The sequence below is a fragment of the Sylvia atricapilla genome, chromosome 2 (genome assembly GCF_009819655.1).
Source record: "Sylvia atricapilla isolate bSylAtr1 chromosome 2, bSylAtr1.pri, whole genome shotgun sequence".
NCBI lineage: Eukaryota > Metazoa > Chordata > Aves > Passeriformes > Sylviidae > Sylvia > Sylvia atricapilla.
Genome location: NC_089141.1, coordinates 102,056,162 through 102,114,182, shown reverse-complemented (window position 1 = coordinate 102,114,182; position 58,021 = coordinate 102,056,162). Strand labels below are relative to the sequence as shown.

General features: G+C 43.5%; 3 protein-coding genes across 13 annotated transcripts; 1 reads left to right on the top strand and 2 right to left on the bottom strand.

Moving 5' to 3' along the window:
* Positions 1-14,298: 14,298 nt before the first annotated feature.
* SAT1 (spermidine/spermine N1-acetyltransferase 1) lies at positions 14,299-17,049 on the bottom strand. 2 transcript variants are annotated; one of them, XM_066313982.1, is made up of 6 exons: positions 16,773-17,048; positions 16,597-16,648; positions 16,429-16,512; positions 15,156-15,257; positions 15,027-15,067; positions 14,299-14,811 (listed from the first exon to the last, which is right to left on the bottom strand). In XM_066313982.1, the coding sequence occupies exons 1-6, from the start codon at positions 16,836-16,838 to the stop codon at positions 14,641-14,643; spliced, it is 516 nt and encodes a 171-aa protein (XP_066170079.1). In that variant the 5' UTR covers positions 16,839-17,048; the 3' UTR covers positions 14,299-14,640. The 2 variants fall into 2 exon arrangements, with proteins under 2 accessions (XP_066170079.1, XP_066170078.1); XM_066313981.1 differs by having other exon boundaries at positions 16,429-16,648; positions 16,773-17,049.
* Positions 17,050-23,508: 6,459 nt separating this feature from the next.
* On the top strand, positions 23,509-46,575 carry ACOT9 (acyl-CoA thioesterase 9). 9 transcript variants are annotated; one of them, XM_066313970.1, is made up of 16 exons: positions 23,509-23,826; positions 25,195-25,286; positions 26,853-26,879; positions 29,802-29,847; positions 33,388-33,558; positions 33,651-33,688; positions 35,670-35,753; positions 36,332-36,435; positions 37,216-37,289; positions 39,332-39,399; positions 40,363-40,474; positions 41,488-41,578; positions 42,332-42,417; positions 43,174-43,284; positions 43,472-43,622; positions 43,879-46,575. In XM_066313970.1, the coding sequence occupies exons 1-16, from the start codon at positions 23,573-23,575 to the stop codon at positions 43,894-43,896; spliced, it is 1,527 nt and encodes a 508-aa protein (XP_066170067.1). In that variant the 5' UTR covers positions 23,509-23,572; the 3' UTR covers positions 43,897-46,575. The 9 variants fall into 9 exon arrangements, with proteins under 9 accessions (XP_066170067.1, XP_066170069.1, XP_066170066.1 ...); XM_066313969.1 differs by having other exon boundaries at positions 23,511-23,826; positions 43,197-43,284; XM_066313974.1 differs by lacking the exon at positions 23,509-23,826 and adding an exon at positions 24,067-24,188 and having other exon boundaries at positions 43,197-43,284.
* A 3,130-nt stretch (positions 46,576-49,705) lies between these two features.
* On the bottom strand, positions 49,706-57,672 carry PRDX4 (peroxiredoxin 4). 2 transcript variants are annotated; one of them, XM_066313980.1, is made up of 8 exons: positions 57,401-57,672; positions 55,524-55,641; positions 54,437-54,553; positions 53,758-53,880; positions 52,991-53,121; positions 51,380-51,414; positions 50,153-50,199; positions 49,706-49,829 (listed from the first exon to the last, which is right to left on the bottom strand). In XM_066313980.1, the coding sequence occupies exons 1-8, from the start codon at positions 57,612-57,614 to the stop codon at positions 49,826-49,828; spliced, it is 789 nt and encodes a 262-aa protein (XP_066170077.1). In that variant the 5' UTR covers positions 57,615-57,672; the 3' UTR covers positions 49,706-49,825. The 2 variants fall into 2 exon arrangements, with proteins under 2 accessions (XP_066170077.1, XP_066170076.1); XM_066313979.1 differs by lacking the exon at positions 50,153-50,199 and having other exon boundaries at positions 57,401-57,669.
* Between the last annotated feature and the right edge of the window lie 349 nt (positions 57,673-58,021).

Genomic DNA, 58,021 nt, shown 5'->3' with positions numbered 1-58,021 from the left:
ATTTGCTCCACGCTTTTTGGCTGAGGGGACAGATGCTGTGGCAGGAGGGCTGTTGGTGCAGCCCTTTACCCACTGGGGCTGTGTAGACAAGTACTGGAGGGCTGCCAAAGAGCACCTCATCTTTTTCCAGGGGCTTGTGCAATGTGCATTTTAAAGGAGCAGTGAGTTCAGCCCCTGCACGAACCTCACAAGGAGAACCTAGTTTCTTTCTGCTTTGGCTGTTACAGTATGAAGCCACAGGACTCACCACGTCCCCTACCAAAATCTTTCAAAATCCGCTGTTCTGCGTCCCACTGCATCTGAATCTTCCACGGCTTTATCTGGAGTACCCTCGTTCAACTGCAGGGCGCAGCACCCGTGCCTTTGAGGAGGTTTAATGGGTTTCTCCGAACTGAAAGCGAGCCGCATGCAGCGCTTGGCTGGGAGCGCTGGGGAGCCCTTGGAGCCCGCGGTCAGAGGAGGGAAGGATGCCCGCGATGCTCCCTCCCTGCCAACTCACATCTTTACCCCAGAAAGAGATGGAGGAAAGCTCTCACTGCCCCAGCCAAGGGGCGAATGCTGAAGCACGAAGCCAAAAATGTCTTCGTGGCTGTATGCACGTACCAGCTAGGGATTACGGGCCGGCAGCTGGAGACGGCCCTCACCACTACCGCTTTAGCCCCTTTTATTTCTTCTTGTTGTTGTTACAAACGGTGTACAGAAACATGGGGAGTTTGTATATCAATCCTCAGTGAAAAGGAATTCTTCCCTTCCCCCCACCTCCTGCCCCAGATTAAGTTCACCAGCGTCCTCTTTGTAAATTTAGCAAGCTTCAGACTCACTTCCTTTTGTCAGGAGACCTGAAAGAGCCATTTCCTGATTCGTACAGGGCTCTTGTATGCGCACACTAAGTGCTCATTCATGCCGTGAATCATAAAGGTAACCTCAGTTCAAGGCACCGCGCTGATACTTCGGCGTGGGACAAAAAAAAAAAAAAAAAAAAAAAAAAATTAATTCAGCGCGGATCGCTGAAGTCATCTTTGCATTGAGGAGCCGCGCCAGTGGGGTTTTGATCTTCTGCCTTAAAAGCATAGTTTTTACAAACTGCCCAAACTGAAACGGGCTGGTGAAAGCCCCAAAGCCAGCCCAAAGGATTATGTTCGCTGTCGTGTGCCAGGCTTGACGCATTTTTCATATCCTGCCAGAGACGAGGAATGGCATCAGGAGCTGCCAGTGAGTCAGGCCGGGCCCCGGCGCTGGGAGCGAGCGCAGCCGCCCCGCGGGGCTCAGGCAGCGCCTCGCACCGAGCTCGGGGAAGGTGCTGGGGAAAACTCAGCTCTGCCACGAGCTAAGGACTCACTCTCCCCTCTGTGGTTCACTGGGAGGTCAGTGAGGCACGGTCTGTTGTGTTTATCTCTCCTGTACTCGCCTCCGGGTTCATCTGACAATGAAAGGGATGAGCTGTTACTGGCTGGAAGAAGAAAGAAATGTGCGCTGCTCGCCTCTCTCTATCCCTGCCAAGAGAGAGAGAGTGAGCCAATTCATACATAACATTGGAGTCTTCTGCCATTTAGCAGCTTTTGCACAGCATCCAACTGTACAAGGACACGTCTCTGGGGTCAAACAACCTTTGGCTGTACTTCTGCCTTGATGGAGTAAGATCAGTATGATCTCTCCCTGTACAAGAGAGCAAAATACACAGATGCTAAAATCAGCAAATGTGTTTTGACCGCGAAGAAAACAGTAAAGGGGAAGGAGGCTTAGCTTGTGGAAAAAAGAGGTAATTTAAATGTGAGTGCATCCTCTTCTACTACCACTACGCTTCCTGAACTCTTTAAAAGGCCAGATACTCACCAGTCACTTTTTACCATTATTGCTTTTACAGTGTTGTTCTATTGTCTCCTAAGGAGAGTCTCTTGTTTGAGGAATGTTAGAGGAGCAGTGGTATAAAAGCACTCTCTGCCCTGGGCTAGCCAGCCCAGGGTGACTCACACCCAAAAGTAACAGAACTATGGGAGCAAAAAACCCAAATGATTTTGGGCTCCCAGTGATTGAAGTTAAGTGCAACACAGATGTGCAACTCTACATACCTAAGGCCACAAGTCTCTAAACTAGAAATGTGATGTGCTGTGATCAAAGCCTGATTTTTGTTCTGGAAGGCTGCTACCATGAGTAAACCCATAGCCACCACTTGTAAATAAACTGCAATAAATAAAGTCATGACCACAAAGGAGGTGTGAGGTGGTAATTTTAATTGTGGGACTGCCTGTATGTTTGTATTTTCCTTGTGGAGTGAAATGTGTAAGAGGAGCAGTTTTATTTGCACAAGAGTTCTCCACACTGCCTGCAGCTGAAAGATTGCTCTGCCTGCAGGAAGGCTGAGGAGCATTGTGAGACCCATCTGGTTCACCAGCCAACTCCAGAGGGATGCTCCTGGAGAACAGGAGAGTTCTGCAACATCCTTCCTGACTGGAAAAGTGGGACTCTTCCTGATCCATGCAGGATCTCAGTGGTGGTGTTCCTAGGCAGAAGGTTCTGTAGTTTTCATACGTGATTGTTGCCTTAATTCTCTGCAACAACTTGTTTTCTCTCAGCTTTTTTGTCTTGCTGTGTTTGTGATCTCTCTCTTGACTTTCCTGGCTTTGCCCAGAGTACCTCCGTGGCCTGGGGGTCCTGCTGAAGTCTTCTTTACATTTCTTCTCCCATCTCAGTAATTTTCTTGAGGAATTCTGGCACCCTATCATCCCTGCTTTCAAGGTTTCTCATATACTTCAGATGCTCAAGCTCCTCTTAGCACTATCACACTTTTGTCACTTTGGAATTTTGGAAGTGTTTCTTTAAAACCTGGTCAATTACTATTTTGAGAGCTGGAAAACAATAGGCTCACTCTTTTAAAAAATGTCATGTATTTTAAACATCAAGGTTTTTGAGCCAGGTTAATTTTTAGTCATGATGGCTGTGCTGACCCTGTGGCCACATATGACCCAATACAGGGGACCACAGCTCTGCACCGTATGTCTGGAGCACTCCGTGCTCCTGGAGCCCTTATTCCTACACGTGTGGTGTGTGGGGCCATGGGTGATGTCCCACATCACCCAGTGCTGGCACAGGTTGTCTCCCCACACTGGCACAGCAGCAGCCTCTCCCCTCCCTGTGGGAGAGACTGCAGATCCAGGTGTCTGTCCCTAAAATCCTGGAAACAGCAGCTTTGCAGCACTTCTGGGGCCCAGCACCCTGAAAGGGTGTTGGTGTGCCTTGCATAACAGGGACCTAGTCAAGGTTATGAGTGTTTATTTTTGAAGAGGTTGGCATAGTGTTTGTTTTTCTAACATTCAGCTTCCTGCTCACGTGAAGGCAGCTACAGGAGACATTTGTCCTGACTGGGGGACACTGTGGTACCTTTGGCTGGCTGAGCTCCTCAAACCTGACCTTCCCTCCACAGAGTGCAGGATGGGACAAGAAAAAAAAAAACACCAAAGAAACATCAAAACAAGAGTGAGCAAACGTGCACTATGGTTAGAAAAACCTACAGTGGACTTTATATGCATGCTCTGCATTGTTGATTTTCTGCCCACACTAGTAAGGATTGGTTTCTTACCAATCCTTTTCTCCTTTCTCCCCTTTCCTACTCCCAGCTCAGCAGTAGAGTTGGAGGGGGCCACTCACTTCTCTCCAGGTTATAGCTTAAGGGACGTTTTTGTGGGTGACTCCAGTTGTGTAAGAGGAAAACCCGTTTCTCCAGGATGCACAAAGCTGGAGGTAGGAAGGCACCCAGTGGCTCAGCCCTCCCAGCCCTGATTTCACTCAAGGTGTTACAGCAACGCCAAAGTCTTGTTATTGTATTTCATAATGAGTTTTATTTTGACTGCTCTAGGTGATATATTCTTTGAACATTTTGATGTTTAAACATTTAAACTTCAGGAAAAGGAAATTAATTTGAGATTTTAAATACATTTCATAGATAACAACTTACTTGTAGCAAGGCAATCAAAAGGAGGCTTGGCTTCTGGGAGGGAGATTTAGGCATTGATTTATTAATTTGATCTATTCATCTTCCTAAAAAAAAGGAAGGAACGAGACAAGCAAAATTGTATTTATAACAAAGAAGTTATCAGGGCCTTTCCAAGCATGCCCATGCCATTACAGTGCCCTAATTATCTTTATAGATTAACAACTTGAGCCATCATTATCTTACTGAAAACATAAGCAGACACAACCAATATGTAGTATGATAATCCCAGTGCAGTGGTGCTTTTGGATTGATAAATGTTATTAAACACTTTGCTGGAGAAGTGCACCAAATGTTTCTCCTGGGGCATTTTTGAAGGTTACCTTTGATCAGGCAAAGCAGAGTTGAGGGTTTCCTGCCGAGCGCCAAGTTACCTGGGCACTATTTACCTTCAGATGAGTCAGTGGGATGGGGGGTTGTCACAGGGCAGGGAAGGACAGATAAAACAAGTGTTGCAGAGCCTCTGACTAAAAAGAAACTGGCAGGTGTTGCGTGGCTGACCAGAATTTTCAGGGCTCAGTTGCAGGAGGTGTCACTGGCAGTGCTGGTGTGAGCTCACGGGGTCAGGCTGCACCGAGCTGTCTCAGGAGGAGGTGGCCCAAGGAGAGTGGTCCCAAGATGATGCTGAGCCCCCACACCCACACATCAGGTGCCAGGGGCAGCCCAGAGGACCACAGGGCCTCCTGCCTTTTTCACAAAATAAAAGGCATGGAGAAAAGCCCAAATGGCACCCAGCCACTGCCCTCCAGGAGAAGAGAGGAGGGAGGCTCATTGCACTGGAGATGTGGCTCAGCCATCAGTCAGCCCCACAGGACTCTGTGGGATGTGGGCCCTCCTGCCATTCCAACCCCCCTGTAACAGCTCCAGGGGGGCAGCCAGCAGGTACCAGCTGGGGCTGCCAGTCCTTGCTGTGGGGACCAGATCCTCACCCTGCTGGGACACAGTCAGGGACACATTGGGGTTCCCAGTGGAGCATGTCTTTTTTGGCTGAACAAAGGACACAAAACATGGCACTTGGCTACAATGGGCAGCAATTTCCAAAACAGAGGGTGTAGTACACTCTTCTTGTTGGTGGTTGTAACAGTCTCTCATTTAATTCTCTAGTCATACAGTTGTCTCAAGAATAAAACACTTAGAATAAATTATTTCATATAAAAATGCAGTGTTTAGTGCCTTCAACACACTTTCTGTAGACTTCCTTGTGACAGAGAACAGAATAGAACTATTTCAGTTGAAAGAATGTACAAAGAAGATCTAGTCCAACAGCCTGGCCACTTCAGGGTGATCAAAAGTCAAAGCAGATTGTTAAGGGCATTGTCCAAATGCCTCTTAAACACTGACAGTCTTGGGCCATTGAACACCTTTCTAGGAAGCCTGTTCCAGTGTTTGACCACCCTCCCGCTAAAGAGGTTCCTAATGTCCGATCTAGACCTCCCCTGATGATGCAGCTTTGAACCATTCCCACATATCCCATCACCAGATCCCAGGGAGAAGAGATCATCACCTCCCTCTCCACCTCCCTTCCCCAGGAAGCTGCAGAGAGCAATGAGATTGCCCCTCAGGCTCCTTTCATCCAAACACTGAACAGAACTGGCCCTAGAACTGAGCCCTGAGGAGCACCACTGGTGACCAACTACGTGTAGCCCCATTCAGTACAACCCTCTGAGCCCTGCCCTTTAGCCAGCTTTTCACTCAGCCCACTGTAATCCCACTCATCCCACAGCTGGACAAGAGCATTAGAAATTCACTGCTACACCTTGAATGGAAACTACTCAAAAAACTTACCATGATCAGGTGTAACTCATGTGCTATTTATGCACATTTATCACTCAGGCACTGACTGTTTGCTGTGAATTAAGTCAAACTCCACTATATGTCTGTGGGAAAAGTCTTTTAACTATGGCTTTAATGGGGCAGAACAAGAGGAACACTCATACATGTGTTCACTCACACGTGATGTGAGTGACACATAATTCTGAGACTATGTGATTAAATAAACTACTCTGAAAAAAAGGGGATTTGGTTAATGGTGTCAGCTCTGCTGGATGTCCATGGAGGTTGTTTGCATGTGTCACAGGAAAGGCTGATTTGAAGTCAGCCCTGGACATCATCCTGGCTGTACTTTCCTGAGTACAGTGGCTGAGTTCGCACTGTTTTGGTAAAAGAGACTCTCTGGAAAAAATATTGATGTTTCATGCCAGCTGCATTGCAGAAAGCTGTTTCTGGGAACACTTGCTGCTTCACCGCAGGGCACTGTATTTCTTCACTTATAAAAGTCAGCGTATGTTTTACCCAGTGTGTTGGGACGTGGCCTGTGAGACAGGCAGCCAAGTGTGCTGCTATCCACGGCGCCATAACACACCCTGGGCCTGTCACGTTCACTCCAAAAACCTCTTCAGACAAGGCGCTTCCCTCTCTGAAAGAGAAGTTTGAGCTTCCTTTCTCTGTGAGGAAGAGTGGCTGCTGAGGGGCCCAGCAGCACAGCATGCCCAAAAGCCTGGGGAGGAACAAACCCACGCTTGGTCCCATGTCTGCCTGTGTTTACCTCAGTGGATTTTTCCTCTGTCCCCACTGAAGCCACAGCTGTGACTGGCTGTGCTGTCTCATCAGCATCAAACCAGCTCAGCTCTGGTGCAGAGAAGCTGCCTCAGACAAACCCAGGCTCTCCTCAAACACTGTTTGCCATGCCATGAGGCTGCTGGGGCTCAGCCTTCCTGGAAAAGGACACAGTCTTGGCTCTGTCTGGCACGGTGTGTGCCCGTGTGTGTGTGTGTTGGCAGGTGCTGAGCCTGCAGGTGTCCCCATGCTGCAGCCAGGCAGGTTTTGCTGGCTGCAGTATCAGCAGACACAACACCAGGAGGAGTTGACACTTGGAGTTGTCTGTGGTGGTTTCCCCAGGCATCTGTCCTTCCTGTGGAGTACTCGGGGGTACCTTCAGTGCAGAGCAAGTGCTTGGGCACCAAGGGGTCCCAGAGAGCTTCCAGCGGCTCAGGGACACCTCAATGCCCCTCTGTTCTGTGCCAGCTCCCACAGAAACTCCTCTGAAACATCCTGCAGCACCTGTGATGAGCTTGGTGCTATTTAGAGCTGTGTAATGTAAGGCCACCATGGCTGAGCTTGGAAAAGATAACGAAAGAGAAGGACCAGCTGCAAGTGCCACTGTGCCCGTGGTGCTGGGGCTTTGCACGTTCAGGGCAGCCCAGCCAGCTGAGGGGCTGTGTCTGCACTCTGGCAGGGGTTTAGGGCTGGTCCAGCACGGCCCACAGCATGTTGGTGCTCCTAAACCTTTTATTGCAAGCTGCACGTACCTGAGGTGCATTTATATTTGATTTATAGTCTTTATCTCTGTAAACAGAAGCACCTGATGCTTTATAACTTAAACGAAAGGACCATCACTGCTTGGATCCAAAAGGCTCAACAGTTTCTTTAAGAACAAACAGGAAATAATGTCACATCCTCCTCTATACCTCTACTTGCTTTCAGATTTATGTAAGAGGACCTTTCACTTTTGCAGTCCTGTGCTTATTGCAGAAAATACCCCAGCTGAGAAACCAGATGTAAGGCTGTGTAAGGGAAGCCCCAGCTGCCCAAACCGCTGGAGAGGCACATGGCTGTGGGTGCCTAGAAGCAAACCTGGCCCTGCCTGGGGGTGAAGCAGGGATATCTGACTATGTTGAGCTGCAGGGGTGAAAAGTGCTTTGGCTTTTAACAGCAGAAAATAACTTGCTGACACCAAGCCCAAATGGCAAGTAAAGGAGCTCTTGGGTTATGAGTCCCTGCAGGACTTCTGTCATCAAATTTCAAATTGTGGTGATGGCAAACCCAGCATGCAAATACAGAATAATTTTATTACTTTGTGCTGAGAAGGTAATCAACTCACGCCTATAAATCCTGAGTATCTGCTTACATCATTTATTTTTGTTTTCCTTTGGGATTCTTTAGCCTTGTCCTGACTTCACTGTCATTTGGACCAGCTGTACTTTGTAATGCAGTGGACTTTGGTTTATCATCCTGTTTTACAGTCTGACAGCTTTACAGCTTTCAGAGACGTAGTTACATAAAATGGGTGTGCTTTCTTTCCTGGCTAAAGAGTAGCCACTATCCCTCAAATTTTCAGCTAGTTTTGTTTTTGTTTAAATCTGGATTAATAAGGTGTTATTTCTTTGATCTTAGCACTTGTTGCTGCCTCCATCTGCCAGTTCTGCCTGCTGCTCTTCAGCAACAAATAATTTCTGCTCCTACACCACCAAATCCAAAATTAGTACTTGTTAATCCATTAAATTGTGGTTAATGACATCAATAAGAGATAAAAATAATCCAGAAATTATTAATGTATCCCAAGAATTTGCCTCTCAGACTTCTGTTTTTGTGAAACAAGTCTTACAGTTTGTTCTGATTACATTATCTGGAAAGAAAAACCTAAAGATTTCCCCTTGAAGCTGCCTCCTCTGTTGGGTGTGTGACTTCTTGTGGCAGGCTGTGGTCAGCCCCTGCACCTGGCCTCCTTCAGCGTTGCAGCTCTCTTCTCCTGCCTCCTTTTTAATTTACATTTTCTGCCCCAGTGGTAAAGTTACACCTCAGTACGGAGGTTATGACCTCTAGGAGTGGTGGATGCAGAGTTTGATCCACCCCTCTACGTTAACTCTGAAAAAGACCCACGTACCTGCAACTGCAGCTAAAACACATTGAGGCTGTGGTTGGAAATGCTGTGTACATTTGTGCCAGGCCGTGGCAGGAAGCTGGCTGGGGGAGAAACCCAAATGCTATCATGTGAACTGATTGCAAAAGGCACGAGACTACAGAGCAAAACTATGTCTTGTTTCCTCCTGCACAAGGTGCGCGGTGGTGTTTGTGTGTCGGTGACTCAAGTGGGCCAAATCTGGAAGTTCAGGGAGATCACAGAGAGCCCAAACTGGAGTTTGCTCATCATGAGAGCAATAAGGAAAGCCTGTTCAAAGGTGCCTCCACAGTGGTATCTGGGTGTCCAATTATAGTAACCAGCTTTCCAAAGTCTCACCCTGCAGTTTTATCAGCGTGTTTTGAATACAGCACTGCAATATCCAGTTACTTGGAAACACTGATGGGCTTTCATGTGGAAAGCTACTGTCTCGCTCATGTTTTTTTCCTGTGTGGAGGAAAGCTTCTAGTAGGAATTTCAGGGATTCATGTCCCATCCTTGCACACTGGGTTCCTGGGAGGTGATTTGGAAGACGTAAAGCCACTTCATCATACTGTACAGGAAATCTACAGGAGAGGATGGGCAGCTGGTTTTGTCTTACCAAAGCATGTTATTTTTAGTCTATTTTAGTAGAGAAGGAAAACAGTTCAAGAAAACGGAGGTTCCTTTTTCCTTTGAGTAGATGTGACCATCTGACACCTGCTATATCAACAATCAAAATATGCGAATTCAAACACAAATAAACAAAACTATTTACCTGAGAGCAGTTTCTGAACAGGGTGTTTGTTTCCCATCCTCACCAGCTAATTATCCCCTGGGGTTTTTGTTTCTTGCTTTGACCTGGAGTAAATCTGTGAAATGAAACCGAAACTGGTTTGAAGGTGGAATTTCTTCCTCCTCACTCACTGTGTTCAATTGAGGTGCGTACCTGTGCTTTATTCTGTTACCACAGTGTTTCTGATCACAGAAAAAGTCAGAGCTCAGCCGGACAAGGCCTAAAGGTCGGGAGGGATGCATCTCCCAGTGCTGCACTGGTGTGTCCTGCCCCAGAGCCCACACCCACTGTCTGCAGCCTCACACCCCCTCCTCCACAAGCTCCCTGGGGGAACACGTCTGGGCTCCTGGCGGGTTCTGAAGCCCTCCATCAATGCTGTATTTACCAAAAGAAGTCGGGACGGTAAAAAATGTTAGCCAGGTCTTGATGAGAGAAAAAAGAGTCCTGGGAGGGCATCTTGCCTGGATGGTGAAGTTAGAGCCTGCCTTGAGTTTGCAGTGAGACTAACCATAAGCAGCAGGCGTGGTGCTGCTTTGCTGCTTGGTTTCAGACAGCAGCTGAGGTCTTCCTCTAAACTGCAACCACTTCTCTGAAACCTGACATAACAAACAAACAAACAAACAAACAAACAAAAACCCCAAAAAACACCCCCAAAAACATAACAAAACAACCAAAACAACCAAAACCAAAAACCAAAAGAAAAAAAAAAGGAAAAAAAAACCACCCCAAAACAAAACAAAACAAAACAAAACAAAACAACAACAACAAAAAAGCCAATCCTGCCCGGCAAGCAAGACACCCGGGCACAGCCGCGTGGGTTGCGTGAGGTGAATCACTGAGAGCCGCAGCTCTGGTCCCTGCTCAGTCCGTGGGAGCGCTCCGGAGCTCAGTGCTGCTCCCCGAGCGATGCGGAGGGAGAGCCCAGGGCAGCGAGCGCCGTGAGGAGGAAGCTCGGACAAGCCGAAGGAAATAAAGCTTCTGGTCAAGTCAAAGAAAGGGAGGCACGACACAGAGCCCTGGGCCGGCGCCAGCCCCAGCAGCGCTGCCCGGCGGGGAACGAGGCCGAGCTCCGTGACGAGCCGGTGTCTGCCCCGCGCTGACACCTCCGCTCCAGGGCAAGGCTCCAGGCTCCGGGACCGCGGCTCTCCCAAGACAAAACGCCGCGCAGGAATGCAGTCAGGCCCCCATACGCTTTTTCGGAGGAAAAGTTTTGCATTGGCTTTTTGAATTCCATCGACGGCGAAGGCTCTTTACAAGAAGAGGGGAGGGGGAAGGGTTGTTTCTCGCACATATATTTTGTTTTAACTTATGTAGACAAAAAAAGCTTCTTTCCATGCCGTCGCTATGGCTACGGCTCGGCTCCTTGTGCCGGAGGCAGTGACCAGGAAAAGGCCGAGCGGAGAGGGGGCGGTGAGCCCGGCGCTCCCTGTGCCCGCAGCCGGGATGGGATGGTCCCGACGCACCCTCCGGCCCAGGTCTGCACAAGGCCACCCTTCTGTCCCCACCCGACGGCAACGCGGAAACTCTGCCATTGCGAAATGTCCCGCTGGCCGGCTCAGCGTGAGGAGAACTTCCTGAGGCGTGAGTTTGAGAGGGAGAGCGAGGAGGAGCTTTGCACCTCGGCTCCCTGGAGATGTTATCAGCGCCGGGAACACTCGCTAACCCTTCCTCGGAGGCAGGCTCTCTGCAGCAGAGGAGCAGCGCTGCCTGAGCTGCCAGCCCTGTGCCTCGGCTGTGGTGGGCTCCCACGGTGGGACACCAGCGAGCAGCTCAGGGCCAGCTGGTATTGCTCAGCCCCCATCACAGGCTGGCATTCAGCCTGGCAGTGTGATTGTGGGGCTGGAACCGAGGAAAGTAACACCAGGTGAGGTTTCTCCAGCACCTAAAGCCACAGAAAACACTCTGCTGTATGTGTCAATTGGAGTTCCAGAGTCACTTTGGTCCTCCCATAGCTTGAGAATAAGTTACTGAGGGAATTTAAAATTGGTCTTTTCTTGACCCACGGCATTACCACATCACTGTTGGAGATTCTCTTACCAAAAATATGAGAATACTTCTGCTGGTTTCAAAAACCCTGCCTCTTAGTAGGACCTCAGCAAAAGTCATCTTTTCGGCTGGTTCTTGCATTTCCTTTCACGTGTGAATGTTTAAAATTATCCCCATTGGCTAGAAAAGATGTCCTCATTTAGCACTGCCTCACTTGTTTTCTGTGACTCCCTGAGAATCCATTCCATCAGAATTTATTTAGAAAATGCAGTGGTAAGCCACATTGGCAGAAGATGAACAAGATACGATAAACAATTTTAAATTGATTGAAAATTTGACTAAGCTGCTTACTTTCCTAATTATAATGCCTAATTAGTTAGCTTGTTCCATTCAGTCATGCAGCTTTGATAGCTTTATTGAGCTCCAGAAGTCTGGGGCCTGAGATTTAAGCAGGCCTGCCCTAGATATCTAATGAACTGTTAATTTCAAAATAAAAACAGTCTTAAACTGCTCTATTAGCAATCACCTTCTGGTCTGATAAATGGAGCCAGAAGCACAAGCTTAAAATAACTTCAAAACAGATTGCACCAGGACAGAGATGCAGTAGGTATGAGATGCAGAATATGAAATGAGATGAGGTTAATGTAGCTCACAGAGTAACCAGTGCAGTTACTACACCTTCCCCAAGGAAAAGATACATACCCTGATGCTCAGTGAGAGCTGCTAGAGACCATCTTCTCTTTCCTGCTCTGCCTCCATCACCAGCTCTTGGGCTGGTTCCTTCTCACTTCCTTTGGCGTACTGAATTCCAGAAGAGTACAGGCTCAGCAAGGGCAGGGGGGGTTGTAGCCCAGCACTTAATCTTCAGCCAAATGGGAAACACAGATTTCCACTCCCCTTGGGTAGGAGAGGGATTGAGCCTCAGGCTGCTGTGTTTGGTAAGAATGCTGCCACAGCAGCTGAGGTGTTGCACAGACAGGGGCAGTCCTGTAAATGAATGTTTCTTATGTAGAACCTGACCTGCTCAATCAAGGCAATCTTTGTTCCATTCTCAGTCCAGCTGGAGTTAGTCCAGACAAGCACTGGAACCATATCACAGAACCATAGAATGGCTTTGGTTGGAAGGGACCTCACAGGCCATCTCCTTCCAACCTCCTCCATGGTCAGGGATGTCACCCACTAGACCTTGCTCAAAGCCTCATCCAGCCTAGCCTGGAATGCTTCCAAGGATGAGACATCCACAACTCTGGGCAACCCATTCCAATGCCTCACCACCCTCAGAGTAAAAATTTCTTCTTACTAGCTAGTCTAAACTCTTCCTCCTGCAGCTTAAAGCTGTCTTGCCCCTGTGAAGAGTCCCATTCCAGCTTTCTTTAGTAGCCCCTTTAGGTACTGGAAGGCTGCTGGGTCTCCCTGGAGCCTTCTCTTCTCCAGGCTGAGCAACTCCAACTCCTTCAGTCTGTGTTCATGGGAAAGATGCTCCAGCACTCTGATCATCTTCATGGCCTCCTCTGGACTCACTCCAGCAGGTCCACATCCTTCTGATGTTGGGGACCCCAGGGTTGGATGCAGCACTCCAGGTGGGTTTCCCCAGAATGGAGCAGAGCCCCCTCCCTTGACCTGCTGCCCACAGGGCTTTGGATACAGCCAAGGACATGGTTGGTTGCCTGGGCTGCGAGTGCATGTCACCAAGACAATGTTGAGCTTCTTGTCCAACAACACGCCCAAGGAAGAGCTACCTTTTGCTCTCTCCCAAGAGCTCCTGTATTTTTTATTAGTGTTCTCACTCTTGAAGCAACAGCTGACAGCCAAACCTCACACCTAGGAAGGGCTGGCACACTGCTGACTACACATCAGCTAAAAACCAAACAGAAAGTAAGAAGAGTTAGATGCACAGCTCTCTCAGCCCTGGGCAGTGATACCTTACAACTAGCTCAGCATTTCCCATGGCTGAAGCAGTCACTGCCCACTACTCCCTAAGATGAGGAAACATCTTCCACGTGACACATGATTTACATACAGTGACTAACAGGCTTAAAACCTTGTTTAATTTAAACCAGTTCATGTTAAAGGGCAGCTAAGTCTCTTCCCTTCCTTTGAAGTGAAAGCAGTGCTGGCCAAAAAAAGCCTTTTTATTGCAGGGTTACCAGAGAGCAAGAGGAGAGCAGGACAAAGTTTGCATGCATCCACTTCCAAGAAGGGTAAACACAGTACTGCAAAGTTGTTAATTTGTTTCAAAGACAACTAAAATATTGATGAGCAGCACTGTTTTCACCTGCTACTGTGCAAAGGCTTAAAGACACAGGGCTAGTTTCCTACCATTTAACACAGCACTTGCAGCTCAGCCCAGCCACTGAGGCTCAGCAGAAATGCTGAACCCGATCTGAAATCATGATCAGAAACGCACGGCCCCAGAAGCATTTGAGTTTGGTCTGTAAATATACTTCCATTTCATGTGATCAATCAGAACCAATTTTTGTTACTTAGGCTTTGGAACCACACCAGGATGAATCTTTCCCTTCAAGGCTATGCCCTTCCAGGTGAGGGGCGCTGCAGGTAAGTGGAAAGCCCAAGCTCCAGACTTTCTGGAACAGCTGTCCAGAGAGCAGCAACCTAATTTAGCAACTCCAACCATACCTAAAAATATTGGTCACAAGGACCAAGCAGAGGTTTATCTTAAACCCTTTCAAACACAGGTGCTCAGAACCTTGCCACCAGGTCCCCACAGGCACACAAATGCACTTCTATCCCACTGGGACCATAGTAAATAATTTCACTTGTGAGAAGATTAAAGTCAATCCAGTCTTTTATTAATCTGCATGTTATTTGATGGAAAACCTTATGTGAGAATTAAAGTCAGAACTACTGCCATGAAGTGAAAACACTATTTTATTTTTATAAAAAGCAATAATTAAAACAAACCCTACCAGTGTGTACATTGTACACATTTGAATGACACTTACAAGAATGAAGTTTCCATATACAAGGATTACAAGCCCACACTGGTAAAGGATGCACACAAGCATATACTGAACTTCAGAGATGCCTCAGCTCCAGATCACAGTACCATCACTCTATGACCACACCTGCACTGTCATTATTAGCATCCATGCTACTTTATTCCACTACAAACTGTACATACACAGAAAGCAAAAAGGAGTTTATTCAGAGAGCACATATATTTGCAGAAATTTTATTTGCTGGAATAATCTCTCACTCTTCTGCTGCCATCTTCAAGAGATACTTTTTGTCAATCTTGAAGAGCCTCCAGCCCTCCTCGGTGGACAGATCCGAGGCGCCCCTTCTCTTGTAGAACCTGATGGAGGGTTCGTTCCACTCTGCCACGAGGAAGTGCATGCTGCTGCAGCGGCACTTCACAGCCACCTGCAAAGCCAAAGCCACACCGTCACAGCCTGGGGACAGCCCCGGGGACAACCTGCCACATTCCTCAGCAACTGCACTCCACCACAAGTCATCCAGTTCAATCCACACCCACTGCAGCGTTTCTCACAGTTTACCAGACTCTAGGCAATGTTCTAGGCTGTCTAGAGTCCTGCCACCTCCCTTAATTCTTGCTTAGACTTAGCACTTAGACATACCTGACTCAAGTTCTTCAGAATTTCTGACCCAATACCAAGTCCTAAAAAAAACAAAAAACAAGAAACTTAAGTTTTAAATCTACAGAAAAGCCTTATGAGTAGCAACTCATCTAATTCTGCAACAAGTACCTCTGTACTCAGCCATCACATAAAAATCTTCAAGGTACAGCAGTTTCCCAATCCATGGATCATAAGTGAAGTAATACATGGCAAAGCCCACGATGCATGTTTCTGAAACAAAGGGTGTAACTTCAGCCAGTTGGAATTTAAAAGGTAAAAATATTAAGTTTTACATGCATGTTTAAACATACAGATTCTCTGAGACATGCAAATATATTGATACTAGGTTACAATTAAAAATGAAGTTTGCAAATAAGCACACAATTGAAAACACAAGCTCTGACAAATTTTTATCAGCCTAATAAAAAGAGATTGCCCCGTCCATACCCTGAAATCCTCAAAAGCACTATCATAGTAAGTGCTAACATGGCCTTCTTCTACAAGATAATGCACACCCTTACTGATTCATTTCCAGTCTGGAAGACAAGTAAAAACTTCACACAGCAGCTCACAATCTAGATTATTGCCCCAGCTCTGCTTCCTTAGGCAACAGTCTGTCAAGCCCTGGAAAACACTGATCTTTCCATGTACACTCCTCAATAACTACTGTGCCATAAGGCCTATTTACAGGCAGCCTTTCAAGCACTTCTACTCATGCTTCCACTGAGCATCACGCTGTTTTCTTTACCTTCAGCACTAGGGATTCAAGATAAGTAAAGCCACAGCTTCAATTATAACTCTGCAGCTCAAGAGAGAGAAAAAAACCAACTCTTCCAACAACAGCCCACTCATACATAAACCCTGAGTATTTTAACTGCATCTGCCATAACACTCTGCACATACTCTAAGAGAAGCGTGCAAACAGGTTTCTGTCATCTACTGTCTTTGGTAAAGGTTTGGGAATAGCACTTGTCCCTGTAGACCTTACCTCATATTATGATCATCTACTTTATTGTGTAACGGATCTTTTAGTTACCTCCCCGCCCATCCATGTACACAGAAGGGCCATGTACATGGCGAAGCTAGAGACTGTAACCTGAAGATTGGGGACAAATTAAAGAAAAAAATGTGATTCAACAGAATTACATAAAGGTAAGTCAGGGTCAAACAAGAAAAGCCATTTAATAATTGGAGGCAAGCGCATTATGTTATACCTGATCTCCCATGCTTCCAGGATTAGCAACCACTTCAGCAGAGTACCACTATATATTACTGAAATTTACCAGTTAACCTAGTCCTCCTACCCCAGTCCACTGGTAGAACCTTATCTACAATCGTTACTATTAAGCAAATGATGCTTCTGTGTACTTAGCATCCAAAAATAAATATCAGGAAGTCTCACCTTCCGACGACCACTGGTCTTTCGGCACTTCTGCAACCAGACAGTGGTAGAAAGGGTGCTCGCCAAAACCATCCTCAAGCAGCTCTAGAAAAGCAGAATACACACGCACCTGAGCCACAGGTGCTGTCACTCGGCCGCCAGCCGGGTGAGCTCTTGCAGCCTCCATACCTTTCTCAGTTAGCACCACTTGGTCCTCCATATCCTCGTATTTCGCAAGTTCCTGGAAGAGAAGGAGGTTGTGAGCGGCCGCTCCCCGCCCCCCCGCCCTTGCGCAACAGTTTGTTTTGCTGAGGCTCGGGGCAGCGCTGCCCCCGCCCGCCGGCGCCGCCGCACCCCGCCCGCACCTTGATCAGTCGCAGCAGGTCGGGACAGTCCTCGGGACGCGCGGCGCGGATGCTGAACGAGGCCATTTTCGGCGACGCTTCCCCCTGCGGCCCCCTCGGCTGACGAGTCCCCGGTGTGTGAACAGGAGGAGCAGCTGCTTCTTCATTCGTGTCCCGGGCGCGGCGGCCACCTGCGGTCAGTCAGGCTGCGAGCATGTCCCGGCGGCGTTCGGATGCTGGCGGTCCGGCTTCGCTACCGCTCCTTCCCCGGCTCGGAGAGTGCAAGCCGCCGGCTCCGGCCGCCGTATTTAAAGACGTCCTCGCCCCGCCTTTCCCGCCCATCGACCAATGGGAGCGCTCGCAGTGCTCGTCCTCAGCCAATGGCCGCGCCCCTGCCCGGAATCCTGCCCGGGCCTGCCAGCAACAGCCGCGGCCGTCTCGTGACTCGCCCCCCCACTCCGCGCGCGGCGCCCCCTGGCGGGGCTGGGTGGCCTGTAGGGCGAGAGCCCGGCGGCTCTCCCCGGGCGGCGGGACCGGCCCTCAGGGGCCCGGCACTGCCCTCAGGGGCCCGGCATTGCCCTCAGGGGCCCGGCACTGCCCTCAGCGGGCCCCGGCACTGCCCTCAGCGGGCCCGGCACTGCCCTCAGGGCCCCGGCATTGCCCTCAGCGGCCCGGCACTGCCCTCAGGGGCCCGGCATTGCCCTCAGGGGCCCGGCATTGCCCTCAGCGGCCCCCGGCACTGCCCTCAGCGGCCCGGCATTGCCCTCAGCGGGCCCCGGCACTGCCCTCAGCGGGCCCGGCACTGCCCTCAGGGCCCCGGCATTGCCCTCAGGGGCCCGGCACTGCCCTCAGGGGCCCGGCATTGCCCTCAGGGGCCCGGCACTGCCCTCAGCGGCCCCGGGCACTGCCCTCAGCGGCCCCCGGCACTGCCCTCAGCGGGCCCACCACTGCCCTCAGGGCCCCGGCACTGCCCTCAGCGGCCCCCGGCACTGCCCTCAGGGGCCCGGCACTGCCCTCAGCGGCCCCCGGCACTGCCCTCAGGGCCCCGGCACCGCCGGCCCCCTTTCTGCCGGCACCGGCTGCCGTGGCACCCCGAAAAGCGAGCCCGACGCTGCCGTCAGCTCGGGGCTCTCCTTGCGCGGGCGGCGTGGCCGGGGCCGTGGCGCCGCCCTGGCCGCAGAGCGAGGGGTGGCGTTGGGGGGCACTTGGTGCCCTGCTGTGGGAAGAGAGAGAAAAAAACCCTCAGTGTTTGCGAGAAACGCGGAGCAGTGATCCCTATCCAACCCGGGGAGCAGGGAAGCGTGTCTAGCACCAAGGTACCCCCCCGGGCAGGAGCGTCCTTACGGAGAAAGGTTCAAACCACTGAAGTTTAACCTTGGTCTTGGGACGTTTTCCCAGGCACACACTCCGTAACCCGCCGGACTGGAGGGGAAAGGCTTAGTGCCGAGAGAAGCACGAAGGAGTGGGTTTAAAGTAGGGGCATCTACCAGTATTTTGCCGTAAAGGAGGCTCTGACACCATCCCGATGGAGGGATGGATGTCACTGAGGAGAGAGGTGGGTGTGATGAGGAAAATTCCGTCTGGGTAGACTCAACAACATGAGTTTAGAGTATGAAAGGATGGAGGAATTATCCTCAGCCCTGTGCTTCCTCTGGATATTACCCAGCGATACTGCTGTGTGCTGAGGAATGAGCTGGATCATGATCTAGATGACTGTGCGGTCCATGGACCTAGCAGCTGGGCCACCCAGAGAAGTGCAAATCTTTGCCATATGTGTGCTTTTCTTTTCACCCTCTTCTATGAGCTGTGCCACTACCATTCTTAGATATTGTAAAGGAGCACTTTATCTTACATTTAACTTAACTTAACTTAACTTAAATGTTAAGTTAAATGTAAGATAAAGACTTGTTTTAAGAGTGGTTTGGGATATAGGAAGACACAAAGTCATGCTGCTGACTCTCACAACACACCCCCCATTTTTTAATGTATCCAACAAACTACAAGGTTGGCTTTCACTTAGACAGAGGGAGCAGCATGGAACGTGATAGTGCAAGAGGATTGTATAAAGAAGTGTGTATAAAGTGTGTGTTTGGATGGCTGGCATTAGCACACAGTGGAAAGTGCCTGAAGGCCTGGGAGAATAATTTAGGATTTATGCAAACACCCTGACTGGCTCAGTTTACCCTCTACTGGAGCAAGAATAGAGATGTCCAAAGATCAGAAGCATTTCCATATCACTAAGCAACCTCTAGTTGCTAGTTGGCTAGTAGTAGAAAAGTTAAAATTTATTTCATGGGTTATGAGTCTGGAAATCCCTCGGGACAGGGCATTTAGTAGGGAGACAATCTGAATAAACTACCAAAGAACAGACTCAGCCTAACAACATACCTTTAATGAATGCAGATTTTTTTCATTCCCTAGAAATGATTAGACTGGGATCAGAAATGAGGAATACTGTCTCTGTGAAAGACAACAGCCTTTGTGTTGTCTCAACTCTCTTTGTTTTGCATTTCACAATGAGGAAGTCACACTATCAGGAAACCTACTGCTGTGTAAGAACACAAAGTGCCTGGTTTCTTTCTTCTCAAGTCAGAAAAGTCACATGATTTAGAAGTTGAAGTCTCAGCAAAAAAATACCCAGACATTTTCTGTCTTGACTGTTTTTGAAAGTCCTGCTTTAATTTGTTCAGAAATATGCTGATATTGTTTTGCCCAAGTTAACACAGTTCATTGGATTTAGCTTTCAATTTCACAAGGCAGAAGGAAAAAATATTTTTAAAAAATTCACGAAGTGTAAAAAAATGTTTCATGAAACAATAGGAAATGTAGAGAATTTAGTGAAAAAAAAAAGAAAATTAAAAAAGTAGCTAATTAAGATATCTAGATCTCAGAGACTATAGTACAATTATTTAGTTATGTATTATTAGGGATATTTTTCCAGAATAAGTAAGTTTCATAAGAATGGTAAGAATGTTTTACAAAAAGGTTCCAAAAGAACTCAGTTTGTGAATTAATCAGACTAATTTGGTGTGTGTTTTACAGCTTCTTCCTTTTGTCTCAGGTCTGTTTGTCTTTGAGCGGGTTTCATGTCATCTTGACATAGCTGAGGCCAATGATGAAATCTTTAATGACCTGCACAGGGCTTGGATTTTATCCTTCAGTGCTCACAGCCTGTTCATATGCACTTCTCTCCAAGGAATGAGTAGTGGCAAGTCTCCTGAAAAGGATCAAGACTTTTTAAAATTGTGCAAATATGTGTAGTGGCAGGTGTTTAGCAAACGTGTTTAGGGTAAACCAGTGTTGAAATACTCTGTTAGAATGAAATATGTACTAAAGTCTGTATTAGCTCACTTCTGTATCAGCCAGCAGCTTCCTCCAGGTGGAACCTGCTGACTGAATCCATCTGCGTTTCCACCAGGAGGGTTGGATTTTGGTGTTTGAGAAGGTAAAATGGTTAGAACTATCTAAAATGTGTATCATTCCTATTATTCTTATTGTATCTTCTCCCTAAATATTGCTCATAGGAGAAACAGAAAAATTTGTGCAAAATAGCAAGCAGCACTTTCTTTTTTAGCACACAACAGGAACTTTTATAAACAGCTGTTAAAAGCACATGGAGTGTTATGTATGTGACTGAGGAGCACATCCTGCCCACATCCTGCCCAGAGATGGAGCTCTTTTCTAGTCTGAAGATACAGGAAATAGCCAAGCCAGTTCCCCCAGAGCCTTTCATAGCAATGCAACTGAACAGTTTGTTCAAAGACTTATGGGACCCCATCTGCACTTGTATCAAAACCATGTTTTTATTTGCATCTAAATTTTCTAATGTTCTGTTTCCTTGGAGGATGGACAGAGAGGCTCAAAGTGGGCACCACTTTCTTTCTTTACTGTTCAACTAATCAAGCTCTCTTCCCCTGTTTTAATTTTTGATTTCCTCCTTTGCTAGGAAGATTCCTTGCATTCCTGTATGAATGCCTCTCTCATGCCTCAGAGGTTCTCTGTAAATGAGAAGGAGAAAACCTCCTTATTTCACATTAAAATGTAGCAAGTTATTGATTTTGGTTGCTCTAATAAATATTTCCAGGTATTTCAATCCAAGTTGCATGTCCTGTCAAATCTCTGGAGCAAAATACAGAAAATGCAATTAATATTCAGTATTGACCTGTAATTTTTCATGATTTTGGACATTTGGGATTGTCTTATAATTTTCAACTGAATGTTTTCTTCCTAATCCTTAGACCTTGTGTTTATGAGTTCACAGCTGCTTCTGATCTTTTATTCAAGCCACTTAAAATTACAGTTTATTTGTATAAAATTACAGCCTATATCTAGGCTGTACATAGAAAATATATGAATCTCTGTCAGAATAGTAAAAATACTAAATAAATACTGCATGAGCAATGCTCAGAATTCAGGGCAAATGCAGAATTAAGTTTCATGTGGTAAAGCTACATGAATTTCCTTACACTGGCAATAAAAGAACCATAATTTTTCTTTCTTATCTTTGAAAACATATTTTAGATCATTAGAAATCTATTCCTGTAGGCTATTATATCTTATCTGTCATTTGTAATTATGCAGTTTAATGAATTTGGGATTTAGACATAGCTAATTATCTGCCTGAATCCACAAATCATCTATATCATGTGTGCAAGCGACTTGAGGTCTAAAAGTTATAGAAATAAATGTTGGGAAAGAATCCAGCCACGCCTCAGTTTTGGATACAGTAGAAGTATTGTATCTGGATACAGTAGGAGTCTCTTTGGCTCTGATCCTGCCAAAGTGTACTTAAATCAGGGGAAAAAAAATCTCAGGCTTTAAAAAGAAACCCATGAAATCTAAATTTTCCCTTATAACTAACGGGGGTTTGCACAATGACTAGGGGTTTTTATTATGTAACACAGTCACAGTTTTGTCTTTGGCACAGTCTTCTGCACTGCCCAGAGGTGATTCTTTTCATGGCACCTCGATTTTTGAACTTTCAGTACGTGCGCATACCAAGTTTCCACTTTTTTTTTTTTTTTTTCTCCTTATGACCAGATGAGCGAGAAGCTTTACAATAGCGCCCTCAGCTTTTTCATGGAAACACAGAATGGTTTTAGTTGGAAGGGGCTTTAAAGACCATCTAATTGTCAGGCGTTACATTTAAACGTAATGAATACTCTGGTTAATGTATTTTGTGTTTGCCAGAACATGTTTTCTCATATCCTCTTCCAATCTCGCTGGTGTTTTGCTAAGTTTTCAGCAAGGTGCGCTTAACAACTTCTCTGCTAACTTGTAGCTCCTGTATACACTGTTTTGCTGGCAAGCTGAAATGGCCAGTGGGAACCACAAACATTGTGGGTGGTGTGGAAGCCACGGGCTGCACCTGAACACGTGTATACATCATTGCGGAGGCCCAGGGGCCTGCCACCAGGAGAGATACCTTTGAGATTAGGGTGAGAAAAACCTTCTTCCCACGGGCCTTTGCAGCCACACGTTAATATTCCTTAGGTTTTGTTGTTTCATTGGTTTGTCAAGTTATGTCACCCTGTTCAGCTCCCGTTCACCATGTATGCACCCCTTCTGGAATATCCTTCCTTCCCTTGAACCCCATTGAGTTATTGTTATTGCAGTGTTCCACCTGGGACCCCATTAATCGCCCCGGTTCCTTGCCACCCCTCTGCACCATGTTTCCCTATCCCTATTGGACCTTGACCCCCAGGACCACCCTTTTTTCTGGTATATAACCCTGGATCCTTGGCCACATTTTGGCTCTCGTCGCTGGAACATATTCGGGGCTGTACCAGTTATGCATGCACAGATAATAAACAGCCCTGGGACCTCCAAACAGGACCTCATCTCCTCGCCTTTACTGTCAGCCCTTCATTAGCAGAGCTAACCGGGCCCTGAAGGCGCAGGTGGCTCTCAGGGACACGCAGTAGCCCGATACACATTTGTCCCAGGAGGTGCAGACACAATTATGGCAAATGCGCTGGTCCTTATGAGCTCTGTGGTGTCTCGGCACAGAGCCAGGGCTGCCCCTCTGCCACACACCCCATGTGGTCTCTGCTCTAAGTTTCTTCAGCTCCCGGGAATAAAAACAAACAAACAAAAAACCCAAACAAAACAACAAAACAAAACCAAACAAACTAATATATATATATATATATATGATTAATTGAACTTGTTGATTATTTGCCTGTGCAAAGCCACAGCTTATTTAACACAGCTTTATTTTCACAGAACCAATTAGGTTGGAAAAGTCCCAAGATTATCGAGTCCAACCTGTGACCGAACACTAACCTGTCAACCAGACCACGGCATTGAGTGCCACACCCAGTTTTTCCTTAAACACTCCAGCACCTCCCTGGGCAGTCCATTCCAATGTCTAATAACCCTGTCTGCGAAGAAACTGCTCTGCATAATGTTCAACTTAAATCTGCGCTGGCGCAGTTTAAGACCATGTCCTCTTGTCCCGTCGCTGGTTGCCTGGGAGAAGAGGCTGACCCCCCACCGGGCTACACCCTCCTTTTAGGGAATTGTGCAGAGTGATAACGTCACTCTTCGAGATCTTAAGCCTCTTCTTAGAAAACTCGGAGGCTCTCAGTTACCTTCCCTAGCAGTGCCACCAAGTGACGGGCCGGGGCAGGAGGCCGTGTTCCCCACGGCCGTGTGACGGCTCGGGGCGCGCCTCAGCCTGCGGGCACAGCGCCCACTTGAGCGCCGCCTTCCTCACGGCACAGTGAAAAACTGGAGCATTAAAAAGAAAAAATAACGATGTTTATTAAAAGCAAGTCCCGGCAAGGCCCGCCCGCTCTGCCGGGCCCGCCCGACGACTGATGGTGTCCTGCCCCAGCCTCCGCCCCGGGGAGCGGCCGCGCTGCGAGGCCACAGGGACACGGGGCAGGCCGGGGCCAGGCGGCGCCGCCCGGGGATCCCGGCGTGGGCAGGGCGGGGGCTCCCACAGCTGTGGGCGGCCCGGAGCCCGCTGTGTGCGCGGCGAGCCGCGAGTCGTTGGTGCGGGAGGACCGTGTGGCTGGGGCAGGCGCGGCCCCGCAGTGACAGCCCCGGCGAGCACCATGCTGCCCACCCGGTAAGGCCCCCGCGTCCTCCGGCCCGGGTGGGGAACGGCGGCCGGGGGAGACGGTGGCCCCGGCGGGCCCGGGCCCGGGCAGGGGAGGCCGTGCCGCGATCCTCCGTGAGGCGGGGGGAGGCCCTGCCGCGCTCCGCCGTGAGGGGCTCGGGGCGCGGCTGGGGCGGGGCACCCTGACACTCGAGCAGCGCGGCGGCAGCGCGGCCCCGGGCCGGTGCCTGGGCCGCTGCGGGGCGCCGGGCGTGGGGCCCGCGGGGCGCGGCTGCAGCGGGAAGGCGGGTGCGGGCCGTGCCGTGACACACCGAGCCCAGAGGCTGCCGGAGTCACAGAGGCTTTCACCATCGCTATTCACGTCATTCCCGGTGCATACGGGACTCCGCTGCCTTCAGAGTGTTTTTTTTTTTTTTTTTTTTTTTTTTTTTTTGGTATGTGTTTGTTCCTTTTTACTCTCTTCAGGTCTCCATGTGTATCTGCAGACAGTGAAAGCTTGTGTGTACATGATATATATGTGCAGATATACATGAGGAGGGGAGAGGGAGAGAGATGTGTAAATGGCCTTTGCTTTTCTGTTGGTGTCTGAGGACCCGCCAACTTTCCTTTTTTGAGGTGGAATCCCAGTCCCAGAGGAGTAAAATTAAGGGAGCAACGTTCAATAGTCCTTGTCAGGATGATGCTGTAAACTGTCACAAGGGGTTTTATACACCCTCTATATGGTTTTGTTGCCACAGTTTTGCTTGCCTAGAGGAGTAGTGCTGGCTTGTACCTTGTAGAACACTTAGTGAATTGTGGGCGGATTACATTCTCTGAAGGGTTTCATGGTTCTCTCTTCTTGCTTAATGGCTAAGAGGATTATATCCTTCACTTTGGGCTTTTTTTGAGTTGCTGCAGTACTAAGCCACGGAGGAGAAAACCAGGCTTAGCTGAATGGGACTGCTTGTGAGACCTTGTGAAATCCTTTTTGGTATATTCCTCCTTCCACTGCTGTGCACACCAACCAAGTGCAGAAGTGTGTGGTTAGGGTCATGGATGATTTCCTAGAGGCACATGGACCCCATCTGTGTTAAGATGCTACAGGGTAGAAGTTGGTGTTGAGTCTATTTTAGTTGTCTCAGGGCATCTGAATAGTCAGTGAAAAGAACAGTTACTGTCAGTGAAACATTCTTCTTTTGTGTTTTTATATAAGGAAAGGTGTCAGTTGGAATTTCAACTGTCTTGGAACCATTGCACTGATAGAATCTAGTTCTAAAAATCAAGCTGAAAATAAGGACTGGTGTTTCTGAAGTCACTGGCATAATTCCAAAATTAAATTCAAAATTACTTTCTTGGGGTTATTTTTAATGACACTAAATTTTTCTGGTCTATCTATAGGTTGTGCATCATGAGGAAGCTTCCTTCTGTTCTGGCTAGGACACTTACTTCTGGGACCAGTGCGTCCCCAGGGCTTCCTGACATGTCCAAAGGTAAAGTAAATGGCTGTAGTCCAGAAGATTTGATGATATTACTAATGAATTTATTTTTTCAGGTGGTGTCCCTTCATGTATTAATATGGTTTGGATAACGAGTGTGCCTTTGTCTGTTAGCTCATTGTGTAAGTGTTTAGGAAGCAGCAGAAAATCACTTTATGTTTGGAAGTGAATGGCACAAATATGCCTAATTCCTGAAACTGCAAATTTAGAGGCTCCTCTGCTTCTTCAGCCTTGACAGAACTTGCTTCTTTTCTGGCAGGATGACTGCTGCTCAGCTTGGGTCTTGATAGAAAGTCAATGTAGTGAAGATAGGTACAATGAGACTGGAGAGAATGGCCAAGAAATTGGGAATTGAGTGGAAATAATGCCATACAGAACTTTTAATCTGTCAGTCCTGTTAATTTTGCACATTTGTAGAAATCTTTTAATCGGATCAGCAACCTTGTGAAATTGCTCTTGTCTATAGAGCTTTGTGTTAAAAGTTTGTTTCAGTACTCTAACAGTAATAAGCCATAATGTTCCTGTTTCAAAGCTTTAAAAAATATTTTCATGCATTCTAATCCCTTGTACTGAGAAAAGGGCAGGAGGAAAAAGGCTGGAGCTGGGTTCAAATAATTCCTTCATGGAGTTCTGCTTATTTCTTAGATTGTCTTTTTTCCTTTTGTTTTCTAAACAGAAGTCACTGGTTATCCAGTAAAAGAGAAAACGAGGGTTATTTGTTAGGGTTGTTAGAGAACTTATTTTCCTTGTTAATAAATGGCAATTTAGGAGGTTAAAGGAGAGAAGCAGGGATACAGGATGTTGCATACTTGCAGCTTGCTCTGGTTGTTTGTTCATTTGAATATTTGAAAATGATGCCATCTAGAAGGCCAGTAAAAATAGTGAAACAGTGAGGTCATCCTGGTACTGCAAGGGATGCTAATATTTTGTGGCCTACGATAACTGTAAACGTTTGAGATTCTGTTTCAAAATTGTTTAGATTCAAAGTTTTCCTGATACATAAACTATTCTACTGTTATAAACTATACCTTCGATTTGGTATCCATGCTTTCACAAAACACCAAATACTTTTTCTTACTAGTTTTTCACATGCTTCCTTTTCACAATTTTAGGTTCCTGTTGTGAAGGCCCTTACTTCTTCCATGGCTCTGCCAAAGGCTACACCTAGCACGACTTTGGAATTTTCCTCTGAAAAAACTCTAATCCCACTTCCTGAAAAATGCTCCAGATACTCTTTCCAAAGTTAACAGTGTTTGTCAAGAGTACATGGCAGCCCCAAGTTTGAAGAAATGTTTGGGATTACACTGCAGGCAGATACCACACAGAGTCAGTGGGCAGGGAGTTGGAAAGCTGGCTTGGAAGGAAAGGACAAACTGAGTTGAAAACAAAAAGACACTGACTGTAAATCAGGCAAGGACAGATTGCCTGCAGTTACTAAAATTAAGGAACATGTGCCTAAATGGAACTGGAGCAGGTAGAATAATCAAGTAACTCCTTAATAGATGCAAATTGTATTGTTTCTTTTCATTGTTAATCTAACCTGTGTTTTGTACTCCACAGGACAGTCACCCATTCATGTGAATAATGGTGTGTTGTGGTAATTTGTACATATTAAAATATTTACGTTAACACTAAACTTACTCAGCTACTGTTTTTCCTTACTTTAGCATTGATGGAAAATGTAGTGCCATTATTCTTCCCTGTTGCTTTGCTTAAAGCCCCTTTACCTTTGGTGAATGGCCTGGTCTCTTTATGGCAGTGTCCTTGCACTAAATCTCTGTCAGCACTCTCTGTCTGCAGTGCTGGATAAAGTGTTTCTAAGAGGATTGTGGGATACAAAATCTCTCATGGCAGCAGCTCCCTCAGTACTTGGCTTCATTTTAGACCTTTGAATCTGCTTCCTTCCCCTATGTCCAGACCAAGCTCTGTACCAAAGCTGGTGGTCTGCTGGAACCTGGATGCAGCTGGGGAGGCACCAGCGCCAGGGGCATGGATCTCACTGGTGGAGATGAGTGCAGTGATCTTGTCCAGCTGCTCTCCTTGTGTCCTTTTCCACAGCACAGTGCAAATAAACTCAGACCCTGCTGCTCTGGCATTGAGGATCCCCTGATCACAGTTTAGGAGATACTGTGAAATATCCCATGTGAGCATGATGGAGAAGTCCCATTTGCTATAACTGTTTTGGACAATTAAGGCATTTGCCAGATAAGAAATAGCTTATAGATTTTTGTGCTTAATTTTCTTACCTAAATTTCTGTTGCTACTTACTTAAATTTCTAGTATCTAGAAGAGCAAGATAGTCTTCCCAGGAGGAAAAAAAAGGAAAAAGTTAAAAACGGTGTACTTATGAGCCATAAAATGGACTAGATTTGGCCTGCCAACATTTAGAAATGCTTTACACTTTGTCCCTTTTATTGTTAAAATGAAAATTTTAATGTGTTCTCAGCCTGGAAAATATTTATTTTTATACCTAAAACTGAAATCAAATGTATTAAATGGTTTTAACAATTTATATACATTTTTGCAGGTTTGGACCTGAGATTTTTTTCAGAGCTTTTTACCTCTTTAGAGTTGAAAAGGAAGATGAATTCATTTAAACAAAGAGAAAGTGCTGTTTATTCCCTGTTCATCCCAGCACAGTCTGCACACTTGAAAAATTGAGGTTTTGTGTTCTAGAAGCTCTAACAGTGTTTCTGCTAACACTGTACTGATCAAATGCATGCTATGGCAGCTTCACAGGTGGAATATGAGTAACAAGAACATAATACCTATTCTTTAAGCAAGCCTGCTGCTGCTTAAGGAAGAAGGAATTAGAGCTTCCCTGTTTCCAAAAAAAAATCAACTCTCACGATTTTCAATCAGGTTGTTTCCTTGAAATTTTTTTTGTTCTTAGAATTAGTAGTAGAAGCCTTCTAATTTCAAAACATATTTTTAGCCTAATTTTGTAAAGAAATGAGGTCTAAACAATCTATTTTTTGTCTTTGTCTGCCTAGCTTCTTGCTCTTCTCTTCTTCCAGAACTTTTTGATGTCAGCCAAAATGGATGAGCCACGAGTCTCAAAGAGAAACATATTTCCACAGATTTTATGAAAATTTGCTTCCAAATCAGAGGTTTGTTAGGGTGCCAGAGCTGGTGCTGGGGTCAGCCACAGAATCTGGTGTTTGCTGGCTCTTGGTGATTCACTGGATCCATGTGCTGGCTGGCAGTCATTCCCTTGGCTGCCTCTGGCTCAGGCTGGTGTTCTCTAGCAGGCAGGCAGAGCAGAAACAGGCTGGGAGTGCAGAGCCAGGGGTGAGGATGTTGCAGGGGAAGGAGCAGGGAATGGGAGGTTTGGGGTGTAGCAGTAGTGCTGGTGTGGGGGGCATTGGGCAGAAGCTGAAGTGACTGAGGAGGAGGGAAGCAGAGCTGAGTGGATCTGACTGAGAGCGTGGAATATGATTTAAGTCCTAGGAATTCAGATAGACTTGCTCCACAGTTTATAGACCAGCTTGCTGATCACTGTGAATACTCTGACTGGGCATTTAGCTTGAAAAATGCCAAGCCTGATAAAGGATCAGCTTGTGACTCACCAGCAGCTTCTTTCAATTTTGCAGTGAAATTCTGGATATTTTTTGGTTGCTCTTCCTTGATGTGTCCCATATATTTCAACTTTGCATCAAAAATCTTAGCAAATGGGCACAGAATCCGTTCTGTACAATTCTCAGCTTCTGTTCTGAGAATTCTTGAGAATTGTTGCTGCTTGTTTTCAGGTGTTTCCAAATAGCCAACATTCACCTGCCTAACAGCCATGGAGTGGTTTGGTAGATTTGATGGGACCTTAGCACCCTTAATAATCTCATCCGAGAAAGTGTAGAAAAGATGCTTGTGCAGACTATTCTTGAAATTTAGGAAAAACTTGTGCAGAACTAGTATTAACTCTGAGAGTGCAAACAGGACCAGAATAAATTGTATAGGCCTGTGTTCAGTGTCTTAACACTGTGTTCTTTCAGACGCTAAAAATTTGGGCTATGAAACCCTGCTGGCAAGAACCAGTCTGCTGATACTGCCTGCCTTTGTGGGTGGGATTATTTAACTGGTTTTCTCCTCATTCCCTGTTTTCCAGCTGCACTGTTCCCTTTTAAGTTCTTTTATGACTTTCTGATTTGTGTTATCTCCACAGTTTGTGTTTAGGCTATAATATTTTCACATCAAAATTCCCCAGTCTAATCTTGATCCATGCTGTCTTTCAGCCGTTAACTAGCACTGGAGGTGACTGATTGCACTAACAAACACTCTTTGTTGACTACATGCAATAAGCTATGGCATCGTGTTACTCAACCCATTACTGTGATATGCCTGCTAACAGCAGCAGTGAACTTGGCCAAACTTTTGTTACTGGGCTGCTACTTGCATGAATTTGCTTTATTTTCCTTCCTGTTCTGGGATGAGGGTTGTACCTCTAACACCAGGCAACCTCATGTTTGTCACTTGCTGAACTAAGCTTGATTTGCTTTGATTTTTTTTTTCCAGTGCGGAGCGAATTGAGGGATATAGTGGGAGCATCTACCAACTGGAGGTACAGTGTGCATTACATGTATTTTACTTCATTTGTGAAACCCAGGTGGAGGTCAGGGTTGTGGTAGTGGAAGTTACCAATAGTTTGCTGACAGAGAAGAAAGAGATCCCACTAAAAGGTCATTGAAACAAAGCTTCTGAACTGGTACTTTGTGGATCATAGACTTCTAAGATTTCTCTGTCAGAAACAAAATACCTGATCTTGGTGCTTACGTGATTGTCCTAGCTTTAAATCCCGTGGGAGTTAGGCGCTGTGGAGTCTGTCTGTCAGTGCTGTGTTGCTGTTACCTCCTGAGTTATCTCTGGGTGGATTGCCCACATGGTGGATTTATCCTGCACTGGATTCAGAGGCAGCTGAGCTTGTTCTGAATGGCACCCATCTCTCCTTGGAAAATTGTCAGCTTGGGATCAAGATCTCCTTAATCAGGAGCATCTTGCACATTTCCTTTGTCTGCTCTAACTTAATTTTTTAATAATTTACATTTACTTTAAATAATTGCTGATTTGCTTTATTCAAGCTACTTTCCTCCCTTTCCATTGCATTGAATAAGCCAGAGTTGACTTTAACTCTCTGCTGTTAAAGTCTGGAAAAGTCAGTGTAGCAGTCTGGAGGAATGCACATTGCAGCTTGGTTGGTCTCATGTTTTTTGTTAATTTTGGCTGTGTTTGCTGAGGTCTTTTTTCTCACTTTGTGCAGTGATAGGGAAATGAAGAGAGGCTTGCCTGGGTGAAGTGTCTGATGTGTCCAGGCCTTCTGACTCAGTTTATTTAAACACAGCTTCAGGCATCCTAACAAAAATGTCTGAATTTGGGAAACTGATTTTTGCTTAGTAAGAGTAGTATCTAAACGTGAGGGGCTTGAACTTTTCATCAAGTCAGCTAAAAAGAGCTCTAGAAATTGTTTATGAAAAAGCCTTTCCCACATTCCAGAATGGCTAAGGAGGAATGATGCTATATGGAAATACCATTTGAAAAGTGAGATTTTAGAGGGCTCTGGTCAAGTCTGATTTTCCATCTCTTTTTTTTTCCCCACTGCTCCCATCATAGAGAGAGAGAGGCCAGGATCACCACAGCAGTGTTTTCTTAGACAGGTACTTATGTTGTGCTGTACAAAACACAGGAGAAATGGTTTGCAGAGTACTGAATCCTTCAGCTACTGTGAAGAAGTAAAGCTGGGGAGACCAGAGATGGGAATGCTTGAGAATGACAGGTTTAATACAGAGAGGTTTGGTGGATGTGGATTGTGTAGCCTTTGAGAGCCAACTTTAAAAATGGAGTGTCAAAGAGCTGATAGATGTGGCAACTGGACATCTGGGCATTTAACTGAGTTAGGGCACAGAATGAAGACAAATAAAGAGGACAGATCTGAAAACAGCTTGATAGGGGCCTGAAAAGGGAGCTAGGGAAGGGACTGATGTGCATATATCTGGAAGGCTGGGAGAGAGGAGAGATGCATGTTGGAGGACCATCTTTAACCATTGATTTTGCTTAAAGGAGACTTCGGTTTGTGATTTCTCTTGTAAAGTCCAATGGCATTTTGTGTTCATTATTAGAAAGAAATATCCTGCTTGTGTGTTTATTCTGGTTTTGTACTTAAATTGTAGCTCAAACTATTAATCTGTTCATTGTTCAATATAGTCTAGATGGAGCTGTGGCCATTTTAGAAATATATAAACATTCCTCAGAATGTTTAGGGCAGGTACTAGTTGATATTTAGATGAATTAATGTTACTGTATGATTAGTACTGCAATGTATAACAACAGTATTTGTCTGTCGAAAAATATTACTGCATTGAGCCCAATATTTCTGCATCCTGAAGTGGAAGTCAAGAAGAATTCTGCTGCTGACCTCAGAGGAGCCAGGATGGAGCTGGTGAAAACAGAATATAGTTAAAGTTTTATTGTTAGGTTTCTTCACATTTGTAGACAAATTTCTGATAATTTTCTTTTAAGCCTTTCACTGAAAGACCTTGGAAAAAACATTTTTAAAAAGCATGAAGATGCATCATCTTGGACCTTGCATCTTTCTTTAGTCATCCAGTAATATTCCATTCCTGTGCAGTGGCATAACTTTAAACATTAGCCCTCTGCAGGAGATTATTATCTGTGTTTCCTCTGAACTCCATGGTAATCATGTTGCCTAGATGAGGTAAACTACATCTAATGATAAAACAAACAAACAAATGAAACTAATTGAAGTTTTCTGCTTGACTTTCTCTGTCTTTGATCATGAATTATCTGTATTTCCCTGGAACTTATTAAACAGAAAAGAGAGAATATAAATATGTTGAAGCTTGACTTTCTGAAATAATACTCAAACCAAGTAAGCCTTCATATTAAGTGGTTAATACCCAGAATTCTTCCAAAATCAAAACTTAAGACAAAATTTTCTTTTTGGTGAAAAGGTTTTCTGATATTTATTTTTCTTTTAGTTGGTTTTGTTAAACACAGTGTCACTGAAATCTCAGCAATGCAGCAAGCACAACTTGAAGGAATGGCATGCATCCAGAAATCTACCATTAAATTTGGTTGCTTAGTGTTTTGTGCATTCTCTTGCTCCATGAAATGGATCCATATTTTTGCTTAGTGCTTGGCTTTATACCAGAACTGTTGCATGTTTAACCCTTAGGTTTTTAATAGATGGGTATTGATTCTACGGATGTTATGATGTTATGAAATACTTGCTTTATTCAGTAAGGTTGTACTTTTAAGGGGAGGGAACTTTGGGACAGGTAAGAGAGCATGTTGGGCAAGACTCTTACATCTTGTAGATACCTGTGCAAGGAATCAGCTTGGTAGGTAGATTGGAAAGAAGGGACAGTAAGTTGCACCCTTCTCCGTTGTGAGACTTGTAGCCCCTCTGACTTGGTGGTGCTGGAAAAGCAGCTCTGAAGGAATTGTTCTCCCTTTTCTTTGTTGTCTCTTTCTGTAACTTTTCTGTATAATTTAAGATGTCTGCATAGGAAGAGAGAAAGAGAAGTAGGTTAGTTTTCTTTGTCTTTTAGCTTGCTGTTAGAACTGATGCTGCAGAGGGGGAAGTCACCTGTGGATGATGGCAAGTCTTAGCAGATTAGTTCTCTTGTTGTTAGTGCTAGCCACCATTATACATCTATTTTACTCCTTGGGAGAGATTGTAAATTGATGGCAAATCCGTTAAAATTGGCATTGTGGGAAGATTTGTCATACTGTAGCTCTGGAAGACATGAATATGCACAAAATCTCTTAGGTTGTTAAATTATGTGTGATTGGTTCTTTTCAAGGGGAATGATTTTGAATTCAGAATTAGATGCATTTTGTTCATCTCATTAGTGTGAAGTATATGCTTGCCACTTGCACACAAACTATTTCAAAGATTTCTGCAGTAGTCTTGCTTAGCATCTCTCATTTTGTGCATTTCACTTTCTTTTCAAGGTCCATTCACTGTGTCTTGCTATTTCTACTACTTTTTGGTTTTAACTTCAATAGTCATTGGTGTGACATATTTTAGTTAGGGTTTGAATTTCCTTCTTCTACTTCAGAATAAAGATTTTTTTCTTACCAGGGATCATGTGCAAGCAATGCAAGAAAGAAAAGCTCTTCATACTTTACTGGCAAAACGGCAGGAAGATCTCCCTCCTAGGAGAATGAAGGATAGCTACTTGGAAGTCATTCTGCCTCTAGGAAGTCAACCTGAAATAAGAGAAAAGTACCTGAATGTACACAACAGCGTAAGGTAACAAAACAACCATGTTATCTCTACTGGAAATTGTTAATTTCTGTGTGCCATGTATGTAGGTATTTTATTATCAAACCCCTGTATTGCAGGTTTGGAAGGATACTTGAAGACCTTGACAGTTTAGGAGGTATGTATGTCACTATGTCCTTGTAAGGGCTGCACAAAGTGAGTTTGATTACTGCTCAGCGCTGGTTGGTATGACTTTGGAGGGAAACCCATAATTCTGCCATCTCAGAAGGGAAGGAGTAAAAGAAGACACTGGTACTGAAAGAGAAGGAAGGATAATAAAGAACAGATGGAAGCAAAATTGTTTGGCTTCCTGCCTCTGTCCAATTTTTAAAGAACCAACTACAAAAATACTTTGCTGAAAAGTGATCCTAGATTATGAATTTGCATTGAGTGTGAACTCAGAGAAAATTTGCATAGTGCATATTGAAAAAGAAAACTTACCTTTTTTTAAATCTTAAAAAAATCCCCTCAATCAAAACTGTCACAAACACCAACAGATTTGGGGATAAGAGAGTAAAATCTGGAAAAAATATAATGTATTGATTGAGAACAATTAAAAACAATTAGTGTATCTGCAAATTGTCATTAAGGGTAAAACCAACTCAGTTATTTCATGAGTTAGCTTTCTTAATTTTTTTCTCCTTTTTATTTTTTTTTGTGGTCTAAGTGTGGAAAAGTTCACTATTTTTTCTTTTGCATTATAAATGTGAGGTTGTTAGTAGAACTGGGAGATACTTTTTCTTAAAACATCTTCATGTTCAGGTGACTTCATCCTTCATCTGAGTTCCATAGCTGGTTGGGAGATTTTTGATGGAGATTTCTGACAAAGAATTAAGTGGTTATTAAGGGAAGGTTATGAATAGAACATCTTATTTCTGTTCCTTCTGAGAGTCCAGATGGACAAAATTGAGGAAGGCAGAGAAAGAAATGAATGCATGTCTATTGAAGAGAGACAGAATAGCGGCATGACTGGTATTTCTTCCTGGGTGGTGGAAGATACTGGTTTCAGTATCTGTCCTGAATTAGAAAGGGAGACTTCAAACTGTTGGCTACCCTGCATTGTTAGATGAGTTAAGCCCATTTTTCATTCTGTGCCTTGTTTAATTTCCTCAGAAGTCTGTGAAGATCTAATTTTTTTCCTGTGACAGCACAGAATGCCGTTGCTTTGTTTGCAGTCATACTGGGCTCCAGTCAGTTCCACTGGGGATGTATTGTTTTGGGTAAATCAAAATTCTGTCCCAATTAAACAATATTCAGGGTGGTCATATTGATATAATAAGTTGATAGGCTTAACACGTTTTAGAATTGTGACTTCAGTAAACATAGGGAAAAAATCTTAGATTACTCGGAAGGCTAGAGATCTTCCAGATCTCAGAATATTCTGGTTTGGAAGGGCTGCAGAAGGATCATCAAGTCCAGCTCTGAAGTGAATGGTCCATATGGGGATGCTTTCTCTCTTACCTCATTAAGTACAAGACAGATAATTTTGATAATGAAGATCTGTGTTGAATGAAAAATCACATGAACGTTAGGAAAAACCCTATTTTTGCAGCATTGAATTACTCCAAGGAGTCTGTTTTCTTGGATGTGCTCTTATGAACAAAGCTAATTAGTTTAAATAGTGGTTTGGCTAGTAGTAATTGCAGTGTGATAAATACCTCTGACTATGGTTTCGTGCCTGTAAGGCACAGTTTATTTAATCTTTAAAGGAATAAGTATTTAAAAAGTCCTCAGATAGCATGTATCCTTGGACAGCCTTCATGAAATCAAAATAGAAGATAGGAAGAGTCTGAGACAGGGAGCTGCAGAGGTAGAGTGAAGAGATTATGTGGGATTGGAAGTCAAGTGATGAGCTGGTTTAAAATGCTCAGTTAAATTTATCTTTGTAGTAAGTAAATGTGCATAAAACTGAGACAGCTGCTGCTGTTTTTTTTAAAGCAATCCCAAGTGTTACATGCATGAAGACGTGGTATCTATCCTATAGCAGGATACTTTAGTTTGTGTTTTCCAGGTACCTCTTATGTTTTGCAAAAATGACTTGTATCTGCTCTGCTTATGTTTTTGTTAAAGAGCTGGCTCCATTTTTGATCTCTTCACAGTTCTTATTTGCTACACTCACACCAAGCAGGAAATGCAGCAAAGGTCTCCTTTATCCATAGTCACAGCTCTGGTGGATAAAATCAGTAAGTGGCAATTAAGTAAATAAAGTAGTTTCATCTGCTTGTCTTACTCTTTCATGAGCTACTGCCTTCCCGTTGTTGTTATTGAGGATACCTTTTTCACTCCTGTTTAGTTCACTTCATCTTGTTTTAGCTTTGAAGTTTTCTGGCTTTTGTTGACAAGAGGGTTTTGTAGATGCTTTTCAGCATTTTATATATAATTTCCCTTCAAAATGCAGCTTTCATGGTTCCTGCACTTTTGTGTTTAGTTTTATTTTGGCGTGCAGATTCTTAGCATCATTATTGAACAGTGTTTGTTCTGGTGGAGTTGGACCTTGCTTGTGTTGCCTGCTCTGCTGAACACTCCCTTGGGTCTATTGTCCACCTGTGTGCCTGCCTCCTACTCCTGTTCTGGCTTCAGAAGTCTGCAGAGGCAGAAACTGCAGACAAAGCAGTGTAGTCCCTTGCAACAACTGTCTTTTCTGGGTTGTCTTTGTGTGTGTTGCCACTTCCGGATCACATAAAGGTCCTAGAGGATCTGGCCTGTCTTAACATGTGAGTGATCTGTCTCCAGTAACCCCCCTATCATGTTTGTCTTGTAGATTTGTGCCAGAAGATTATACATCCAGATTGTGACATCAAATTTACAGGCAATGTTTCTTGGGTTGGGAAGACCTCCATGGAGGTGAAGATGCACATGCTGCAGGTTAGTTCCTGGGACTTCTCTCCATCTTAGAGCAGGCAGGACGTGCTTCAGGGGGAGTTTACAAGAGCCTAATATTGACAGGACAAGGGGGAATGGCTTCAACCTGAGAGAATGAGTTCAGATGAGATAGTGGGAAGAAATTATTTACTGTGAGGACAGTGAGGTACTGGAACAGGTTGCCCAGAGAAGCAGAGATGCCCCATCCCTGGAAGTGTTCAAGGCTGGGTTGGATGGGGCTTTGAGCCACCTCATCTTGGAAGGTGTCCCTGCCCACAGCAGGGAGATTGGAACTGGATGTCTTTAAGGTTCCTTCTAACCCAAATCATTCTGTGAGTCTATGATTCTTTGATAATTCAGGTAAACAGGTTTTTTTTTTATTCAATTGTTCTCCTTAAGTCTCTGATGTAGAAGATAATGTTACACCTTTTTGTTCTGAGTTTCTTCCAGTGCTGACGTTACTGGCAATTTGGTATATTAAAAAAAAAAAAAAGGCATTTCTCAGAGTAAAGGTTAAGTCCGTCCTTTTACAATTTCCTCCCAGCTCAAAGTTTTAAATAAGCATTTCCTAGTAAATGTTTACATTGCAGAATTCCTGAAATGGAAAGCTTTTAATTATTTTCTTATCTTTGACCTATTGTGAGAGGTGTTGGAAAGAATGACAGAATATGAAAGTAAGCAGAATTAACAGCATGATTGAATAGTTTATGTCAACTAAATAGCTTGCTAAGCACATTTCCAATTTTAGAATTCAGTAGTCTGTTTTTTCCCTGTCTCTTTTAGCTGCATGATGGTGATTACAGCCCTGTGTTAGATGCAACTTTTGTCATGGTGGCCCGGGACCCAGAGAATAAAAGGTAATTTGTAGGACAGCAAAAGTGTCCTGACTTTGCTGTGCTGAAAATGACAAACATGGCAGCTTGCTCTGTATGTGTAGAAGCCGTATAATATAGGTGGTAAATAAACCACATATTGATGCTTTTTGCTGGCAAGTGTGAACTTATCTGTGAGAAACTTCAGATTTATTTCAGTAGTCATGATACCAGGAATTGCTGGTAGTCTTGGGATCTGACCCTTCTTTTAAAACAGATTTTTCTGTGTGTTTGAGTTACTGATCTGAATGAACACAGAAGTGAATAAGTCTGCCAGAAACCCACTTGCATTCTAGTAGTGTGAATTAATGATTGAGTTTTGGTGGTTAAATAGTCTTTGAATGAACAATACCCTTATTCCCTAATAGACACTTAATAGGTGTCATAAGAATAATTCAGGTTAAAACTTGCTTGTGTAACTGAGATGGAACTGGTAAATTATCCCACAGAACTTAAAAAAACCCACACGCTTATTTTGTTATTTTCCTGGTTTTACTTTCTCTCTAATTCTTTAGTTATTGGAATAAAAGCCTGCTCAATTGCTGTTTAGGTTTATGACTCCAGCATCAGAAAAATTGCCTATAATTCTTACCTCTTTCCTATATAGCCTGCCCAAATAATAAACATTTCTCTGTTTCTAATTAGTTTAAATAATTGCTTGTATTTAACAAAGATGTGTTTAATGAAGGGGTTTTACTTGATATAATTATGTGGTCCTGATAACATTAGAAGTAGTTTCTAGGTTTGTTTTCTTTAGATTTTTTCTAGAGCCAGTGAATATACTATACATTAAGAAAATTAATTATGTTATGGTTCCCATTTTAAAGACTAATTTTTCAAAATATTGACATAAAATCTGATGTAATTATACAGTAGCAGATTGATTGAGGTCAAGCCTACATGAACTTGTGCAGGTAGGTGGAGACTCCAGTGGCTGTTGTACAAGCTAGCTGGCCACAGGCTGTGTTTTGGAAGCATTCTGTCCAGATAAAGAGGGAATTTATGTGAGGTCAAAACCCTTCTGAGAGGTACAGGATATGTTAGGTTGGCTGTAACCCCACAGAAACAGGGTCATGTGGCTTTGGGACCATGGCAAACTTGCAGCTCAGCAGCTCGAGGCTTAGCCAGGAGAGCTGATGTAGCTGTGTGCTGAGCTGAGGGGAAATGAGCTCTGTGATGGAGAAGGAGCTGGTGGATTTCCAAAATCCAGAGGTTTAGCAAACCAGGAAAGATCAGTTTGTTCTAAGAGAAAAGCTCCTCTCTGCCCCTTGTTGCCAGCCCAAGTAAAGGCTTGGTGTACAGGTGAATTGTTCAGCAGGTCTGGGTGTGTGTGTGCATTTATGTTTATGTATGTTGTTCTCAGTATTTGTATAAATATTGAAAGTTGAAAAATAATAATTAGAAACTATGGGGAAGAACAGCTCTTGAAAATAAGTGTTTGTCTTATGCAAATAATTAAATGTTATGTAATTCGGTTATAGTAAACTTATTTGTGCAGTAAAATAAACAGAAATGTTGTGCTCAAGGCATGTCATAATCTTTGATAAGTGGTACACGTGGTGAACAGCTTTTGGCTGTTGATAAGGCTGTCAAGGGAACATGTACATTATAAAAACACTTGCTAGCTATGGCACTGTGCTTCTTTTATTCCATGTGGAGAGGTACCAGTCAAGTTTTGGTTTAGACTATCCTAGATCCTCATGTTCTCATTTGCCGAGTTTCTGAACAGCTTTCTTCTTGAACAATCTTCATTATCGTTTGAGTACAGTTTTAGCTTCTTAAGAACCATTGATGTGTCACTTTCTCTTTCCTGTACTAGCTAGTGGTTTGATCACTTAATAGCTTCTTCAGAGTTAAAGCTAATGTGATATTCTGTTGGCAGCCATATTTATTTTTATCATATAACCTGAATTATGTAATTTCATCTTGTACTTGTATGTAAGCAAAAATGGAAGATGGTTATAATGTATTTACAGGACAAATTCTTGTAAAGTTTATGACTTAAAAAAACCCCTTCCTGTCCATAGGCCAGCATTTGTTAATCCACTCATTCCTGAGAGCCCTGAGGAGGAAGAAATCTTCAAGCAAGGGGAAAGTATGTCATATTTCCTGGTAGTATGCACATCTGCCTCAATTTCAACTTAACACCTGGGAGCAAGCAAAGTTCAAGAGTTCTGCTACTTAGAGATGCTTCTAATTTGTTTAAAATCAGGTTTTTGTTCTGTCTTTGTGTCAGTAGAGAGTTTAAAAACCTGCTGTCACATGCTTGGAAACTCTTTGGCTAAACTGACAGACACTCCTCATGTGCTCTGCACACCCTCTGGACTTCTCCCTTGGCAGGATGCTCCCTCTGCTTTGGATCTGAGTGCAGCACAGGGGCTCCTAATACTCTGGCCAGCTTATTACCTACCCCCTGCAGGCCTGCAGGACGTCACAGCTCCTCACCTCTCTGTGTGGCCATGTTCCTTTTGGAAAGAAAATCAGGAAAAGAAAAGTGAGAGCAAGGGAAGGAGCATGTAGTTCCATCCTCATTTGTTTCAAGCTGGAGTTTTAAAATGGAGAATTAGAAAAACTCTGAAGACTAAATAAACTGGACAGATGATCTTTTAGGCTAAAATTTCAATCACTGAAGCCTATGTTAATGCATTCTGTCATAAACTTCCATTCTTGTACCATTAGCAAAACCTGAAGCTGATTGTTCTATAGGGTTTCTTGTTAGATACTTTTTGAGTTTTCACTCTTGTGAGTACTTTGAGGGCAGTACCCAAGTTTCCTGTAGGAACAGTGTGTGGGTGTCATAAAATAGTGTAGAAGTTCTTAATTGCATTGGTGAGGTACTAGTGAACGAACTTCTGCTTTATTTTTATTTCACTGCAGTCAATTATAAAAGCCAATTTCCCTTTCGATCTACAGGACCACAAAGTTACGGCTTTTAACTTAGAGGTGGAAAGAAAAAATGGAAAGATGGTTGATTTCTGGTTAAAATCTCCAAAGCCATTATTTGTTTTTTCTTTGGACTTTAATACTGTATTTTGTTTTCGTTTCTTTTAATATTCAGTGAACAAGTTGAAGAGGATTGAGTTCAGCACTGCTTCCTTACTGAAAATGGCTCCCACTGCAGAAGAAAGAAACATTGTGCATGACATATTCCTTAATACACTGGACACAAGGCAAGAAGGGGAGGGGTGAAGGAGAAGTGACATCTTGAGAAAGAGAAAAATGCCTTTTGAGTGGGTGCTCATAACAGGGTAGTCTGGGATAAATGCACATTTAAATTCTGTGGCAATTTATTTGAAATGCAGGTACAAACTTTAATATGACATCTGCAGCTCTTAGAAGGGTCTTCTGTTGTTCTAAACAAGCTGTTCAGAATAATTTTAGGAAAAAGGTTAATGATGTTTAACCAGATAAGAGAATGGAATGGTTTTGCAGTCATGACTTGCACAATTCTTCCATGATATCTAATTTAAAAACCAGTGAGGGCAGGAACAGTCCTCCTTTTAACCAAATAACCTAGCAATGAGTTTTAAATACAATACCTGGCAACATTATTTGAGGGAGTTGTTAGCATACTTCTCTTAGACTCGAGATTGGTGTGAAGTGTTAGTGCAGTGTTGTATTTGCGATAATTTTTAATTTCTTTAACTTATTAGCCTATACAATCGTTATTTTTAAAGCTGTTTAGCAAAGGCAGACCTGATTTCCCTTAAAATTTGCAGTTGTACTTTGTACACATTCTGTCTGAGTTTGAAAACTTCAAAAACCGTCTGCATGTTTGATGTTGAATTATTCTATTAGCTCACTGTGTGCTTTTATTTCCTATTATGACTTAAAAAACAGCAAGGCTTTTCTGACAAAGTGTGCACTTAGTGGTTGTGATTCATCTTTTCTTTCATGTACCTTTCTCAAGCCTCTTCATTCACGTAAACTTGAACTTGGCAGGAGTTTTTGAAAGATCAGGAGCGTAGCTTTATTGCAGTAACAAATCAAAGGACAGCTTTAGATAAGGCTTCAAGGTCAGCTGGACCAGTGTTTAGTGATACCATTTCTGTTTTGGGTTTATTTTGATGTTCTATGTTTTTGTGGGTTTTTTTAGTATGTGTCTGCATTTGCTATTTATGTTTTTTTATTTGCTGAATTCTGCTGATTCTGTGGACTATAAAGTTTATTGTCTATTCCAAAGGACAGTGAGTTTCCGGAGCCGTAAATTGCCACCCAATTCAGTGTGGATGGAAGATGCAAAGCTAAAAGGCCTGCAGATTTGCCATCCTGAGGTATTTTAAAAAATATGAATGAATTACAGAAAGTTACTTAAGAAGTAACTTTGGGAGGGAATTTTTACAGGGACACATAGTGCTGGACAAGGGGTAACGGCTTTAAACTGAAAGAGGAGAGGTTTTAGAGTAGGTATTATGAAGAAATTTTTTATTGTGATTGTGGTAAGGCTCTGGAACCCAGGGAATTTGTGGATGCCCCATCCTTGGAAATGTTCAGAGCCAGTCAGAGTGGGGCTGTGAGCAGCCTTGTCTAGTGCAAGCTGTCCCTGCTCATGGCAGGGAGGTTGGAACTAGATGTCTTCAGGATCCCTTCCAACCCAAACCATTCTATGATTATGAATTTTGGCCTAGCGTTAGTCAAACCATTATTTTGTTTGGCTTCTGCAGTCCTCGTAATTTAGAGCCTAGTTTCTTTTGCCATTTTTTTGTTATTTTTATGGATTACCACTGCAAAAGAGATGATTTTTAATGACCTTGTTTTCTTACCAGACTGTTCATTCTATATAAAGAAATACCTTTGCAAAGTGTTAACAAAAAGTTTGGCCTTTGGTTGCTGATACAATTTTGAGTTGTTATCTTATGCTGTTAAATTAATCAGATGAGCTCCTATTAAGTATAGTTGCCTTGGGCATTTTGAATTTTACATACATATTTCAGTAGTGCTTTTTATATATTCAAGTGTTGAGACTTATGTTAAATACTGTGAATTGAAGTGCAGACTTCAACACAAGACTTTGTTTCTATGTACAGGAACGGAACATCTTCAATAGGATCTTTGGGGGTTTTCTCATGAGAAAGGCATTTGAACTGGGATGGGCAACTGCTTGCAGCTATGGGTGAGTTGTGGACCTGCAATATTTATATAATCCAGAGCATTTTGCTTATACACAGAGGTTGGGAACCCAGGCTAACCAACCTAACGACAATCTGAGCTGAGAAAACTTTGGTGTCTAGTAGAATCGTGCACTATTAGTGCACAGTGGTGCTTTACTTGAAGCATCTATCAAATTTACAAAGAGACTGGCATCTTGCCCCTTGGAGCTTGGGTTTTAAGCATTTCTTGTCAAGATAGAAAAGACATCCATTTTCTGTTTTCTTTTATCTTGCCAAGCTATTGAGATGGACTTTTTAACTTTATAACATTTTCATTCTATCAAATAAATATTACATTGTTGCATTCAGTACGCAAGAGGAATGGGTTCTAAGCTTCTTCTATTAACTGCTGGAGCTTAGAAAGTCTGACTGAAGTCATCACCCAGCAAGGGTCTATGTGTGAGTTTAATGGGGTATACAAAGCCTGATATAAAGTTAAGTGGTTTGTGTCAGTGCTAGAAAAACTAAGGCCTCAGCAGTGATGGCATGAAGATTGTCTAGCAAGTGTAAGTCGTAAGAGATAATAATAGTGCAACAATGTCTCCTTAGAAAGTGTGTACTTCATTGGTATGAGAGATTTCCTCCCATGATGACATAATTCCTTAACACTTCCTGTAGCCTGTTTTAAGGAAGAGATTTATTCTCTAGTAACCCTTCATCAAAATGCTGACAAGTAGATATTTTAAATTTCTGCAAACATCCTTTTTTTTCTTGAGAAGAAATTTCTCTTTTGCTTCCTCAGGGGTTCCAGACCCTTTATTGTGTCTGTTGATGATATCATGTTTCAGAAGCCAGTTGAAGTTGGATCCTTACTACTGCTTTCTGGTCAGGTAGGAGTTGATTTCCTTCTGAAAAGGAGCAGACCTTGTCTTTGCTCTCACCAGTGCTAGTCAGTGATAATGAACAATGTGTTATGGGAGTGTATGACTTTTCTTGTTAAATGCTGTAATGAAATCTGTTACAGTTTTCAGCATTGGTGATAACTTTCAAGCTCTAACTCTTGTTTTAACTCTGTAGGTCTGTTACACAGAAAAAAAATATATCCAGGTTCGAGTACACAGTGAAGTTTACAATGCAAATACCAGGGAGCACCATACTACCAATATTTTCCATTTTACCTTTGTATCAGAAAATGAAGTCCCACAAGTTGTACCTAAGACATATGGAGGCAAGTATCCCATTAATATGTTGTCATCATAGCTCTGTAAAAAGCATTAATTTCTTTCTCTTGGAACGCTGGCCATTTTAATAGATGAACTATTGGAATTTAAATAATTTAACATAATTTCATGGCAAACTACATAGAATTTATGCTTTTATGACAGTGTGGATTATTTCTTTCTTTTGCTAGCATGTTTAATTGTAGTTGCCCAGTATTGATACTAAGGTACTAGTGGTTCTCTCTTTTCTCCACTTTATTTCAGAGTCCATGTTGTTTTTAGATGGGAAGCGACACTTCACTGCAGTCATGAAGGAAATCTGACAGGCACTGGGTGCTGCAGCTGCAGTTCAGCAGCATGCTGTCTTGGCAAGAACTGTCACCAGGGGTGGCTAATGGACAGGTGCTTGTAATACTCAAAGAAAAACCCATCAACTACCCAAAACCAAACCAGCCAAACCCAAACTCCACACCAAAATCCGCCTTTTCAGTACTCTTCGCGTATTTGCATATATTTGGATTTTTTATTCTTTACTACTAGAATTTGTTCAAATATTTTACATGCCAATGTTAGGAAAAGAGGCTGAAAAAATACCGTCTTAGGCTTTGGATAGACTCTCTTTGAATCTATCCAAAGAATAGAATCTACTTTGGATAGAATCTACTTTGAGAGATTTCATTACCACCTTTGCTGTATTGTCACCATCTGCTGCCTTTCCCTTAGTAGCTCTCCTTTGTGATTCCCTGATAAGGGATAGAGTTCTGTCAAAAAAAGATGTGCAATAAGTAGATGCACACAGGTGAAGCAATTTGACCTACATTCTTGTGTAAATTAAGGGTTAAGTGTCATAAATCATCTTTGAACAAGAATATCTAAGCAACAGAGGCTCAGAAGTTACTAGTGTGTGCACAGTGGAAAGCAGGTGTTACCCATCACTAGGGATTTTACAAGGCTAATGTTGCTTCTGTTTGGATAGTTTCATGTTTCCTTGGGAGAAAGCTGATTTTTGAAATCAGGTGACTAGATGGTATTTTCTGGCACTCTGTGTCCTTGCCAGCCTCTTCTAATTTTTTGTTTGTTTGTTTTAATATACAGCTGTGAGTTCGTTAGTGAACTATTTCTCATGGCTTGAAGATTAGAGGCCTGATTGGTGGGACTGGAAAATGGTGTTGTAGAACAGAACATCTTGGTTTATTAAGGACTGAGAATAAAAAAGGTAAAATGCTGCCCAAATGGTAATGGTGATGTTTGGTGCTGCATTAGGGGGTCCTGAGAACGTGTGTTGAGCAGCTCCCAGGTCAGCTGCTGGATGATGGGAGGCTCTTTATCCCACTGAGGGGTTGTACAGCTAGAGGACAGTGTCCTCCTCAGCTGGATTATTTATCTGCTCCCTTGGTGGACTGTAGTGTAGTATGAGTATTGCACAGCTCTAAAAGTTTCCCTGTGAAGGACACAGAACTTCCCCAACACAAGGGACACCATGATGGCCGTAACTATGGCAAATAAATAACAGGAACAGAGTACTTGATACTGAAATGCTTCTGATGTAAGGGAGAAAGCTTTAATAATCTCCGATTTCTGGCACATAAAGCCCAATTTCTTGAAATCAGGAAGCTGTGTGGATGGGAGGCATGGAATTTCAGCAGTGAGTATGTCACAGGCAGGAAACTGGATCTCTGGTACCTTCACATCAAGATTGATGTCCTAACTGATCAGGACACCCAAAGAGGAGTTTGGCTCAGGGGTTAAATGGATGAAATGTGATATCCTACAATACACAAAAACAGATTCAGGGTTCCTTGTGAGGTTTAAAATCTTTGGTAAAGAGGGTGCAGCAAACAGACAACAGCAAATAGCACATAGCCTGAGACAAGTCCCAATTTGGTGCAGTTTCCTTTAGTGCTAGGATGGCATGAAGTTCATGACTCCTAGCAGCTCTTAGCTATTCCTGTGAGGAATTGTAATTGAGCATTGTAGTAATCAGCATATTACACATCAACCTTTCCTTCTTAAGATTCAGTTGCTGTATTGGATGAGTTAGATGGCTTTCCACAGGAGGCACAGGGGTGTGGCCTGATCCAGAGCAGATTCATGCATTGGCATGATGGTAAGCTCTTGGTTCCTTCCACAGAGTTTCTCTCTTCAGACACACTTCATTGCTGACTCAGCTCTATGACACTAAAATCTTTTTCTTTAATGGTTATGATGCTGTGGAGATAAATCCTATTTTCTGGAGTTTTCCTTTTTAAAACTGACTATTAGACTGGCCACACAAATAAAGAACTGAAATTGTATCTCAGCTGCTTCTCCCTTGTTGCAGGGATCAATGTTGACTATCAAAAAATAAACAGGAAAGCAGGAAATAAAACGATCTATTTCAGAACTATGTTTTGCTTCTCAGTATCTGCAGATTTTTATCACTGACCCAGTGATCTTACTGGATCACTTTTTTATAATGCATGTAAATTAAGGGGATACTGAATTCATCCTCTACTGACTTTTTGTCTGCATTTAAAAATGAATTTATCATAATTTCTAAATTCAGCCTTTGGGAAGGGGTTGGAGAGGAGAAGAAGAGGTAATAGAGTATGGAGGAAGGTGTGACATCAGAACCTCTGGACACAGTGAAGAAAATGAATGCCATAAATGAAGACGCGTAGAAAAATTGATGTGTTCTCAAAGTTCATGATAACTTAATGACATATCACAATTATAGTAGTTACAGAATGTATGTACAGCCATACAGAATGTGTGTTTGTGTATACATATGTAAAAGATACATTCTTTTCTGTTTATTGCTATATATATGTACTCATGTATTTTTTACTCTGATAGGTAGCTCCAAGCTGTCACCCTTTCTGGTATCTTTGTTCAAGGGTATGCATGCTGCTTTGTGCCTTTGTGTGTGTGAGAGAAAAATGTTCTCAGATCTCACAGAATTAAAATATTTCAACATAGTAATTCATGTTGGGTTTATGTTGCAGCCTATATCCAGCCTGTCACTGCTGTATGTGACTAACCATTACCACAGAAGCCTAAAGGAATTGCTAGAAAATCTTTTTTATTATTATAGTAAGCTTATCTAATTAATTGACTGTGGCTCTGTAGCAGGAAGCAAATGCCTGTGCCCATTTTTTTCTTGGAATATAGTGAGGAGGAGCAGGATTGCCTCCCCTTACCCTCTCACTTAATAGTGATATAAAAGGAGATTTCTGTGGGATTGGCTGAACTCAGTGCCCAAAGGAGTGCCTTGTTTCAAATGTTTTTATTTTTCTGTGGTTATAAAAGTACTAAAATTACTCAAATTTCATGTGACAGCTTCTGGTAGCCCTTTTTCAGATACAGACCATTCCTTTGCAGCCATGTCAGATTTTGCAGCCATGTCATATTGTACAGCACTCTGGAAAGAAGTTTGCAGGAGCTGGTGCAGTGTGGGCCATTGAATAACAGTTTTAGTTCAGAAACCTCTAAACTCACTGCATGCTCAATGGGTTTTACTGCATGTGCAGTAAAACCTTTGGTGACACTGGTTTGATTGCTGATCCTGCCCTGAATGCATTCTTAATTAGGCATGGGAGAGATCATTTCTTCCTGGGCTAAGCACAAGCTAATAGGAAAATAAAAGGGTAAATACTCAGATTTCATGAAAGAGAAATTGGGGACTCCTTTTTTGGAAGATGTAGTTGGATGAGCAAACCTGCACAGAAAATACACTGGAGCGCTTGTCTGCCAGCAGAGATCCTCATCCCTGCAGGGCTCCTGTCCATGGGGCTGGAGGCCCTGCAGGGCATTGGCAGGTTGGAAAATACCTGTAAGATCATTGAGTCCAACTGCAAACCTAATACCAGTACAGGCTCCCAGCAACGTGGTGTTTATTTTTTGGATATACTTGAGTTTGCAGAGGAAGAGGTTTTTGTGGGCAAGAAGTGGGCATAACCCAGGAAGGCTGCAGAGGGCTACATCAGCTAATAGCATCAAAAATCTGTGCCATTATTATTGTCTGAATTGATGCTTCTTCGATACTTCTGGAAATGACATCCAGGTCTCAACTAGATGCATCCTGCTTGGAGAGGTGGCTTTCATCTGCAGACCTCACCACCATATATAGTTTAACAGCTGAGGGGGGAGTAGAGGGGTGTGGGAGGCTTGCCCAAAATAGCAGAGGAAGTTGAAGACACTGTCTCATTATTAGTCATTACTTGCTATGCAAGAGCATTTTTGCTTTTTCTGTAGAAGATGGGCTCACAATGGCATCTGCATTTTATTTAATAAGAGAGGCCCCTGAAGATATGTTGCAGTTTGGGAAAGCAGAGATGTATGAAATGTAAGTTTTCTGCTATTTCAAACCTCACATGGAGTACTGAAGAACTGACTGCTTTGTCATTTGTTCGTTTCAAGTATGTACAATCACATGGCAACTCAAGTATTTGTCTAAGGACTATTTCCCTAATACTTTTTATCCCCATTGAATTGCATTAAAAACAAAATTCCCTGTGCCCATCCCTTATCTGAAGCTTTAATTGGACAATTAACTCCAATATGGAAATAGACCCAAACTTATAAAAGTGTGAGACCTTGTGACTGGTCATCCATTTTGTGACTATTTTAGGTCCATCCTGGGTGCAGCCCTGGCCAGGCTCTTGTGCTGCCTCGGGTGTATCCTTAAAGGCCTTTTGATGAATATCTGCTATAAAAACCTCCTTTGTTCTCTTGGCTCTGTCTAGTCTCTGTTCCTGGTCAGCCTTCTCCAGGCATCAGTTCCCATTCCAGCTGTTACCCTCTAGATGGGATGAGGGACTCCTTTCCCTAGACCTCACAGGAAGAGGGAGGCTGAGGCTCGGTGGAGCTCTCTTTGCTCTGCCTGTGGCTCCCTCTGCCTCTGGTGTGTTATTTGTATCAGAGCTGAAGTGAAGTGAAACAGCTGTTTCTGCTCTGTGTCTGCAGTGACTAACATGGAGACCTCCTCAATACTCACCCAAGTCCACAAAATCATGTAACTTCACAGTGCAAATGCAAGTCCTGGCCTAGTTCTGCAGAACTGTAGTGAAGAGTCTGTACAGGGCAGGGAATTGTATGGTCTGGTGAGGGAAGAGGAAGCGAGTTCTCAGGCATGTGGGATCCAACAAAGAGTAATAATGCAGTGATGCAGATTGGAGATAGAAAGTGCGTGTTGCCTTTTCAAGGATGACCCTGGTGAAAAGCTGACATACATTTCAGTTGCTGTTTTTCCAGATGCACTCTAGAATACCATCTCAAAAAGAGGAAGAGATGGGAAGAAGTAAGATGACAGCCTCAGGAAAGGGTTCTCCAGTGCACATATGGAGATGTTCTTTTGTCTTACCTGGAGATGGTCTTTTCCATTGAAAGAAGAAATTCATCAGCCACAAGTTTCTGATAACATGTCAGTACTTATCTTGGGAAAGACTACAACTAGTCCCTTAAAACTAGGAGCCACAGTTAGGGAGTGGATTGGCACAGGACACTATCCCCCACATCCATCTGTTAACAATGTAGGGACAGGGATAAACTCAGAAAGTGTGAAACAGAATCAATCTTATCAGTAAATACACTACAAGTTCAAGCATACAAAAATTCACTGGTTCAGCCCTTGAATCACATGAACTGGTAGAGCTGTGCCTTTTTTTCAGAGCAGATACACTGATTTCTATAGTGTAGGGTATGTTCTTAGTAGTTGAAAAACGTTTTCAAGCTTTACACAGACTGGAAATTTAATTCAGCAACTGAAACTTATTCTTGGATTTTAAGTTAGCTGCTATTGCCTCTGGACTACAGACAAATAACCAAGTGGCTCTTTTCTAGCTGTAGTTTCTAGAATGTGACCAAACACAAGATTTTTGCAGAAATCAAGAAATCTAATAATAGCAAAAGTCATGAATCTAAGCCCAAGATGCTAAGTGGATTTAGGGAAGACTGAGCATCTAAATAAAACCTGAAGAGAAAACATGTATTTCATAGGAATATTCTCTGGTAACTAATGAGGTACCTGTGTGAAGCACAGGCTAGACTTCTGTTTAAAGAATGAGCCCTTTAATGTTTTACTGCCATTACGTATTAATCAAACTCACAGAAGTACCAAAATTAATGAAATTTTATTGGCAAAAATTAAGTTGAATGTGACCTATTTAATTCAGCAGAAGCGAGCCTCAGTTTAGTTTATCAAAGTACTTCAGTTTTCCAGCTGGATCTGGAATTATCTGTGCAAGAGAGAAAATGAAAATGTTAGTCAAAAACCAAAGCCACAAAAACACAGTGATCTATAAAGCCAGAACAGCACAGTGTTTCATAGTAAGGTGCTACTACCAACTCACTAGCAACACTGAAGAGTAATTTATCAGTTCATTTGGTACTAGATTACCGTTCATCTCTAAAGGTACCTAACAGCAGTAGCAGAGAGATCCAACTGATTGAGGTATGAGAGAGTGCAGCCTACCAAAGGAAGAATTTTGACAGCTTGCCCCAAAACCAAGGTATTTTGGTAAATTAGTATCTGTAATCTAGAGGCTTAGAATTTACTTACAGTTCTTCCCTTGGCCACCACACTCTCATGGCTTCCTCTGGTTTGATCTAATTAAATCAAACACATTTAGAAGGCATGACTACATCTTTGAGAAAGGCTTTTTCAACTAGTCTGCTATTGTCTGCATCTTTTGCACAGAGGAGGTGGAGAATGCTTATGTATTATTTTAGATTATTAAATTGGCAGTGTTGGAGCTGTTAATATCAGCATTATAAGACTGTTTTTTAGAAAATATATCAATGTCATGTTATCTAGGTGATCCTAGTTATGGAGGGCAGAAGTTTTCAGTGCCAAAATATGAATGTTGGGCCAGCCAGCCCTCTTTCATTTCATAGTCTTAACATCAAGCTTCCCCTATTACGACACTCCTTTGCTAGCTTGAAAAAACTGACTCCGAGCCTCAAGTCAACCTAGGAAACTTTCACATTCAGCAAAGAAACATGGTTAAATATTTCACTGTTTTTTACTATCAAGTACAATGCTCACTAACTCTGCTTAGAGGCTGCTGGGATGTGGTTTTTGTTGAGCCAGCTCTTTAACAACAGTGCTCTGTCATCACCAGATGGTTAAGAAGGACGCCACATGCTCAAGTAAGTGACAGTGATCTCATCTGAACGAGGCAGCTCAGACCTCTGGTGAAAGTTTCATTATTTTGCTGAGGCTTGCTCTGGGCCAGGGAACACAAACAAGTTCAGTAAGTGTTTATGTGTTCTCTGGCTCCTCTGCCTCCAGTCACATGGAACCCAGGAGTAACAAAGGGAGGGCAATTGCACAGCAAAGCAGTGCTCCCTGCTGGAGTGCTGACAGTGGCACGGGCTCTGGCACATACCACAGCAGCCTGGGAACTTTATTTTTTCGGTAGTGCCCAGGATCTGCAGTAAGAACCACCAAGAATTTATATGGACAAATAACCAAGAAGATACAACAAACTCAAGAGTTTTGTACTTTCCCTCATCGAGTGTTAACAGGAAAAAGTTCTTGATCACAAACTCATTGCTGATGAAGTGAATTTTGTTCACACACCAAGAGTTTGAAACAACTAGAACACATCCAGTGTGGGAGAAACAATCCCCTAATGAAATCAATAGTTATCCAAATGGTGTAAGTTTAATAATGCAACATTACGCATCCCTTCTCACTGAAAGTTGCTAAGATTTTGGATTTGGCTCTAGTTGAAACTGAGTGCTTGTCAGTACTACATGCATGTTAATAAAAACAGTGACTTACTGTTTCACTGCCAGGTTTCCAACCAGCAGGGCAAACTGAAAAAAATAAAGGACAAAGTTAGCTGAAGGATTTTTACACACACAGACTTTTGTATGCTTAATATTCTCTTTCTGACCTTGAAGTAAAACACCATTAAGTGTCACATGTCAATACCTGAAACTATTAAATGTGCAGTTTTCTTTACACATGACTCAGTGACCTAGCCGTTTATACGTGACACCACCCACCACTTCTGTGACCTGAAAACTGCACATCTCTGGATGGATGCCTATGCCTTATTTTAATTCTTGAGCCCTTCTACACAAAGTATGGCAAAGCAGTATCTGAGAATGAACACCTATTCTAATAAAACAGAAGTTTTGCAATAAAATTCAGGTGACTACACAGAGACCTACCCTTCTTTCTTTTAAAAAGGGATATCAAAACTAGGGGTATTTTTTAGCAAAGAGATCAGTTCAAAGATCCCACAGGAGACTAATTTTATTTGCAGCCTTGCTTAGGAGCAAAGGGATTGCAGCATGAGCTTACCACAGTGTGACTGGGACCCCTGGAACCACCTGTACAGCTGCCTGTTCTGGAGTAAAGCTCTCATCTGTTCAGAGCTCTCCCTCTGAGGCTTCAGTCCAAGCAGTTATATTACACTGCTTTAAGACATGCTGACAGACAAAATGCCCCACATGCTAGTAGGAATTGTGGAGAACTGTTATTTTGTGCAAAGAAACCAAAAAGGTGTCTACAGAGGCTCTCCTCAACGTTCATGTAAAAGCCGGGAAAAAATGTGGTATTCTGGAAACACTGCAAATGAAGTCTGTAAGCTGGCTTTGTAACTAAATGGGGGTAAATTTCCTTACTCAGATTGCATAGCCTAAGTACCAGCATCTATTTTTTCACATTTGTACAGCACAGCAGAATAATGATTTGTACTTTCATGTAAAGGTACTTTCAAATGCCTGGCAACACTGAGTTGAACTGGAAGTCAAGCTGTTAAATGTGTATTCATATTTCAACAAATCTTCAAACATATTATTTAAAGAAATATGAAAAAGTTCACCCCATGCTTGAACTGGATGAATAAGAATTCTTGATACAAAGTAATGATCTGAAGACAGTAAAATTTCTTTCTTGGGGAAAGATGATCACACAGCACTTACACAGACAACACAGGTAATGGTGCTGTAATTTCCACATTATCACCATGTATCTTGACATGAAACACTCTCAGCAACTTGTCACAGGTGCTCACTGTGGCACAGGACAAGGATAGCCTGCACCTCCATTATTTTAGTATGCAAAAATGTACTGAAATATTCATTCTTCACAGCCTCAAATTTTGTAAAAATTTATGCTTGTGACACATGGTACATAATGCCAAAATTCAGACTAAGGAATGTTTTATGCTCTCATTCTCACGGATGTGAAGCAAAATGCAAATTACTATTCTAGAAACAACCTAAGGACTTGGGACCACGGAATGAAGCAGGGCAATCGAACCACTTCAGTCACTGTATGAGGCGAGTCCTTAATGCTTATGAGCATCTTTCCTCCAAAAGGCTAATACAGCTTCTAGGCTAAGTAAAACAATCTTCAATATGGCAATATTTAAAAAAGCACCTTCTCCATGTTTGTCTGTGTACTGGAATGCTTGTACTAAACGAAGCGTTTCATCCACTGATCTCCCAACAGGAAGGTCATTCATCGTGATCTGTCGAAGGATTCTCTTATTGTCAATAATGAAAAGGCCTCTGTGGGGAAAAAAAATTGTGTGTGTGGGTTAGGAAACAGAATTGATGATAGTGGTGCTTTCACGCACTATTTTATGTCTGCTGGATGGGAAGAATTTGATCTTTGCAAACACCATGTAACACTCACCACTAGTAACTTACTATTCTTTACCTGGGTATCAGAGGACATGACCTTAGCTCCAGTTAAAACAAACAAACAAAAAAGAGATACTTCCTTGTAGACCATAGACCTAGGCTCTGACAGGCCCTGCCAAGGGGATGCTGCAGATGCTAGGGCACTACAGGGATCCCAAAAGAAACTATTCAATTTTAGGCAAATGTATCTCTTTAGGTAACCTTAGTCTTGACTTAGACCTGGGACATCCCTGAACAACTGCAGTTCTGGGGAATCTTGCATATTTGTCTCGCCCAAGGTATCTACTGATGCCTGCTAATATTCTGTTGAACAGAATATTAACCTTGACCTCTCTTCTGACTCATTATGACTATATTTTTGTGTTCTTAAATATTTGCTGCTCACCATAAATCTCCAAGTAAGAGCTGCTCTAAAAGAAAAATTTCAAATGCTGCTTTAAATATAAGGCAGAAAGTATTACCCCGGGAAAAACCCAACCAAACTGCAACCCAGTGAAATACCTAAGTGTATGTCCTTGATCTTCCAGATACACTCCATAATCCTTTGAAATCTGGTGTGTCAGATCAGAAAGAAGGGGAATCTTCATTGGTCCAAGTCCTCCTTGTTTACGAGGAGTATTAATCCTTTGAAGGAAAGGACATATAGATGTATTTCTCATACAGATTTATATTCCCTACACAAGTCAGAAATCACAAACTACATCAGTGTGGACAGAAGGATTTAGTGCAAGTGATATTTTTTCTGTTCTGCACACAAAGGAGATGAACAGTACTTGTGGTTTGAACAAAATGTTCAGTAGATTTTTTTGCAGATTTTGGCCACATCTATTAATGATGACCTTCTTCTGATCGGTCACATTTGCTTTATGCCATCATTCTCATGAACTGGGACAATGTGAAGCATCTACTGATAGTTTCATTAATATTTTCATTTTGTATTTGTAGTATTTTTTGGACTGAGACACGTCATATTGCAGGCAATACACATTAAACAAGCTTAAAAAATAAAGGTACTTTCACACACTAGGGTTAAAATTTATTTTAAACATTTGTGGCAATAGCATCACACTTTCACACATTATGATATACCTACACAGGTTAATGATCTGGGGAGTGCTGTTCTTTTGCTGAGTTGTAACCATGAATAATGTTTAGTGAAAGACAAAAGGAGGATACATACCATGCCAAGTGAGTGAATTTTGAGTCCACAGAACATGCTACTACTTCAGTATTTATTGCTCTGAATTCTTCAATTCGGTCACTGAAGGCAATTATCTCAGTTGGGCAGACAAACGTACTAGATGATTTAAGACAAGATAAAAGTCAAAATTTCATGAGAAAGCCAGTAAATTCTCTGCCTAACTTAAAATGGTGTATTTATCTCAAATTATTTCAGCTTTGGCTTATTTTTATTGCTTCTTCAACTATTTAACCAAAATGCTGCCTGACAAGTCCTCCACCCTCAGACTCCAGCTTAGTTAAAAACAGATTATTTCTGAAGACTATAAATCTAAGGTTATTTTACAATCTGGATTCAGAGCTTGTACAGTTACTTTTTTTTAGACTTTACAAAAGTGGCTGATTTTAAGCACTATAAGCCAATTTTTTCAGAGGATCATACTATAATTTGTTGTTACTGTGCACATCTGCAAGTTTTAACTAATTTGTCTTCAACTTTTTCTATTACAAAACAGCTAAAGTAGTAAAGCTAATGATGCTATAATACTAAATGTAGTTATGCATTTCTGTCCTCTTATCTTCATTTTATGGAAAAGAATGGGATTGTCCCTTAAAAAGCAAACAAGTTTTCACTCAATCAGTGAAGTTACTGCATTCTAAATAAAGGAGGTTAATGTTAAGTGCTCTTAGGATGTTACAGGATGAGCCTAAAGGGAAAATGCCACCTCTTGGATACAATATATATACTCTAGAAAAAGCAGATGGGATGCTTTCTTCTACTTGCAGTGCTGATTGACAGCATGGAACATAGAACCTGCCTAACTGGATAACTACAAAGTTGTTTTTGTTTTGTGTGGAGACACAAATTAGTGGACACAGTTATTAGGACAAAGATTGTGTTGCAATTTTTACCAATGCATGATGAAAAAACAAATGCAAAGAATATATTTTCTTCTGTCACTCCTTTCTTCTCTCCCAAATTCTTACCAAACAAAAACACAAGACCTCAAAAAAAGAGAAGAATTAATGAGTTATGAATCTAGTGCGGCTGCACTCTGTCTTGGTATGCCCACAGTGCTCTTACTTACAAATCAAGAGGATAGAAGAAGAAGACAAGATATTTTCCTTCATAATCCGTTAACTTCAGCTCTTTAAACTCTCCATTGATGACTGCTGTTCCCTCCCAGTAAGGTGCTGGCTTGGAGACTGAAATGCAAAGAATGCTGAATGAAAAGTCAGAATATAACACCTGTGTTCAAACCAAGCTGTCCAAGGACAGCTGTTCTTCCTGCTGCTTGAGAAACAACCTGCAGCACAGTTCCAAGATGAAACTGCTTTCCAGCTCTAAACAGGGGAGTACAGAATGATAAAGAAATGAAGGATTTACTACACATACAAAGTAAATAATTTGACCAACTTGTGCTCATATGTGAGCCCTGCTGATCACGGATAATCAAGGCAACACAAACCTTATCCGGCCTATTGAACAAACCTTGTGTGCACTGCCAGCTTAAGGCACCTGCTAGACTGAAGGGGTAAAGCTCTTTAATATTTCAGATATTGCCTTATTTCATTAGGAATAGTTCTTGGGAACCAGAAGCACAAGATAGTTCAAATTCACTTTGCTACTTTTTAGCCATGGAAACCTGTCTGGAATTCTGGTCCACAAAAATTACATGCCACAACTTATTCACAGACAAATGCCTAAGAATGCAGCATATGTTTATCAACTTACAAGTCCTAAGCAAATTTTTACTTGAAGGCAGCCATGTTTAAAAAAAAATCCAGTTGAAAACCATGAAATATATTTACTACTCCTACGAGAAGGGATTAACCTTGAACTTAAAATATTAAAAATTAATCTGACTGGTACTATTTTGATACCACTGTGAATTCTGAGACAAAGGATGGGGTATGCTGGAATGACAAGGTGATCTGAATACACCTGCCACGTCAAGGACACTGAATACATCTCCAGCAAATTAGAGAAAAGGTTCTGAGAAAAATATATGGAACCTTATAAATTATCTGGATGGTGCCTGAATTGTTTGTCTCTCCTTTTCTTAGACAACCCACAGCTGCAGAATATACTTAGCAAGGATGTATAATAACAAGGACCTTGAGATCAGGAGGGAGAAGGAAAAGGCATTACACAAAATACTGCATATCTTGGCCCGTTTCTAAATTAATTGTTTTTGCAGCTACAAACATCTGTCTTCTTTTATAACTTACATTGCAAAGGGACAAAAACCCAAACAGTATTGGTTACAAATATGTTGGCTACTGTTCCTTTTTCCTTTTTTCAATTTTTTAAAAAAAAATTTTTTTTTTTCCTTTTTGTAACATCTGCTTGCAAACGTTTAAAACAGAACGTACTGGCTCAGTAAAGGAAAATGATTTTAAAGGTGTAAATTCCCATAGGGAAGGTAATTCCTGTGTGATCTCTCTGTACTCTCTGCCCTGCAGGACGGGACTTTGAGCAGGTGTCCCTGAACATCTCACAGCGACGCGATTTACGGTGTTTGTCCCCACGTCTGCCACGTAAAGCATTTAAATCGCAACGGAGCAGGGACACACCACCAGCGGCCAACCCAGAGCGGCGGCAGAGGGCTACGAGAGGCGCCCGTCCATTGTTTCTGACGGCAGCGTGGGCACAAAACACTGCCGTGTATCCCCTGAAGCGCTTCCCCGAACTCGTTCGCCATGTCTGGAAGCGCGGACCTTGCTGGACGCCGTGAGACGGCGGCGGCGCCCCCGATGCGAACAGAGGGGTGAACAGAGCTGCGGACGGAGCTGGCGGGGCCCGTCCGCCCGTTCCCTCCCGTTCCCTGTTCCCCTTCTCCGAGGCCGCGCCGCCCGGGGCCGGGCAGGGCTCCGCCTGACGTGGCGCTGCCGCCGCCCCGCTCCGCGGCCACATGCCCGCCCGGCCCCGCGCTCCCGCGGCCCCGGCCCGCCCGGCACCTACTCTTGGCCTGGCTGAGGTGCAGCGAGTGGTCGGAGACGGGCAGCCGGGCCGCCTCCCCGGGGTACACCTGCCCGCCCGCGTAGTAATGGCACTGCTCGTCCCCGCGCTGCCGCGCCGGGCGCGGCTCCTCCGCCTCCGCTTGGGCTCCCAGCGCCGCCAGCAGCAGCAGCAGCAGCGCGGAGCACCAGGCCCCGGGCCCGCCGCCCGCCTCCATGTCCCGCCGAGCCACTGCACGTCCCCGCGGCGCGGCGAGGGGCGGCGGCGGCGGGGAGGAGCTTGGCCCGCACACGCTCCCGCCGCATGGCCGGGCCGCCTCAGGCAGCCGGGCGGGGGCCCGAGGGGCTGCGCTGTGCCCGCCCTGCACGGCGCCGATCCCTGTCCCCTCGGGGCCGAGCACGGTCACTCCGGGCCCGGAACACGGCTGCCAGCCCGGCACGGCCACCCGGGCCCGGCCCAGCCCGCGGGCAGTGCCGGCGGCGCTGCGGGGCTCCGGCCTCGGAGGAAACGGGGAATTCCGTACGTGTGTAGAGAAGGAGGAGAAAAGTACGTGTGTGTGATTGCAGAAGGAAGCGATGATTGTGAGAGGTTTCCTATCTGCTGTCATCTCTAATCTCTGGCCGC

What these genes read in the sequence shown, in the direction of transcription:
- PRDX4 (XM_066313980.1), bottom strand. Translation starts at nt 57,614, where the DNA reads ATGGAGGCGGGCGGCGGGCCCGGGGCCTGGTGCTCCGCGCTGCTGCTG. An exon ending in GCACCTCAGCCAGGCCAAGA is followed by an intron (nt 55,642 to 57,400) that starts GTAGGTGCCGGG and finishes TTTGCATTTCAG; the next exon opens with TCTCCAAGCCAGCACCTTAC. An exon ending in CACAGACAAACATGGAGAAG is followed by an intron (nt 51,415 to 52,990) that starts GTGCTTTTTTAA and finishes TATTTTTTTCAG; the next exon opens with TTTGCCCTGCTGGTTGGAAA.
- ACOT9 (XM_066313969.1), top strand. Translation starts at nt 23,573, where the DNA reads ATGGTGTCCTGCCCCAGCCTCCGCCCCGGGGAGCGGCCGCGCTGCGAG. An exon ending in AGACCTTGACAGTTTAGGAG is followed by an intron (nt 33,689 to 35,669) that starts GTATGTATGTCA and finishes ATCTCTTCACAG; the next exon opens with TTCTTATTTGCTACACTCAC. An exon ending in CTTAATACACTGGACACAAG is followed by an intron (nt 40,475 to 41,487) that starts GCAAGAAGGGGA and finishes TCTATTCCAAAG; the next exon opens with GACAGTGAGTTTCCGGAGCC.
- SAT1 (XM_066313981.1), bottom strand. Translation starts at nt 16,838, where the DNA reads ATGGCCTCGTTCAGCATCCGCGCCGCGCGTCCCGAGGACTGTCCCGAC. An exon ending in TGTGATGGCTGAGTACAGAG is followed by an intron (nt 15,068 to 15,155) that starts GTACTTGTTGCA and finishes TGTTTTTTTTAG; the next exon opens with GACTTGGTATTGGGTCAGAA. An exon ending in TTCTGAAGAACTTGAGTCAG is followed by an intron (nt 14,812 to 15,026) that starts GTATGTCTAAGT and finishes TTGGCTTTGCAG; the next exon opens with GTGGCTGTGAAGTGCCGCTG.